We start from the raw sequence: 52,697 nt of genomic DNA, 5'->3' as shown, positions 1-52,697 counted from the left end.
TCATCTCCTCCATCTTCTTCATTCATCTCCTCCATCTTCTTCTGAAGAAGGTCCTTCTCTCGATATGGGCGCTACTGAGGCAGAGTTTGGAAGGATTTCGGAGACGAGTTTAAAAAGAGACCTGACTGTTTACTTAATGTATTGTTTTTTTTTTTTTTATTGTTTCGGCAATCTACCTTTTGTATAGGCTTGTCTAAGCCCCTCTTTGTACGTTGTAATACATCTTTATATTAATGAAAATTGTTTATCACTTTATTTCACATACTCTATCTTTATATTTCCGAAATGATAACGCAATGAATACACATACAATCTTGTGAAAATTTTTTTTTTTTTTTAATTTTTAAACTGTGGCCGACGTCTAGGACCAAAGTCCCAGTTAATAGAAGGGTCTTGCTCTGTGCTTATAAAAATAATCCGGCTTAATAATACTGAATCAAACAAATGATACTTAGGGCTGAAACTCCCATTAGGCAGGAAAAGAAAGGACATTATGATGGGTCTACTGAGTCGGCCTGGCACCATACCGCCGACTTTAGAGTACAATACTTGGGGCCATAATCCCTTATCCAAGAGAAAGGCGCTGTCATGTATTTATAAGTGCTGTTCGGCATAGTAATATAGCATTTGAATCAATGACGCTTAGGGCCAAAATGCTTGCTAAGAAAAAGATATCACCATAACCTTAATAGAGTTGTTTGGCACAACAATGCCGACCTGTGAAAAACGATACTTACCCCAAAACTAGCCGAGATGATAGCTCAGTGCTAGATGCGGTGTAGCAAGTAACCATCCGAGGACATATCACCCGCAAAATGAACAGTCCCCCTAGGCTTAACCTTTTACAGTTTTTGAGCCGAGGATTGAGTAACTTAGAATTATTATTAAGTAGCCAACCTTACAAAACTCAGTCGTTTTCTCATCCAAGTAGTTGGTTTCCCCATAGGCTTGAGTCCGAGGACCATGCAATGCCTTGGTTCTGTCCAAAACCCAGTTTTCTCATCCAAGTAGTTGGTTTCCCCATAGGCTTGAGTCCGAGGACCATACAATGCCTTGGTTCTATCCAAAACCTAGTTTTTTCATCCAAGTAGTTGGTTTCCCCATAGGCTTGAGTCCGAGGACCATGCAATGCCTTGGTTTTGTCCAAAACCTAGTTTTCTCATCCAAGTAGTTGGTTTCCACATAGGCTTGAGTCCGAGGACCATGCAATGCCTTGGTTCTGTCCAAAACCTAGTTTTCTCATCCAAGTAGTTGGTTTACCCATAGGCTTGAGTCCGAGGACCATGCAATGCCTTGGTTCTGTCCAAAACCTAGTTTTCTCATCCAAGTAGTTGGTTTCCCCATAGGCTTGAGTCCGAGGACCATGCAATGCCTTGGTTCTGTTATGCCTTGGTTCTGTCCAAAACCTAGCCAATAGTTGTTTCCCCATAGGCTTGAGTCCGAGGACCATGCAATGCCTTGGTTCTGTCCAAAACCTAGTTTTCTCATCCAAGTAGTTGGTTTCCCCATAGGCTTGAGTCCGAGGACCATGCAATGCCTTGGTTCTGTCCAAAACCCAGTTTTCTCATCCAAGTAGTTGGTTTCCCCATAGGCTTGAGTCCGAGGACCATGCAATGCCTTGGTTCTGTCCAAAACCTAGTTTTCTCATCCAAGTAGTTGGTTTCCCCATAGGCTTGAGTCCGAGGACCATGCAATGCCTTGGTTCTGTCCAAAACCTAGTTTTCTCATCCAAGTAGTTGGTTTCCCCATAGGCTTGAGTCCGAGGGACCATGCAATGCCTTGGTTCTGTCCAAAACCCAGTTTTCTCATCCAAGTAGTTGGTTTCCCCATAGGCTTGAGTCCGAGGACCATGCAATGCCTTGGTTCTGTCCAAAACCTAGTTTTCTTTTTGCGTTGGACCTTGGCTTTAGGGGAGTTAGCTCCTCGGCCAAGCCCCTAGAATTATCCGTGCGATTAACGCTACCAAGCGTAGCCCCTAGTCAAGAAGCATAGCCCCTAGCGGAACTTTACTCTAAAACTCTATAACCAGTTTTCAGAAATGACAAAGGAACTCTCTCGACCTACCGCCTATGCCAACACACAAGCCTTTCCCACAGACGGCGCCAATTGTAAGGACACGATTCGTGACGAACCGTAGCGGTGTTGGGCTCGCACGTAAAAATGCCCAAACAATATCATTTGTAGAGCGTGGGTTTGAAAGGCTAGGCCTTGGTCACCAGGCGGTGGGTTTTTCGTGGTGTTCATACATGGTTAAGTTGTCTTCACCCCTGGAGTCTTTCTCCTGGAGGTGGGCTGGGAGGTTCTGGTTTTTGGCCATTTTTCCCAGCCCCCTCTCTAGGTTCCTTATTTTTCCTTTTATATCCGCCTGCGTTCATTGTCCTTCGTCCACGTATAGGGTCAACCTTTCCAAGACTGATACTTGTCCCATCAGCCCATACCCAAAGTCATTGGGGGTGGTTGTAAAAGCCAAAGAATACGGTTCTGTCAGGTTCAGAGTATTGAATGACAGTAAGAGCAGCTTTCCCTGGATATTTTAGATTTTTCTTCCAAGTTTTAGTCCTATACCATTTTTACCCCTCTTTTCGATGAGACTTTGGGTCTGCCGAGGACTGAACTGTCCTCGGCTGTATCCCAAGGCTATCTTGTCGAGCTTGGGCCATAGCCCTCCTCGGCTTGGGCCTTTGGTCTCCCCACGGGTAAATGGGCCTGGCCCATAAATTATTTGGGCCCCACAGATATTTAGAATATATTAAATATATTTAGTATACATTTGTAATATATATATGAAAACCGACCAACTTGCACTGCACACATGGTAACTAGTCTATTAAAGTGTGGTGTAATGAGGGTTTTAGGAAAACCATAACACGTGATGCGGTAATAAATATGGTCCAAAGCCGCACTGTAAACACCACCCTAAGAAAGTGCATTAGCACATTTGTTACTTGTTAGCCTTCCCATAGTACTGGGAAGTCCTAACTTGGGGAATTATCCTTAAACTTTCCCTGCATTCAACTACAATAGTAGCATTAGAATTGTTAGCAAGATCAAGGTCATTAAGGATGAAAGCTCAAAAATGTGTTAAAAACACAAGAGTTGTTTAGACCCCCAAATCAAAGTTACGGCTCGATAGATTTTACACTAACTTAATACTAAGTGCGGACTAGTGTAAATGCAAGCAAATAAACAAACAAGCTACTCTAATCCATAATCAAGACAACACAGTAGTAAAATGGAATGTAAAAGAGTAGGGAAGAGAGATACAAACACAAGATAACACGTCGATGTGTTATCAAAGAGGAAACCGAAGAACTCGGTGAAAAACCTTTCCGCCACCCTTCAAGCAGTAATCGATCCACTAGACAATCAGTTGGGATACATGGGTTAGCAAGAGACCCTTCAAGCCTAATCTACCCGATGTACCTAAGCCCTCCAAACTCCTACTCCAACAGGGCTTCTCGGAACCATGTCTTGTCCAACTCTCCGGATCTTGCAACAAGCTCCATGTTGCATTTGCCATCCTTGGCTTCTTCCAATGCTTTCCAGCAGCACCAAAATATCACTTGACACTCTGAAAGGGTGTGGTAAGTGTTTGGGCTATCAACCTTTCAATGATATGGAAATGGAGAGGTAGGAGTTGAGAAGAATCAACAAGCAATTGTGTAGAGGATTGTGGGTATAACAATCTCTAACTCTCAAGGTTTGTGGCTAGGGTTTTCTCTCTGAAGCACTCCTCAACTTTTATGGGTAATGTGGGTATATATAGTGTGGGTACAAAAAGTGTGTATCAGATAACACAGTCTGGCAAAACAGAATGTTTCGCAGGTGTCTCGCAGGAAGACCTTACCCGCAAGATATTCGCGAAACACAGCTATCTCCATCTGTATTGACTCTTCGCATTCCAGTTATATGTAGGGCATATGCATCACTTTGCGGGATGCAAAGTCGCGAGCTACCTACGAAAACCTCTTCAGTCTTCAATAGCTTGAGTCTTCACACTCTCTCTCTCTATCACACAACCCTTACAACTAAATCCCACAATAAATACATGGTACAAAAGATTGAATAAAGTTACAATCAAATTTGGCACAGAATTAAAGCTAACAAAACACATAGTTGTAAATTACAACTTTACAATGTTAGAACTACTGAATGAATAATATTGTATTTCTCAAGTAATAAAATATGAGTGCTTTTATATAGGAGGCAGAGTGTGTAGTATAAGTATGTGTGCTATATAAGTAAATAAAGTGGACCTAAGGCCCATAGCCTATTACACGTTAACAGCCCCCCTTAAACTCAAGGTGGGTGTGAGACCAACTTGAGGTTGTCAACTAAAGCACAAAGGCATCCCTTAGGATGTGACTTGGTGAAGATATCTGCAAGTTGATTTTTAGAGGAGACCGAGAACAGCTTGAGAGCACCATGAACAAGATGATAATGGATAAAATGACAATCGATCTTGATATATTTAATCCATTCATGTAAGACATCATTGTGAGTAATATGAATGACACTCTGGTTGTCACAATAAAGATGAGTAGCAGGGGATGTAGACACATCTAAATCCTTAAGAAGCCATCAAAGCCAAAGGAGCTCAAATGTGGTATCAGTAAGGGCACGATATTTTGCTCTAATATCGAAGCAGGCTACAACAGTTTGTTTCTTGCTTTGCTAAGAAATTAGAGAAGAACTAAGAAGAAAGCAATAACTAGTGGTTAACCTTCGATCAATGGGATTTCCTGCCCAATCAACATCATAGAATGCATGAAGAACAAGAGGAGACTGAGTAGAGTAGAAAAGGCCATGAAAGAAAATACCCTTCAGGTATTGAAGAATGCATAAGACAACAATATAGTGAGTTGACTGTGGAGTAGACAGATACTAGCTCACCTGGTGAACAATATAGGAAATGTCTGGACGAGTGACAGTGAGATAAACTAGGTTACCAATCAATTTTCTGTAAAGGGAGGGATTAGACAATGGTTTCCCCCTTGAGGGGGTTAGATGCACATTAAGTTCAACTGGAGTGTCAACAATCTTGCTATCAGTGAGTCCAACTCGAGATAAAAGTTCAGAAGCATTCTTGGCTTAAGTAATATAAAGTCCATCTGTGGAATGAGTGATTTCAAGACCCAAGAAGTAGCTGAGATGTCCAAGATCTTTCATCTTAAACTGTTGACTGAGAAAATCATTGAGTTCTTAAGTGCCACTGAGGTCATCACCAGTTATGATTATATCATCCACATATAGGAGAAGCAAAATAGCGATGAAGAAATAAGGTAGAATCATAATGGCTGGCAATGTAACCCAAGCGAGAGATGGTAGAGCTGAACTTGACAAACCAATTTTGTGGAGCTTGTTTTAGGCCATAAAGTGCACGTCGAAGGTGACAAACCTTGTTCGATTCAATAGAGAGACTAGGAGGAGGTTGCATATAAACTTCTTCACTTAAATTCCCATTAAGGAAGGTATTTTTAACATTCATTTGAAAAATGTCCCATTTACTGGCAACGACAATAGCTAAAAGTGCATGAACAAATAAGATTTGAGCAATCGGAGTAAAGGTCTCTTCATAATCAATTCCATACTCCTGTGTAAAACCTTTTGCAACAAGATGAGTTTTATAGTGCTCAATGGACCCATCAGTGTGAGTCTTAATCCTGTAGATCCACTTACAACCAACCATAAATTTCCCAAGAGGGAGAGTTACCAAATCCTAAGTATGGTTTTTAGATAATGCATCAAGTTCTTCTTTCATTGCAATCTATTATAAAGGGTCAATGGAGGCCTTATGATAGGTTTGAGGCTCGTGCAGTGTAACAAGGGCAGTGTAACAATGATAGTCAAGTAAATGTGTAGGAATGGATCTTACCCGAGTTGAGTGACAAGGTGAAATGTCTTGTGCAAGATCTTTAGGTAGAGCAGGAGTAGGGGATCCAAGCCCAAGATTAGGTAGCTCATCTTTGACCTGTTCATCTTCCACTTGTTCATTAGAGGGTGATTTAGGAGAGACATCAAAAATATCTGGTGGTTGGACAGAGAAGTCTATAAAATGATCAAGAGCAATTATAGAAGGAATATGTGGCTCATCTGGAAAAAGATCTAAGATAGAGGAGGTAGATAGAGAGGTATAAAAGTGAGAGAGCTTGACAAAAGAGCAATGTTCCCAAAAGACAACATTACGGGAAATACGAAAACGATGAGAGACAGGATCATAACACTAATACCCCTTTTGAGTTTCACCATAGCTAAGAAAATAACAAAGCCTAGAACGAGGCTCAACTTTGTTATGCTTATGTGGTTGAAAAAGAACGAAATAGACAGAACTAAAGGAGTGAAGGTGGTGATAGTCTAGAGGTGACCCAAAATGACGCTCATATAGAGTTTGATTTTGGATGACAGGATTGGAAATGCAATTAATAGTATGAAGAGCAGCTACGCCCTAAAAAGGAGCAAGAACTTTGGCAAAGAGAAGGAGAGCACGAATAGTATTAAGAATATGACAAAGTTTTCGTTCGGCTCTACCATTTTGCTAAGAGGTATATGGACAAGTTAGTTGATAAATAGTGCCACAAGAATGCAAAATAGCTTGGAAAGAATATTGAATGTATTCAAGAGCATTATCAGATTGAAAAATTTTGATGCGTTTAGAAAATGGAGTTTCAACTATTTTTGCAAAATTACAATATACTTACAATAATTTAAAATGATGTTTCATATGAAAAATCCAGCTATAGAGAGAATAATCATCAACAAATATAACAAAATATCGAGATCCACCAATATTAGAGACAGAGGAAGGCCCCCAGATATCAAAATGAATTAGGTCAAAGATATCAGTGGACATTAATTCACTAGTATTGAAAGTCGAGATAGAACCTATTTTATGACTAAATATTGTGGAATAATTTGCTGTGTGAATATTAAGAGGGTGTGGTGTAGGTTCAAGTTAAGAAAATAAGGACGAGTGAGGTGTCATGTGATTGCAACAAGTAGAATCCATAAGCCAAGAGAAAGGAGACATACTAGATAAAATTGAGAGAGAAGAGGAATAAGATGTATTACCAACCATACAAATAGTACTAGCGATGATGTTTTGAAGGTTGATGGTGGAAATGGTGATAGTGGATCTAGAAGACTTGGACTTTGCGAAGGTGGGAGCCATTGGTTAGATACTCTCAGTGTTAGCAACAGTAGCAGCAAAAATGGAAACAGTTGATTTGTTGAAATGATAGCAAGTCTCAATATTATGGCCAAGATGTTTGCAAAAATTGCAAAAACGTTTGTTGGATTGTCAAAGATGATTGTTGAAATAAGAAGAAGACTTGTCCTAATTCTTCATTTAGAAGCAAAATATGTAAAAATAGATAGCAAAAATGGAATCTACGTAAAAAACTGGGTTAGGAGCCCTTGGACTGCAAAAAGTCAAACATGTGAAAAGCCAACGTTTAACATTGGTCAACCGAAGTCAACGATCAATTGGTGGTTGTATGTCAATGCTGAGGTAGGCGTGTTGACATAGGCGATGACACTGGCATGATGATGTAAGCAGTGACGTGAAGGATGATGTCAGCTAGGGCTAACGTGGAGGCTGACGTGGCAGTGATGACATTAGAGATGATGTCAGTAGGAAACCTAGCAGTGCGCAAGGCATTGTGGTTGGTTCGATGGTGATGTTTCTGGTGGCATTGTGTAGATCGGTTGACAGTCAACACGTTGATATGACTTGTGTCTTAATCGGAGGTCTGAAGTGGCAGATCTGATGAAGAGAGAGTGCTTCTGACGGTGGAGATTAAACCTTGAGGATCTCTGACAACAATGGAGTGGTTGGGAGAGGACGTAGTAGGCTTACTGATCGGAGAAGTTGAGGCAGTGGAGAATACCAACAAAGACAAGATTGCAAGACATTAGAAAAGGTTAAAGCAGTGGCTATGATACCATGTTAGAAATATTGAATGAATAGTATTGTATTTTTCAAGTAATAAAATATACATGAGTGCCTTTATATAGGAGGCAGAGTGTGTAGTACAAGTATGTGCGTTATACAAGTAAACAAGGTGGGCTTAAGGCCCACAACCTATTACACGTTAACAAAGGAGATCAAAAACAACCGTGGCATTAAGCTTAATCTCCATAGCCTATAGGGCAATACAAAGATTATTTTCATCCCTAATAGCCTACAACTCAGCAATCACGCTTATAGTGATACCAATAGGTGATAGCTCTACTAAAACCTTAACCCATTTCTTCGCATGGTCCCTGATCAAACCACCACCACCACCAACGAGACCGGGATGGATTTTAGAAGTAATTCTTTATATGTTGTTTTTTTCCCCTTATTGGGTTAAGATAGCTTGACTCGGCCCAATTAATTAATTTAATTACCTAAGTTGATTAATTAGGTTCAATTGCATGCAAAAAGTGAAGGCACCAACAAATCATCAAATAAATTAATGCAGCAAAAATTAAATTGACATGGTGATTTGTTGACAAATGAGGAAAACCTTTCGCATGGCAAAAACCCCATTGAGTGATTTTAAGGTCACCACTCCCAAGAATCCACTAATTAACAATCAAGCGGTTACAAGAATAACGAATCTTACCACTACCCTAGTCTATCCCAAAATATCAACTTACAGTTAAACCTTTACTTCAACTCCTAATTGAACTTGATCTTGTAGTAGCATTCTTTCATTTGATGCACAAATCTCTAATTTGTGACTAACTCTTTGCACGGATCCCAGTACGTAACTAACTCCAGGAACTTTGAATGATGTTGTTGGTTACAAAGTTCTTCACTTCATTAACAATGAAGACCAGGAAGCACTTGGTTACAAAAACCTATGACGTACAAATGCAGTAGTTTCTCACAGAGAAAATAAATATTTAGGTCACTGTATCCGTATGTGATGACTCTTAAAATAAGTCTTATATATGTTTAGGGTTGTGAGAAAAGAATTCCTAAACAAATATATAAGTCTGAGCCAAATTTCAGATCTAGAAAACTGAAATTCGTAATTCTTGATAGATCGAGCTGCTGTTAAGACATCTATCGAGCTTCACATTAAGTCTCGATAGCATGCATCTGTTGAGCTATTTGTTAAGACTTAATAAACAACTTTTCTTCACTTGTTTCTTGGACCAATCTTCATGTCTTTTAATACGAACACTTGATATGCTTGAACAACATATTTTTTGATGTATTAAACCCATTTTAGATCTACCCAATTATAAGTAAAGTGCATTTTGTCAAACAATTAGCCAATTACATAAAATATGACCCTAGCACCCCTTACAATTGCTTCTTCCAGTTTTTTTTTGTTTGTATTTGTATTGATAACTTAAATTTTTTAGTTATGTTTTGCTATATTCATTTTCTTAAATAACAAGATGGGAAAATTCATTTATTTGAAAATTATCTTAAATTTATTATCTCTATAATTCAAAGATTATTATTTTATAATGTTAATATTTTTAGAACTTTAGTTAGATTTTGTTTTTATTTTTGTTTTTTTTGTTTTTTGTTTTTTGTTTTTTGTTTTTTGTTTTTTGTTTTTTGTTTTTGTTTTTTTTGTTTGTTTGTTTGTTTTTTTTTTTTTTTTTTTTTTTTTGCTTCTTCTAATTATAAGATGTGAAACTAATATAAATTGTATAAAAAAATATTATATAATTTCTAACAAAATATATTTACATCTTTTAGTCTACTATTTATAAAAAATAACACTTATTCTTTAATTTTATAATTTTAAAATTAATAATTTTATTTTTTATGATATCGTTGGTTTAACCATCGGTTTGACCCCAATCAGACTAGAGAACTTAGAACCACTAATTATTCTAGTTCTTTGACTAGTATGAATTTTAAAAGCGTGATTTTCATCTCAGTTTCTTGATTTTTCATTGAAAAATTATATTTCCAAAATTATGGTTTCAACATGGTTCCTTGATTTTCTTCCCCAAAAAAAAAAAATATTGTATTTTTCAAAACACTGTTTTCATCCTGGTTTCTTGATTTTCCACTAAAACACAATATTTTTCAAAGCACTTGCCAAAATTCTACTATGGTTTTCTTAGATTTCCCACTGAGAAATTATTTTTTTATCCTCGAAAGCTTCATTGGTGAACAAGATCATGAAGAATTGGCCTTTGCCATTTTTTTTTTTAAAATTTAGCATTTTGCCTCATTTCCCAAACTAATTAGAGAAATGCCCTTATTATAACTTGATTGTCCAAAAATTGAGTTTCAAAACGCCACTATAGGGTCCTTAAAACGTCACTATAGGTATGGGGCGATCAAACTTAAAAAAAAAAAAAAAAAACTTGCATGGAACTCCAGTTCATGGAGCTCGAGTTCCAAAATGCCACTATAGGGTCTTAAAACGTCACTATAGGGCTCTAGAATTTATTTATTTTTTAAATTTTTTTATTTTCAGTTTGTTTGATTTTTAAAAAATCAAGTTTCAAAATAGGGGCATTTCCTTAATTAGTTTGGGAAAGGGGGCAAACTACTGGATTTTTTTTTTAAAAAAAAGGAAAAAACTCATTTTCTCCTTCGTTTGATCCATTAATTCAAAATTCATAAATAGATGGATCATATCATTTACAAAAGATCGACGAGATCCTAATAATGGCTAGGTACCCCCAAAACTTGATTGCAATGGGCAACTTTAATATTTTAAGTTCATCTTGACATCAGCCCCTGTCAGTGATAAGTTTTTCAAAATGGTTTTCAAAACTAATTTTTTTTTTTTTTTTTTTTTTTCCGCTAAAATCAAAACCATTGAGATATCAAACCATTGAGACTCATGTATTTTCTCAAAGCATGCGCGATATCATGAGACATGTTCCCAACTGGGCAAGTAGGTTTTTTTTTTTTTTTTTTTTTTGGATTGGATGTTGCATTGCACTACATTTTAAGGGATAAGCACAATTAGGTATCGATTATGGTCTGATGTCATGTGGTGCCTAAGAGCTTCTCCATGTGCAACCAAACTCCCAATCTTTTTTCTAGATCGAGACATGGTTTTATCTAGTTTAGACTTACGGGAACTAAATTTAGAAAGGAAAAAAAAAAAAAAAAATTTGGATGACCAATCAAACCTTTAAGAAATCTCACTGATTTTAGGCGACTCCATACACTCTATATGCATTCACCCCTACACACGAGCACTGCGAGAATAAAGTAGTGCAAGTGATGTACCCATGACATGCACAGTGAAGGAATGAGACCATCATCTCTTCTCTTTTACACGCACTGTCTCACTAGTCACCATTAACCCCAATATTGTAGTTCTCACAATATACAAGCCATTCTTATGCAAATATTTATGAATTCTTCTTAAATTCAATTATGGACATATTAAAATAATTTTTAATACATTACAACATGAAAGGAAACCAAATAACTAGAAAGCAAATAGTTTATTAATCATAGTGATTTGAAAGATGATGATGGTAGGACAATTGATGACGAAGATGAAGCAATTTCTGAATATGATTGTGTTGATGTAGAGCAAGCATATGAAGGATCAATTTCTTTGCTTCTAACAATATGAAGTTCTTCATAATTTTCTTGACCATTAGTATCTTTTTTTTGGATTCCGTGTAATTCCATTGCGACCTCCCCCATTGTAGGACGTTCTTTCCCATTCAAGTGCAAACATTTTTTTGCAAGATTAGCAACTATGATGATGTCTTCTTTATCACCTTCTTTCCTTACACAGTCATCAAGAATATCAAAGAGACGGTTTTCTTCCATTGAAAGAATGAAATATGCAGATAGACTTCTACCTTCTTCCGACCTTGTTGAAGAAACAGGTTTTTCTCCGGTTAAGAGCTCAACAAGGACTACTCCAAAGCTATACACATCACTCTTTTCTGTAAATTGACCTGTTTGGAAATATTCTGGGTCCAAGTACCCAAAAGTTCCCTGAACTTGGGTGGTTACATGAGTTTGGTCAATCTTCACCATTTTTGATGTCCCAAAATCCGCTACTTTGGCTCTGTACTTTTCATCTAAAAGTATGTTTGTGGACTTTATGTCTCGATGATAAATTGCTAAAGAAGCTGTTGAGTGTAGGTAGGAAAGAGCTCCTGCAATTTCTATGGCAATCTTTAAGCGCATAGCCCATGTTAATTGAATCCCTTCATTTTCTTCATGGATATATTGGAAAAGTGTCCCATTTGGGATGAATTCGTATATCAACAAAGGAACTTCTGTCTCCAAACAACACCCAAGTAGCTTAACCACATTTCTATGGTTGATTTGTGAAAGAATGACAATCTCATTTATGAAGTGTTCGAGACTGGCTTTATCCACAATGTTGCACTTTTTTATTGCAATAATTTGTCCATCACCCAACATTCCTTTGTAAACAGTACCTTGTCCACCCTTTCCAATTATTCTATCTTTACTAAAATGGTCTGTTGCCTTTTCCAACTCCTTGGAATTGAACAATTTTGTATTTTGAACATTATTTTCAGTTGAAGATAATTGTTGTTGTAACAATAAACCGCCATTCTTTTTGAAGAACTTTTTCTTGAGCTTGATTTTGTATCTCTTCTTAATCAGTTTGTATAAAACCCATGTAGTTGGTAGAAATAATACTCCAAGGCTTGTACCAAAACCTACAAAATTCAAAATAATTAAAATATCTGTGTTTTTTAGTATATAAATATGAATGTGCAAAATAGATTTTGATATAAAGCTCTCTACTTTTTTCTAGAAGCTATCAAATCTTCCAAATTATGTTCCCACAGTACTACCCAGAAGTCTAAATAAGTGAACTCCTAATTAATTTCTAGATCAAAGGAAAATAGATGATTTTTACTTGAAATTCAGACTATCTATAATATATATTTTCTTTGATGATATATAAACCTAAAGCAATTTGATTTTAGTTTACCACATAATATGGACGTAAGGTTTTGAGATCTCACAATTTCATATGCCGTTATATATATATATATATATATATGTATATATATATATATATATGTATGTATCAATTGAATTTAAATTCTAATTTATATTTACCGCCGCACACTGTTGGTGCGGTGGTCATTCCACAAGTATAAGTACTTGTGGAGTGTGGAGGGTAAGGGTTGAGGTTCAAGTCTCCAGAAGGGAGTTTTACACATATATACACTTAGATTAGGCTAGAGTAGAAATTCTATCTTGTATAAAAAAAAAAATTCTAATTTATATTTAAAGCTCCCATTAAAATCTTCACACATTGAATTTTCTTTAAAAGATAGGATAGATTTTATTCCCAAACACAATCTTAATAAATAACTAATGCTGGAAGATATAGTTTAGTCTAAAAAAAAATTAATGATAAATACCTCTTATTAATAACTAACTTAATCGTAAAATTTTATATTTAAATAGAACATAATAGAAAGCTGTCATACAGTATTAAAATTTACCATGTATTATACGGATTAGCAACTGATTACTGATCAATTGTGTATTAATTAGTAAGGGCTTCAAGCATGAGATTGATTTCGTCATTGACAAAAGTTGTCCATGTCAACTAGTTGTTGAATTGAGGCAAGTTGACTTTGGCTGTCATCATAGTAGCTATGGCAAGCTAACTCTGTCTTGCATTGTATTTTCTCTCTCTTTATTTTGTGGTTTGTATAGAATTTCTTTTCTTTAGAATTAGCCAACCTAGCAAAAATTTATACATGATTTTGTCTAAATGTTTTGTATGTGTGTGTCGCAAATTAGAATGGGGAATAGAAATTTCTCTATTCTTTTTAATTGTGAGAGAGCTCTTTTGATGTATTTTTAGTTTGGTTTTTGGATTATTTATTTTTGAAATATTCATATTTGTTAGTGAAATTTTCTACTTGTCGTTATCTATTGACACAGGCTTAAGGTTGAACATTTAAATCCTTGGCGTTCTCCCTTATGTGTAATTGTATATACTTTTCTTTCAAATTTACATTATTCATATTATTTAGTCCTGAGATTGTTCTAAGTCTCATAATAGGTTTCACAATAGATCTTGTTTGGGAGTGCTTCCATGGCCTCTTTGTGCAACAAACTAGTAGAAAAGTCAGGGTTTGCTATGGAGACTTTTGGATTTCAAATTTACATTATTCATATTATTTAGTTGTGAGATTATTCTAAGTCTCATAATAGGTTTCACGATCTTGTTTGGGAGTGCTTCCATGGCCTCTTTGTGCAACAAACTAGTAGAAAAGTCAGGGTTTGCTATGGAGACTTCTGGATTTGATCTCTTTACAGATTTTGTTGATTGATTATAATAAAATGCTTTGACTAATAACAAGGGACATGAAAGCTAAGAAATTGTGGAAAAAAATGGATGATAAGTACATGAGAGTATGTCTTGTTGAGAACGAGGAGGAGCACCCTTACCCACAAAGGGGTGCAGAGGTTGTACCCCAAGGGGTACTACAGAAGACAACTCATGAGTAGAAGGTGGAGATTTGTTAAGTCCAGCCCATGATAGAAGAGTTTATAGATTTTCTTATTGATTTTGAAATCCCATATTGGCTAGATGAATAATAAGGAGATTGTCTAATTTTATTAGAAGAGTTATTCCTATTTTGAAAAGAAGAGAAGTAAGGAGGCGTGTGCCATCCCTTATAAAAGTGTAGTGGTGTGGCTTTCTTTTGTATGAGAGATCGTCGGGATCAAAGTTTTCCCTTGTGAGAGAGTAAAGACTAGCTTCGCCTAGTAAGTTAGTGTGAGAGCACCATTAGGTGTATTGGACTTTGGGTTAGTTTATATATTTATATATATATATATATATATATATTTTGTTAGTTTGTGTGGTTGTAATTCCTTTTTTTGTCATTGCCTGTGAAGGTTAGCTTGAAGTTAGCTTAACCATGCTAATTTTTTGTTTATTGTAGTACTTGTTATTTTATTATTTTGTGTGTATTTTACAACAGTTTTTTTTTTTTTTTTTTTTTTTTTTTTTTTGGGGTGGGGGGGGCGGCCGGACTAAAGTGTTTTTATTTAGGTGTGCTAGGTAAGTGCACCACTTAAAACAAGTTTGGGTCAAATTTACTAATGGGCCATTTTATTATAAAATAAAATGCCATGTCATTTAGAAATGTTACATCATTGATCCGTTAGACATATAAACAAGGAAACTAACAAAAGTTAACAGAGTGATCAATATCGCTCATTATTAAACTTTAGGAACCAATAGTTCTCATTTCAAACTTTAGGGAACAATAGTACTTAGTAGGTAAACTTTAAAGACTAGCAACATATTTTGGCCTTAAAAATATAATGTTATAAGTAATAATTGAAATTATAAAGGGGTAAAAATTATGAAGACTTTTGTGTAAAATGTAATTAATACAAAATAATAGAAAGGTTAACTTGGAAATATGATTAGAAAGGAAGTTATAATAAACCAATGAAAAACACAATTCTAGTCCCTATATTTTCAATTTGGTACTCAAATTTTCAAAAATTTTATTTTAGTCCTTAAAATTTTAAACTTGCTATCATTTTGGTCCATGTTGTTATCTTATTTACAATAAACTTAACAAGTGTAAAAACTTGACGTCAACTAGAGGTAGAATTTTTTATGAGTGATATGACACCAAGGACCAAAATGATAGCAACTTTAAAAATTGAAGGACCAAGATATATACTATGAAAACTTAAAGACCAAATTGAAAATAGAGCCAAAATATAAGGACCAAAAAGATTTTTTTTCCCCCCATAAACCACATAATGCTATTAGATTTATAAGCCATAAAATTCTTTCAAATTGATTCATACCACCAAGGAATTTTGTGGTTGACATTGTTGCTACCCAAAATTTAAAAGGGTTGCAGAACAAGGAACCCTTGAATAAGGCGCAAAATCCCATGAACCGAGACAAAACCCCATAAATGGGGTGAAAGGGCCCACGAATGAGTACCAACTCATAATTAGATATAATGACATAAGAATGGGTAGAAAAAAAAAAAAAAAAACCTTGATTGGGTTTGCAAAAGCCTAAAGAAAATGGGTGCAAAGGCCCAATATAAATCAAGAGTATCTATAAGGGACAAACAAATCAAGAGGATCTAAAACGCTGTTGTACTAGCCTTTGTCACATTTAGGCTTCAATAAGATGATGCCACGTATATGTAATCCAACTACTCTTCTTATAATATAAAACAAAAGGAAGCTAACCATACTAGGTAGACAAAAAGAAAAAGGGTTTTAGGCAAGAATAGTAGTGTTTTTGGAGAATAAAGCAGTATCTTGTAAAAAAAAAAAAAGAAAAAAAAAAGGTCTGTTCTTGGTGTTTAGTAAAAACATTCTAAGAAAGCCTTACTTGATTTTGGTTTTTCCACCCCTTCTTTGGTTTTCTATGTAGATTTGCTTGCATATCCTACTTTACTTGTGGATAAATGCATTGATAGTGATAAATGCCCTCTCTTGTAGAAGGAGATGCATTGATCGTGATAAATACCCTCTTTAACCCGGACCTACCCCCAAGCTTTATCCAGAAAGTAGTGGAAGGATCGAAATTTTGGCTGCAGGCTTTTCAGTCGTGGAAGGCAAGCCATGTCCTTAGATATAGCAACACAAAGGCCCACTTGCTGCCTTAGCATGAAAGTTCTATATCTAATTGTGTTATATGGGTGGAGGACACTCCTCCCATTATAGCTAATCAAGTTTGTATGAATGTATCCTTAATGGGCTTTAGTCCTAAATAATGAAAGTTTTCTTGCGTATTGACTATAAAAAAAAAAAAAAATGTACTAGTGGTTATAGTTTAGAGACTACATAAAACCTTCCCTAAAACCTAATTCCTAGGTACAAGAGTTGACAAACCAAGCATGGAAAACCTACAAAGAAAAAGAGGAAAGATTAGTCCTTCTCAAAAATTAAAAGGGAAGCAGTCTAGTGGAAGAAGAAATTGCCTAGAATGGAAAACCCACTAGATGAAAGAGAAATAGATTCTAGAGAGAGAATTAAGAGAATCCAAGAAATGAAAAACTTGTATTATCACACACTAACAATAGATTATGTGATTTGGATATTTATGCACTGTTATAGCTAACCTCCTCTAACTAACCAGCACGATTTAAGCAAAGACTAACTAACTTTCTAATGAACCAATCACAACTGTACACATGGCCACTAATCATAAGTAACTCAGTCACTAATGATATACACCAAGCTACAGGTAGTTTTACAGAACTTATAATAAACAACATTCCGTTTCTATTGTTTATGTTGCTCTTCCTTCTGCTCTGCACCTTCTACCTTTATATCCCCTTTCAAATGAGAGGGAGGGACTCCCATGAGTTTGTGAACAAGAAAATGAAACTGAGGAGAAGGAAGTGACTTGGTAAATACATCAACCAACCGATCTGATGTAGAAATATATGTAAGGTTGAATTTATTCAATCATTTTTTTGGCTTTATTTCGTGCCAAATTTACTTATAATTCAGCATTTAGAAACCCTGTATTTAGGTGGGAATCATGTAAGGGTAGTGTGTGAGAGAGTGTGAAGAAAAGTTCAAGAGTGTCCAATCAAGAAGAGCCTTGTGATTGGATCTCGTGACTGGCTTGCGACTGGCAAGTCGCCAGAAGTGGCACACGTGTGAAGCATGCAGGGGAGTTGAAGGGTCATGCCAGTTGTTGCACTATAAGACAAAACCTCCAGTCTGGCAAGGCAGTCAGCTCGCAACTCAAACTCGTGAGCTCGAGTCGCTAGACCTTTCTGTTTGTTACAAACCTGACCTTTCGCATTCCAAATACACACTAGTATAAATACCCTTATACCCATGAAATGTAGAGAGCTTCTAGAGAGAATTTTGAGAAAGAAACCCTAGAGAAAAACAAGATTGACTCATCTACAATTTTCATCCTTTGATTCTCCAAATTCCTCTACTCTCACCCTCTCTATTGATACATCCTTGAGAGGTACATTAGCCAAATCCTTATCTCACCATACCCATATTTGTGAGAAGGTTATTTGGTGTTTGGGAAGCAGTTAGGAATGGACCAATTGATATTCGTTGATGCAATGGGCTAATTGCGAGATCCGGTAAGTTAGAGAAGACAAAGGTTCGGCATAACCTTGTTGGAGCAAGAAACTTGAAGGGCTTAGGTACACTAGGTAGATTAGGCTTGGAGGGTCTTCTGCTATTCATGTATTCCAACTTTATTCTCTAGTAGATTATTGACCGCTTGGAGGGTGACGGAGAGGTTTTACGCTAAGGACTTCGGTTTCCTCTTCAATAACACATCACTATGTTGTCTTTGTGTTTGCATCTCTCTTCCCTTATTCTTTGCCATTTAATTACTGCTGGGGTTGTGATTATTTTCGGTTTTGATTATTTTATCAATTCTTTTTAGCTTATTTTCATATTCTGCACATACATTGTTTGATAATAAGCTTGAATTGGGAGTTTGTAAATTGGGGTCTAAACGTTCATAGGTATTTTACACACTATTTGAACATTCAATTGGTATCAGAGTAGGGTGCATTTGCTGTGGTTTAATTACCTTGGTGTGATCCTTGACCCCGTTTGAGATGGATCAATCTCAATCTCTAAATGCTCCACCATATTTTGATGGTAGCAACTATGCCTTTTGGAAAGTTTGGATGAGGGCATTCTTATGTTCAATTGATGAAACCGTTTAGGATGTGGTAGATGTTGGATGGACTAGGCCGGAGGCTGCTAAATCCACATGGGATAAGGCAGCCCTTGCGGTAGCTAATGCTAATAGTAAAGCTTTGAATGCAATTTTTTGTGGTGTTTCTCCAGATGAGTTTCACAGGATTTCTCACGTAACTGTTGTCAAAGAGGCATGGAAAATATTGGAGACCACCTATGAAGGCACGAAGAAGGTGAAGGACACTAAATTGTAGATGCTAACCACTCAATTTGAAGAGCTGAAAATGAATGAAGATGAGTCATTCAAATCATTCTATGGCAAGTTGAATGAGGTGGTTATTGGCAAGTTCAATTTAGGTGAGAAAACGGAGGACTCAAAGATAGTAAGGAAAATCCTTCGATCATTGCCGAAGAGCTTCCGTGCAAATGTTATAGTAATTGAAGAGAGTAAGGATCTTGATGATATCAAAGTTCAAGAACTAATTGGCTTACTTTAAACATATGAGCTGTCATTGACATTATAAAGGAAAAGCAAATCCCTTGCTCTTAAGACAATTAATGAGAGGGTGGAAGCTCATGACTCATCGGATGAGGATGAAGTCGATAAAGATGTGGCATATATTGTGAAGAATTTTTGAAAGTTCTTGAAGTTCAAGAAGAATGGAAAGTTTGCTGAGAAGGGAAAATTGCCAAATTTTGAAAAGGAGAAAAAGGATTTCAAGTGGAAAGATGGGAAGGACTCTTAATCCTCTCAAGAAATCACGTGCTTCGAATGCAACGAACATGGACATCTCAAGAAAGAGTGTCCCAATTATTTAAGAGCGAAGGGTAAAGTGTATGCCACTACTTTGAGTGATTCAGACTCCTTTAATTCAGATTCAGATGAAAGCTGTGATGGAGCGGGAAACTTCTCTGCATTCATGACCATTGCTCCTGTGGAATCTTCAGATGATTTGGGTGCGCTAGTGAAAGAGCTTGGTGAGCACACTAAATTGGAGTCAATATGGATAGTAGAGGAATCTGATGATGAGGAAGATGACGGAACAGTGGGACTGCAAGAGACCTACAATTGCCTCCTCGAGAAGATTGGTGAATATGCAAAAGTGGCTAACGCAGCCATTGAAAAGATGAAGAGGGCAGAGGAAGATTATAGCAGTCTTCTAGTGCGATACAAGGAGACCAAATGTGAAATGGAGACGCTAAACAGAGAGTTAACTGAAGCTTATTCAAAAATCAAATTCCTTGAGCTTGAGGTAATTCAAGTGAATGCTAAAGTAGTGCGGGTTTCCCCTAAGAAGCTTGATGATGTACTTGCTCGTCAAAAACCATTCACCGACAGAAGTGGATTGGGATACACAGGAGAGAGTAGTTCGGATGCAAATACATCCAAGGAAATGAAGTTTGTGAAGGCCAAGGAACCGATGGTAGTCACCACTATTGCTGAGAATGTGAAGGTGGAGAAGAAGAGGAATGTGACTAGCCAACGGTTTATGACTAAGCCTCCTAATCAATCTGTGGTCAAACCTAAGGGTAAAGGAAAATCACTCCTAAAGTCACAAAGAGGTCCGAGAACCCAACACTTCTACCATCACTATGGAATTCAAGGTCACACCAGACCAAATTGTTATAAACTTCAAGTGTGGGGCCAAAGAAAGTGTGGCTCTGGCCCAGGCCCAGTTTATTTTAGGGTCTGCGACCCAAGCCGAGGAGAGCCATTACCGAGGACGACCCCCTGCTCGGCAATTCACTAAATGCCCAAAGAAAGGAGCAAACTGAGTGTAGGGGCAGGGCAAGGGAAAAAGCCGCCAACACAGTAAGACAAAATTTGGCGTCTGACAAGCCCGTACTCAAACCCATACCCATGTCCATGCGTTTTTCCAGCAACCTCCAACCACTCTAGGTATGGGTCGACTGGACAGACCTGCACCCCAAAAGTAAAATTAACACGTGGACGCAAAAAGGGGAATGAAACACCAGTATAAAAGGAGAAGAAAACAAAGCTGGGGGGGGAGGGGGAGAGAACTCTTGCTAATAAAGAGTTTAGCTAGGGGAACCAAGCCCGCCCATGCAGTATTTCCCATAGGAACTACTACAAAACCGCTGACCTATGTCCAAGGTCATACCTTTCAAGCCCACTCTCTACAAATGATATTATGAGTGCCTCTTTACGTACGAGCCCAATATTGTCTTGGGATCGTAACAAATTGGGCACCTACAATTGGCGCCGTCTGTGGGGAGGTTTGTGTCTTGGTATAGGCGATAGTTCGAGACAGTTCCCTTGGCGTTTCTACCAGCTGGTTATGGCATGCTAGCGTAAAGTTCCATTAGGGGCTATGATTCTTGAATAGGGGCTACGCTTTATACCGTCAGCCGCGCAGATGGTTCTAGGGGCTCGGCCGAGGAGCTAAACTCTGTAAAGCCAAGGCCCCGAAACCAACTACTTAGAAGCAAAAGTACAAGTTTTGGACAGAACTAAGGCCTTGTATGGTCCTCGGACTCAAGCCTCTGGGGAAACCAACTACTTAAACGAGAAAGTACAAGTTTTGGACAGAACCAAGGCCTTGTATGGTCCTCGGACTCAAGCCTTTAGGGAAACCAAATACTTAAATGAGAAAGTACAAGTTTTGGACAGAACCAAAGCCTTATATGGTCCTCGGACTCCAGCCTCTGGGGAAACCAACTACATAGAAGCAAAAGTACAAGTTCTGGACAGAACCAAGGCCTTGTATGGTCCTCGGACTCCAGTCTCTAGGGAAACCAACTACATAGAAGCAAAAGTACAAGTTCTGGACAGAACCAAGGCCTTGTATGGTCCTCGGACTCAAGCCTCTGGGAAGACCAACTACTTAAGAGGAAAATTGCAGAGAGTAGACACAGCCTGGACGTTATATGGCCCTAAGAGTCTACCCTAGATGAGAGCTATCCATTGATAGATGGGTTAATTCCTAGACCAACTGAAATCCGCAGCCTACCCTCGGATCCTCAATATCAAAGGAATTGGTGCAACTGTTACAAGGCCAGGTGTTATTAAAACATGGTCAAAGCCCCTCACTGCTCGGCAGCCCCTCGGAGGGTATATTTTGTATTTATCGTTCTCGGACGATCGCCGTGCCTGTGTTACGGGGCATTAAGCCGTTCTCTTGGTTAGTTTTCTGAGTTTTACTTACTGGGAGTTATCGTTATTATATTTGATAATACTTAATAATGTCGATAAGTTCAGATTGGTAAGGTTCTGTTTCAAAATTTCCTGCTTTAAACATCACTAAAGGAAAATACATACATAAGCGTACTTGTTCATAAAGTAATTGCTGCTGAAAAGGAAAAGTATTTAGAAAGAAATAAATTCATCTTTTATTAAGACAAAGAAATAGTACAGCGTACAATGAAAGTTGGAATAAACTTATACTAAAGCTAATTACATAAGCGAAAAGAAAAAAGTACAAGAGAATGAAGAGAAAGCCGAAGAAGAAGTGCAGAGGAGGGGTTGGCTGCTGTTCCAAGATGTTGTTTGAGGAAACCATTCCTCAACACTTTTACATGCCCATAACTCAGGCAGCCAAAGAGCCCAACTTGGGGCCTGCACCGTTGAAGAAAAGGTGCAGGGAACCTGACCTCAGGCTAGCACCGCTTGAAGAAACGGTGCAGAGAGCCGGAGGTGGAGGAGCTTCTGTATAACCACGTCTGCGATAGAGCAGACGGCGCTGATGGCGGAAAACCTTACTTCTGACGCATCAAGAGTCTGACGCGACCAGTACCTGCTTCGGATTTTGGCTAAAAGAGGTAGAAATACCATCCTCGCCTTACCAAGATGGAAGATCATCTTGAGTCTGTGTCCACCTTGTCCAGACCACACCACCTTGAGCCTCGGAGGGACCCGGTGCCTCTGTGGCGGGTGCAGTTCCTTCACCCCTATACGTGCCTTGGGCATATTACACTAAGGGTGGAAAGCACTAAATATGGAGACTCTAATTATGGCTAAAGGATTACGGTTGTAAAGAAAACCGAAGGGTTTGAATGTAAGAGGAATAACCTCCTGTCCTACTTATTTAAAGGGAAAGGAGGAGATATTTAATTTACGCAGGGTTCCAAAGAATGCTACAGACAATGAATAGTTGGCTCAAGTTCCAACGCCATTCGTGACCGTAGGATCTGAAGATCCTCGTGAAGGCGCACCTCGAGTGTAGGGGTGTCAAAGGACCCCGCGTGAGTGGGTAAAGGAGTGCCTCTAAATTTGACACGTCCCCCGTGTAAGTGGAAAAATGCAAATATTAATGGAGTGTAGAATCAGAGCAGGCTATGATGTAGGCCCAACATTATCAAAACCCTCCTCCCCAACTAAAAGTCGAGCAGCAGGCTTTTGAGGGGCTATTGTGGGGCCAAAGAAAGTGTGGCTCTGGCCCAGACCCAGTTTATTTTAGGGTCCGCGGCCCAAGCCGAGGAGAGCCATTGCTGAGGACGACCACCTGCTTGGCAATTCAATAAATGCCCAAAGAAAGGAGCAAACTGAGTGTAGGGGCAGGGCAAGGGAAAAAGCCGCCAACACAGTAATACAAAATTCGGCGTCTGACAAGCCCGTACTCAAACCCATACCCATGTCCATGCGTTTTTCCAGCAACCCCCAACCACTCTAGGTATGGGTCGACTGGACAGATCTGCACCCCAAAAGTAAAATTAACACGTGGACGCAAAAAGGGGAATGGAACACCAGTATAAAAGGAGAAGAAAACAAAGCTGGGGGGGGAGAGAACTCTTGCTAATAAAGAGTTTAGCTAGGGGAACCAAGCCCGCCCATGCAGTATTTCCCATAGGAACTACTACAAAACCGCTGACCTATGCCCAAGGTCATACCTTTCAAGCCCACTCTCTACAAATGATATTGTGAGGGCCTCTTTACGTACGAGCCCAATATTGTCTTGGGATCGTAACAAATTGGGCACCTACATCAAGCATTGAAGAATTTAAGTGTTCAAAGGTTGAGAGGACCAAAACATGGCAAAGGGAATTGGACTGTTGAGCAATCAAAAGGTTAAGAAGATGATCCCAGAGTGAGGGATGTGATGTGGATGATTGATGCATTCACCACTTGTTTGGCAAGCTTCACCAGAAGGTTTGAAAGTCATAACGAGCGTACCCAATTCTCTTGGGATATCACCCCAAACACAAGTGTCGTGTGGGTGAAGAAGGGTACACATGCATAAGTATTACAACATGTCCATGCATTAATACTTCCTATGCTTTGTGACATTGATTGGTTGTGTGATTGTTGTTATCGTTCCAGCATGTGTTGAAAATTGTGTTTGTTTGCTTTTTACTTTGAATTTTTTTAATTTGTTATGTTTTTGATCAATCTTTTCTTGCTTTTATGTCAAAAATCCAAAAACACATAAAAAGTAGAAAATCCAAAAAGTTTGATCGGCATTGTTGTGTATTGTCACAAGCATATTTTGCCTTGTAGCTTTGTACTAATGGCTTTGTGCATTTAAGAGCGTAACTTGTTCTTTATGCACTCATATCATTATGGGAAAAATCTTGACATCCATGTGACTGTTGTAAATAGATCTTCAAACTTGTCATGAATGATTAGTCAATGGTTTTGTTGATCTTGAAACTTGCATAGACTTGTGCCTATATATCTTCCCACTCTTTTATTTTTTTATTTTTGCTTAAAGAGCTCAATAAATGTAAATCTCAAATGAAAAGAGATAATGAGCTGCAAAAGCCGTTGCACATACTAGTATTTGACTAGGAAAAAGGGAAAGCGACCTTTATATAAATGTATGATGCCCAAAAAGCCAAAGGCTTACTCATCAAATTGAAATATCAAAAATTTAAGGCATCAATCTCAAAATGAGATGTAATTATTTAAAAAGATCAAATGATATGATGTATATGGAGCCAAATGAAAAACTTCAAAGTTATGTTATCAAGTTTTGTTGGAGGTCATATATGCATATTTCTATAATTGAGATGGGTCACTCATCCTAGTGCTAATTGTGTATGTCTTGGTTGAATTGATCATTGAAGTTTCACATTAGACTAAGGACTATCTCATTTTTGATACCCACACACATCACACATGTCTATGTTCAATAAATGCCTTATTCATTTGTGTGATTGTACTTGATGAAATGTGTTACACATGCTCAATTATATGTTGATCAAACACAAAAATATTTTTGAGTGTTTTAATTATTTTTGGAAAGTATTTTGTTTTGCAAGAAGTCAAAAATTTCTAAAACTGTGCAGCCCTGTTCTGGCAACTTGCTTCGCGGGTCGATCCAGTTGCATGCCCCCAGTCGCAAGCTTACACATAGGGTTTTCGTGACTCTCTGGCGGGTCAATGTCCCAGTCGTGAAAAAGATAGAAATTTTTTAAAAAATTTGGGTTTTTAGATTTCTTGCGACTCGGTTTGGCGACTTGTTCGCGAGTGGAAGCTTCAGTCGCGAGGTTTACTCAGAAGCTTTCGTGGCTCCCTTCGCGACTTCCTCGCAAGTGGAACTTCTAGTCCCAAAAAACACTTAGACAAATTTTTCAAAATTTTTGTTGGGTGTTTGGCGACTTGTCCTAGCGACTTATTCGCTACTTGTTTTAGTCACGAAAAACGTGTGTTTTGCGCTTTAAGGATAGTTTTTAAAACTTTTCAGTTTTCCCTCGAACATTTTTTACTGTTCATTGTCTTGTCCGTTCATCTCTCTCACAAACTCACCGTGTTACTCTAAAAAATCCACCATTTTTCTTCATCGTCTCTTCTTCATACTTCAAGAAAAGGTATGGGTTTTCTATTTTTCTCTAAGTATTTCATGTTTATAGCTTTGATTTCTTGGATTTTTGAGTTATTGTTGAGATTTGAGATATATGTTGTTCGAATATGGTTTAGGTTTATTTTTGTGAGTTTGATTGAATTGGTTTTGTTGATTATGACAATATGATGCTTGTTTCACATGCTCTCATGATTGATTCTCATTTTTAAGCATAACCCTTGTTCTGAGGTGTGTTGACCATATTATACCCATTGTAAAATGTCTCGTAGACATTTTCTTGTGTGTTAGGGATTTTGTGATATACACTGTTTGTGAGATGTCTCTGGTATACACTGATTGATATTTGCATCACTAGTTAAGTGTTTTTGCATTTTGCCCTAGGTTGTTCATGGAATATTTTAAGCACACACTCACATTGTTCTTTGTTTAAAAGTTTGAGATAAACTCTACTGTGTTCTGTTGTTGTGTGTTATCTCTTGTCATGTTGTTTTTGAGCTGGGTTGTAGACTAAATCTTTAGTTTAACTCTTTGTCCTTGTCAGTGCTTCTAATTTGTTACTAATTGTTGGGTTTCCATATGTTGTGCTCTGTTTTTGTGGTCTTTGCTACTATGTTTTTGCAGATGACTCCAAGGAAGAAGACTACTGCATAGAAGGCTGACAAAAGGAAGAAAATGGATAATACTTGATTCAGGTCTACAAAACACTTTGAGAGATACAATCAGTTTTATGAGAGGGCTCCCATCATCCAAGAAAGATTTGTGGATTTGGTTGATTTAAAGGACTCTTTCATTCCCAGTTGTTTTCAAGACAGAGGTTAGGAAAAGCTACTAAGTGATCTGCCTGGGGTATGTGAACCTTTGATCAGAGAATTCTATGCCAATGTTGTCTTAAGAGAGGATGAGATCAACTGTTGGATAAGAGGCCATGAATTCAACATTGATCTGGAGTACATTGATGAGGTGCTTGGTTTTGAGGAATTCGACCATGATTTCACACACTACAAGGACATAATGCTCTCCATAGAAACTGTCCAATCTCATATTGGTGGAGTTAGAGAAGGAAGATGCCTCGATACTACTGCTTTTCTAGTTGATATGAGATGTCTTACAGTGATCATGATGTTCAACTTGTACCCAGTGGAGAAGATGACCACCATTAATAATGCTAGAGCCATTTTCCTCATGGAGCTCCGGGAAAACACTTACATTGATATTAGTGCTCATATCTTCTATATTATTGTTGCTGAGACAAGAACCACTTCAAGGGCAAAGTTGATTTTCCCTAGTTTACTCATGAGGCTCTTTAGAGCAAAGGGTGTGGAAATTCCTCAAGACATCAGTCTTAGGCCTACTCCTTCAGCTATTAATGCCCTAACCATTACACGGATCAGAGTTCGTCTGTCGGGTGATAAAGAGGAGAGTGATCAAGAATAAGGAGAACCAATGGAAACTGAGATAGAAGTTGAAGGACAACCCTTAAGCTCAAAAGGCCATGGCAAAAGGAGCTGAGCTTCATCATCCTTTGCAGTCCCCTTAGATGCATTTCAAATCATCCTTGAAAGGATTGACGGACTCTAAGACGTTCAGAATGAGCAATCTGATAGATTGGCTACTCTCCAAGAGTAGATGAATCTACTTTCAGCAAAGTTTGATAGCTTTACTACCCAACAATAGCCCTTTGGCCATTTCGGTCAAAAATGGGGAGAACTTTGGAGGAGAAGTAGGGGTAGCTCTTGAGGGGGAGCAAAGCAAAAAAAAAAAAAAAAAACTTTTAAGCATTTTGATTTCTGTTATCTATGGTTTTTGTTATTATGTTTTGGATAATCTTAATTATGGGTTTGCTCAGTACTATGCTAAATACTTGGTTATAACTCATGGATGGTTTTAGTGCTTTTGTTTAAAGTTTCTGAGGTATTTTGGTTTAGATATATAAGTTTATATTCAATATATTGCTTTGTACCCATGCTTTGTAGCTTAGTACTTGTTGTTAATGTTATGCATTTCTTTAAGTACATCACTTTTGTGCCCTTGTTGGATTTTATATCCTTGATGCAATTACCTTGTGTTGTTGTATCGATTAAGTGTTGGACATGCAAATGATACTTTGCATTGAGCTTATTAGCTTGCATGTTCAGATGCTCATTTCTTGTGTGAATGATCATTGTGGTCACTATTTTATAGTGATTGTTTTTTTTTTTTTTGGTCAAGCCATGCTTTATTGCTTTAAACTCTTTTGCTTGATCCCATTGTGCTTGCTCCATATGCATTTCAAGTTTTCAGCTTACAATGATCGTATTATGTTGTTTTCAAGAAATACTTGTACGTATGGTTCAAGAGCTTCTCAGATTCTAGAGTTAGGTGTGAGTGAGTTTTGTTCAACTGTTCCTAACTCACATGTTAAATCTAGAGTTTGTTTTAGGGTTTTGTCACAGAATAGCCAAAGGGGGAGATTGTAAGGTTGAATTTATTCAATCATTTTTTTGGCTTTATTCCATGCCAAATTTGCTTATTATTTAGCATTCAGAAACCCTGTATTTAGGTGGGAATCATGTAAGGGTAGTGTGTGAGAAAGTGTGAAGAAAAGCTCAAGAGTGTGCAATCAAGAAGAGCCTCGTGACTGGCACACGACTGGTAAGTTGCCAAAAGTGGCACACGTGTGAAGCATGTAAGGAAGTTGAAGGGTCACACCAGCTGTTGCACTACAGGTCAAAACATCCAGTCTGGCAAGGCAGTTAGCTTGTGACTCGTTCCAGTTACGAGCTCGAGTCGCTAGACCACTCTGTTTGTTACAAACCTAACCTTCGCATTCCAAACACACACTGGTATAAATACCCTTATACCCACAAAATGTAGAGAGCTTCTAGAGAGAATTTTGAGAGAGAAACCCTAGAGAAAAACAAGATTGACTCATTAACAATCTTCATCTTTTGATTCTCCAAATTCCTCTACTCTCACACTCTCCATTGATACATCCTTAAGAGGTACATTAGCCAAATCCTTATCTCACCATACCCATATCTGTGAGAAGGTTATTTGGTACTTGTAAAGCAATTAGGAAGGGACCAATTGATATTGGTTGATGCAATGGGTTAATTGCGGGATCCGATAAGTTAGAGAAGACAAAGGTTCGGCGTAACCTCGTTGGAGCAAGTAGCTTGGAGGGTTTAGGTATATTGGGTAGTGTAAGGTTGAATTTTATCAACCATCTTGTTGGCTTTATTCCATACCAAATTTGCTTGTATTTTAGCAATTAGTAACCCTGTATTTAAGTGGGAATCATGTAAGGGTAGTGTGTGAGAGAGTGTGAAGTAATGCTCAAGATTGTGCAAAGAAGCAGGGGCTCGTGACTGGATCTCGCAGGGGGCTCGCGGCTTGCAAGCTGCCAAAAAGGTGCACACGTGTCAAGCATGCCAGAAGCTGAAGAGTCACGCCAGCTGTTGCATTACAGGACAAAAGTCCCAGGCTGGCCAGGCCGTTAGCTCGTGGCTTGAACTAGCGACTCAGCCCAGTCGCGAGGTCAAGTCGCCAGAACACCCTGTTTGGGAAAAACTAACTTTTCACATTCCTTCTCACCCTACTATATATATACCCTTATACCCACGATATTGAGAGAGCTTCTAGAGAGAATTTTGAGAGAGAAACCCTAGAGAAAAATAAGATTGATTCATCCACAATCTTCACATAGAAACTCTTCAAATTCCTAAACTCTTCAAATTCCTCTACTCTCTTCCTCTCCATTGTCAAATCCTTGAGAGGTACATTACCAAAACCTTTTCTCACCATACCCATATCTATGAGGAGGCTATTTGGTGTTTGGGAAGCAGTTAAGAAGGGACCAATTTCATATTGGTAGATGCTATGGTCAAGTAGCGGAATCCGGCAAACTAAAGAAGAAATAGGTTCGGCGTAACCTCGTTGGAATAGGAGCTTGGAGGGCTTAGGTACATTGGGTAGATTAGGTTTGGAGGGTCTTCTGTTATTCATGTATCCCAACTACATTCTTTAGTGGATTGTTTACCGCTTGGAGGGCGGCGGAGAGGTTTTACGCCGAGGGCTTCAGTTTTCTCTTCGATAACACATCGAGTGTTGTTCTTGTGTTTGCATCTCTCTTTCCTTAATCTTTTCCATTTAATTTTTGCTGTGGATATGAATTTAATTGGTTTAGATTCTTTATCAATTCTGTATTAAGCTTATGTTCATTTTCTGCACATTAATTGTTTGATATTAAGCTTGAATTGATTATTTGTAAATTGGGGGTCTAAATGTTCAAGGTGTTTTATACACTTATTAAACTTTCAGGTAGATTAGACTTGGAGGGTCTTCTACTATTCATGTATCCCAACTTTATTCTCTAGTAGATTATTGACCACTTGGAGGGTGGCAGAGAGGTTTTACATCGAGGACTTTAGTTTCCTCTTCGATAACACATCGCTGTGTTGTCTTTGTGTTTGCATCTCTCTTCCCTTAATCTTTGTCATTTAATTACTGCTGTGGTCGTGATAATTTTTAGTTTTAGATTATTTTACCAATTCTGTTTTAGCTTATTTTCATATTCCGCACGTACATTGTTTGATAATAAGCTTGAATTGGTAATTTGTAAATTGGGGTTTAAACGTTCATAGTTGTTTTACACACTATTTGAACATTCAATGTAGTTAACCATAAGATCCTTGTTTAAAAGCTTCTCCCTCGCAAAATGATAATCAACTTCTATATGCTTAGAACGAGCATGAAAAATAGGATTAGAAACTAAGGCGAAAGCAAAAACATTATCACACCACAAGATTGGAGGATGATATAAGTAAACACCAAGATCTTTAATCAACATCCTCAACCAATAAAGCTCAGTAGTGGTTATAGCTAAAAATCTGTATTCAGCCTCTATAGATGACCTTGAAACTGTAGGCTGCTTCTTAGTAGACCATGTGATACGGAAACCACTCAAAAATACAACTAGAACAGTGATTGACCTCCTATCTATAGGATCACCTACCCAATTTGTATCACAAAAGGTAGAAAGAGACAATGGACCTGCTTGAAAATGAATCCCCATATGCAAAGACCCTTTCAAATATCTGAGAATCCTCTTAGACACTACAAGATTATGCTGAGTAGGCTTGCTCATAAATTAGCAAGCTTGTTGCATAGCATAGGACAAATCTGGTCTAGTAAAAGTTTTATACTGAAGTGCCCTAACCAAACTTCTATATAGGCAGTAGGATTAGTGAGGAGAGGACTATGAGCTGGAACAAAATAATGATTCGAGGCACAAGGATTAGAGCAAGGCTTATAGTCAAGCATATTAAACTTAGTAAGAAAATCTTGAGCATACTTAGACTGGTGAACAAAAAGACCAAAATTTGTGTATTCATTCTGAAGCCCAAGAAAGTAATTCAAGCAACCAAGATCCTTAAGAACAAAAGAGGAACCAAGCTGACTCACAATCTCAATAACAAAGGAAGAATTATTGCTAGTGATGATGATATCATCAACATAAAGCTGCAGATACATAACATGAGAAGAATGAATGAGAATGAAGAGGTTAATATCAGCACAAGAGGCATGAAATCTAAGATGAAACAACTGAATGGTTAAACTATCAAACCAGGTCCTAGGAGCTTGCTTAAGGCCATAGATTGCCTTATGTAAGAGACACACATGATCAGGTTTGGAGCTGTAATTTTAAAAACCCATTTACAGCGAACCACATTCTTACCATATGGTATAGGAACAAGAGACCAGCTATGTTGTTGTTGAAGGCTAGCAAATTCCGAGTCCATTGCTGCAATCCAATGAGAGAACTTGGAAGCCACAACATAAGAGGGAGGTTCAGTAACAACAGTTAGCTTGAACAACATAGGCTTTGGGGTTAAAAATACCATTCTTAGACCTGGTAAGTATAGGATGAGTATTCGTAGGAACACTAAGGCTAGACATAGGTGTAGACATAGTGGGAACAATAACAAGAGTAGAGTTAGGATTAGGTAAGGAAGTAGTGTCAATAGAAGAACTAGAAACAATGGCAACAGAAGGTAGGGAACAAAAGATAGGAATAGAAGAATCAAAAGTTGATGGAACAAAGAAAGGAAGCAAAGTAGCGAACCAAGGATCAAAAATAGGAAGAGATGAAGGAGAAGGCACATAATCCATACTTGACAAGGATGGAAACATAGATTCATGAAAGAGACAATGAGGGGAAATATACACTTTCCTAGTAGAAACTTTCAAATAGATATAACCTTTGGAAAGAGAAGGATAGCCCAAAAAAATACACATCCTGGACTTTGGATTAAATTTATGAGAAGAGTAAGGCTTAAAAAATGGAAAACAAGCACAACCAAACACCTTTAAAGCATGCTAAAAAAGCTTTCTAAGGTAAAGCTTCTGCCAAGGAGACATAAAATTAAGAATAGAAGATGGAATCCTATTAAGAAGATAGACATTAGTACTAAAAGCATAAGACCAATAAGACAAAGGAAGATTAGTCTTATGAAGCATAGCTTAACCAGTCTCAACAATATATCTATGCTTTCTTTTAGCCACCCCATTCTGTTGAGGGGTGTAAGGACAAGAAAGTTGATGAGATATACCATTATCTAGACAAAAGGCCTTAAATTTGTGATTAACAAATTCAGCACCACCATCAGACCTTAAAGTTTTGATTTTGGTATTGAACTGATTCTCAACAAGAGATTTAAAATGAACAAACACACTAAAGACATTAGATTTCTGTTTAAGCAAGAATAGCCATGCAAAACGAGTAAAATCATCAACAAATATCACATAAAACCTGTGTTCAAGTACAGAAACAATAGGAGTAGGGCCCCAAACATCAGAATGAACCAATTCCAAAGGAAAAGTAGTACTGGATACATGTTTTGGAAAAGAAGATTTGTGCATTTTAGCACTTATACAAGAAACACACTATGAAAAAAATATCACTAGAAGGAGAAATGTTAACAGTGTGTACATCAGAGAAGGCAGAATGCAAAATCTTGGAACAAGGGTGCCCAAGTCTTTGATACCAAAGCAAAGCCTAAGCAAAAATAGCAACAAAACAACTTGAATTGATAGAGGATGTAGGTGAAGATGGAAAAGAAGCAATGGGTTGAATAGGATAGACCCCATCTTTACTCAACCCTCTTTATAGGACCTTCCTCGTAGGTAAATCTTGAATTGAGAACTGATGAGCATCAAAATAACAAAAGACATTATTTTGCAAACAAAACTTATGCATTGGAAGTAAGTTTGAAGCAATCTGTGGTACTCTAAGTATGTTATTAAGATTGAAATTGTGGAAAGGAGTGAGAAGCTTTCCATTACCAATATGAGTAACTAGTAATTCTTTCCCATTGCCCACTGTAACAGTCTCACCAGCTGTAGGTTTTTGATGAAGAGAGAGCTGAGCCAAGTTTGGTGTAATGTGATCAAAAGCACCAATGTAAGTGAGCCAATTCTAGTTCAAAGGAGAAACTGTGTTTGCAGCCATTGAACTTGTAGCCATCGAAGCAAGCTTAGTTGGAGGATGTCTCCCTTGATAAGGAAAATTCATTTTATGGTAATAGTCCAGAGCAGTATGACCATTCTTACCATAGATCTGGCAAACTGGCCTTGACCTTGTTGAAAATTAGACTTGGATTAAGGTTGTGAAGGGGAAAACTGACCTTGACCATTGTAGGATTGGACAAAGAACTAAGATTGACCAGTAGAAAATTGAGTAGATTGACCATAGAGAATTGACCATTGCTGTTACCTCTTCCATTACCATGACCATGACTATTGCCATTCCTTCCTCTTCCTCTATTAAAATATTGATTGAACTAATTAACTACCATAGCAAATAAAGAAGAATCTCGAAGATTAGACCTTTTCTTCATTGATCTTTAATTAGCATTGAGCAGAGTACTCAACTCTTCAAGAGTAACTACATCATTTTTTGTTTGTATGGCTGAACAAAATGCATCATATTTTGGTGGCAAAACTTCAAGAGCTAGGTGAATAAGTTCTTCCTCATCAACACAAACTGTCACACACACCAAGCTTATCACGAATTTCTTTGATCCGTTGAAAGAATGTGTTCATGCTATCTGAACCTTTCTTGAGACTCATCAATTCATTCCTTAAACTGAGAATGTGAGATTGAGAAACTGAAGCAAAACGTTTCTCTAGGATCTTCTAGACTCCTCTACCAGATTTTTGACCTACTGTGAGAGCCAAAATTGACGGAAGAGAGTAGAATTGATGAAAGTGAATAGTGCTTGTTCACAATTCCTACATTGGATATATTCAGGATTAGTTTTAGTGGTATATTCCCTGAGCTGTCCTTAAGAAGAGGATTTGGAGCTTCAAGATTATCTTCAATGAAGTTGATCATTGAGTAAGCATCCAAAATCACCTCAATTTGGTGTCTCCAAACCAAATAGTTGTTGTAATCAAGCTTTACTGTCATCATGCTCGCCATGTTAGACAGAAGTAGCATCGAAGGATTAACTCCATGAGTAGAAATTGTAGTGTGTGTACTTGTGCTTGAGCTTGTAGCAGAGGAAGTTGAATTTGCAAAGGACACCATTGATACCGTGAAAGAGAAATAGATTCTAGAGAGAGAATTGAGATAATCCAAGAAATAAAAAACTTGTATTATCACACACTAACAGTAGATTATGATTTAGATATTTATACACTATTATAGCTAACCTCCTCTAACTAACCAGCAGGGACGGAACCAGGATTTGAACCCGGGGGGGGGGGAGGGGGCAAAGCATGAACCAAAAAAATTTCAAGTGACATGGTTTATTAAAAAAAAAAAATCATGGTAGGCAAAACAATTGCATTTTATTACCATAAATATTTAAGTCAAGAAGGAAATAATATGAATAAAAAAAGTTGAAAGTTACAATATGATATTCTAACCTTTTCAAAGAAGAAGAATAAAAAAAGAAGAGGATTTCGGATCTCCAAATTTTGGGTAATTTGAATAAAAATGTTGATTTTATCACGTTGACCAACTCACCAATATGATAAACCCATACTTTTGAATGCAACTAAAAATCATACTAATGAATTTTTCAAAACTTTTTTTGAGGATTTTAAAAAATTGGGATATTAATATTAAGAGTTGGCAATGTTACATCATTAATATTGGCTTCTAAAAGAATTTTGCATTTTATCTTTTGAAAAAAATTTAAATATTGTAATTGACTTTTCCATAATTTATAAATCAATTAAAAAGTCATATAAATTATTGTTACCCCCGTAAGGGAATTTTTTTTTCTATGAGATTTTTTTAGTTATGAATAATTGAATTATGATATTGGTGATTTGTAGATTTTTTATTGTGTTGTATTTAGACTATGGAGGGGCCACAGGCCCAAAGAAAGGGTTAGATGATTAGTTTCTTTTGGGCTATTTGGACCAATCCAAAAATTTGAGGGGGGCCAACTATAAACTCTAAAATATGAGTCTTCCAATATACTAAATTTTTTCAAAGAAATGGTTTTTTTTTTTTTTTTGTGTGGGGGGGGGGGGCAATGGCCCCCCTCCGCCCCTTAGTGGGTCCGTCCCTGCTAACCAGCGAGATTTAAGCAAAGACTAACTAACCTTCTAATGAACCAGTCACAGCTGTACACATGGCCACTAATCATAACTAACTCAGCTACTAATGATATACACTAAGCTATAGGTAGTTTTACATAACTTATAACAAACTACATACCGTTTCTACTGTTTATGTTGCTCTTCCTTCTGCTTTGCACGTTCTGCCTTTACACTGGAGACCTTAGTAGGCGTGTTCGCCCAAAAAGGTATGTATCCTATTCGAGTAAGAAACGGACAGTAAGACTCAGATTTTACCTAAGCAAGGCCCTTACAGGCATCATCCCCATGGTTTTGTAGTAAGGATCACATTCACAAAATCCCACCATGTTATTCAGCCAGTTTAAGGAAGGGATCTTATATATCTAGGTAGGGCTAGGAATACTTTCACAAACCTATTTACCAAAAGAATGAAAGAAGCTACAAGAGACAAGAAAAATTCAAGATATCTCATTCTCCAAGGAGAATGGGCTGAACCAATAGTAGGGCAAGAATATAACTTCCACTCTCTATTAATCTATTGTGAATTTGGTAGCTAGGCATTGCACTAGTTCTGAATTCTCCCCATAGTGATCCATATCCCAACTTTCTAGCGTAGAAAGAGTATTCTGCCCAACTCCCTCATAACTCGATCCAGACCTTGAAAAACCCCAAGTCTTGTAAGTAAACTTAGTGGGGGAGTTAGAAATTTTTTCTAGGGGGACCAAAAAGAGGAGTATAGAGCTGCTAATATATTTAGCACAGTTCAATTAGAAATGATGGACGGCTGCTGGAAACCACCCCCTAACCTGCGTTTAAAGTGAATGTGGATGGTGCAGTCTTTGCTGTTCAAAAAGAGGCCGATTTTGGGGTCTTCATTTGGGATGCTCAAGGCTTATTGATTGCGGATCTAAGTAAGAAAATAAAGGCTCTATTGGGGCTATTGAGATTGAAGTGAAGGTTTTTGAGGCTGGCACGCAATTTGCCAAAGAAATGGGTATACAAGAGTTTATTATGGAGGGCGATTTTTTGACTATCTAGATCTAATGCTTTGGCTGAGCAAAGTCTTGCGTCTATCTTTGTGACTCCTATCATATATGGCATAACTTCTTTTGAGGTTCAATGTGTTGAGTTTCCCATGTTTTTAGACAAGATAATATTCCTGCTCATCTATTAGAAAAAAAATGTTTTAGGCATTGCTAATTTTTTCTGTATGGATCAAAGAAAATCTTTGTGTTCTTGAGCAAGCTGTTATCTATAATGTACTCTCTATTTCTCAAGTTTAATGAAGTTTATATATTCCTATAAAAATCATAATAATAACAAAGAATTCCTATAAAATAATAATAATAACAGAGCATGTTCTATTGTACTAGGAGAACTGTAGCAATAGCCAATATTAGTAGGTGTGTATTTGGTTTTATATTTATTTTGATAATTTAATAAGTATAGAGACATACCTACAATGACGATCTTCAATTTAGATTTTCGCTTCTCACAATTATAAGCACCTTCTGTGTTCTCACAATCCAACTTGCTTTTGCAATTATTGAGATGTTCTTCACATTCATTAATATCTGATAGGATAACAAAAAGTTTAACAAATTAATTTTGGAGCTCTCACCATTAGTATAATCTTCATTTATAAATGTGACAGGATGACAAACAAATTAAAGTTTTCTCCAATTTAGAGCTCAACCTATACCTAGACCGACAAGAGATTACAAAAATGGGAAGGAACATGTTAATATATATTAACACTCTACATTTTACTTTAAAAGATTTATAATTACAAACTGACATTGTACTGAATGTGATAAATATCAAATTAACAACATTATAAATAAATTTATTATTTATATATTTGAAATATTATTTAAAAAGTTGATACATCAGTTTATAAGTTATATGTAGTAAAATTTGTAATATTCCTAATATAATTCGAAGTGAAATTATAAGTTTATTGTAAACATGCTTGGTCCAGAGATTAAAGTAATCAATATCTACAGAAAGTTGTCACGGTTTGGTCAAGGAAACGAAATATTATTATACTGATTAAAAATTGTGTATCATTTTGGGGTTATCACTACATGTCTTGTTCTTTTGTTAAGAGTAATAATTTGAATTATGTTAATCCTTAACTCAATATATTAATAATGGACCTACCGTTTAAAAATGTTAGTATATAGCTTAGTTTAGCCTAACCCATCGGGTTTAGCCTAGTATATTATATTTGTAGTATACTCATATTATTTGTACTTCACATACTTAGCCTATATAAGACTTTTTATTGTACAGTGTTATTTACACAGAATAGACATCAATATACAGACTACTCTCTCTCTCTCTCTTCTTAACATGGTATTAGAGCCAATGCTCTGACTTTCTGGCACTTATGGTCTTCTCCGAAGTCTTTTCATTGCCTTCGCCTTCATCCAATACCCACTGTTAGAAGCGAGTTACCGTTGTCAAACCCACAGTCTCTACAACTCTTAGAGCCAATTCTTCTGTTCATCAAACTACCAACTCAAAGGCATAGATTGATAGATCGGAAAATCCTGAGTAAAACCCAACCATACCCAACCAGAATCGATTATATCTGGCTTCCCACATGCTTCCACTCACCACTTGAAGTTTCGGTCTCACAAAAATATGTGCCCATGCACTGTCACATGCCACCACCCTTCTTCACACATTCTCATGCGCCAAACACGCCGTCACTTTCCCCACGCGTATCATGCGCCACACGTGCCATTCACTTATGTGTTGCCATGTTAGCCCTAGTGATGTTAGCACGCGTCATCAATGTGGCATCAGCCCTAATGATAGCAACATAGTGATGTCAGCATCTGTTGACCCTTGACTCTGATCACTCCGTTGGCTTTGACCATCGTTGCCGCGGTTGGTCGCGGTCAAAATTTTTCAAGAAGTCCTATCTTGCTCAATTTTTCATATAGATTCTGATTTTGGGTTTCGTGTCTTTGTTTGAGGTCTCTAAATCCTTCTTTTTGGTTATTTTCTTCATTATGGCTCAACAAAATGAACGAGACATTATATTTCCTATCACCGTTATCTTGGATGGCCCTACTAGCTATCATGCATGGTCTTAAAATATGATTGTCTTTCTCAAGGGTTGCAAACTATGGCGGTATGTAACTGGTTTGATTCCCAAGCCAGTACCAATACCTAAGTCCAAAGCCACAACTGATGTTGATATCTCCAAGCCATAACTCTCCCATTCCTCTTAGCACATCCAATCTTTATTTACACTACTAATGGAACTCTTATGCCTTTTAGTCATAAAGGAACAATCTCTTCTCCTAGTTTATCCCTTAATGATATTTTTCATATTCCAAAGTTGTCCCTTAATTTTCTTTTTGTTTGTCAACTTTGTAAAATTATGAGTAGATATTCTATTTACTAATCATGGTATGGATGCGCGGGATCCCTGAATGGGACAAGTGCTTGGGATAGGCCGTAAGGTTAGATGTATGTTTGAGGTTCATGACTTGAAGATTCCTTCACAAGTTGTTTCTGTTGCTACAACTACTATCACCCTTTCACTTTATTTATGGCATGCTCGTCTTGGTTATACATCATTATCTCATCTTTAGTTGTTATCTTCTCAAGATCATTTAGGTTCAATTCAGTTTCCAAATTTTGATTGTACTTCCTGTCATTTTGGCAAACAGAAAAAAATTGCTCTTTAATAATAGTGACTCTTTTTCTTCTGCACCTTTTAATCTTATACATTCTGATATTTGGGGGCACTGATTCCCACTGAGAGGTGATCTCAATATTTTGTCATATTTGTGGATAATTTTTCTTGATATACCTGGATTTGTCTACTTCACCATAGGTCTGAACTTGTGTCCATTTACCAAACATTTCATAAAATGATTGAAACATAGTTCAATCGCATCATTTATATCTTTTGGTTAGATAATGCTCAAGAATATTAATGATAAATCTTTCTTATCCTTTTCAGATAGCAATGGTACCCTCCCTCACTGTCTTGTCCTTACACCTTTAAAAAATATGGTCGTGCAAAACGAAAACATCGTCACATTCTTGATGTTGTCCACACCCTTCACATTTCTGCCTTTATTCTTGAGTGCTTTTGGGGTGAGGTAGCACTCACTGCTGTTTACACCATTAATCGTATTCCTTCACTAACCACACAAAAAATCACCCTTCGAGCTTCTCTATGGTCAAACCCCTAACTACTTATCTCTTTGGGTTTTTGGTTGTGCTTGTTTTTGTCTCTTTTCTTCCTTGTGAACGGACAAAGCTATAGCCTCATGCTTGTCTTTTTTGCTTCCTTGGCTATAGTGTATCCCAAAAGGGATTTCCTTGCTATGATCCATCACTCATCGCCTTCGTGTCACTTGTCATGTTGAGTTTTGGGAATATCGTCCTTTCATGAGTCTTCAGTAGTTTTGCTATATTCTCCTCCTCAGAGTCTCCCATTTTTACTAATATTTTCCTTTCTTTCTATCTTGAACTCGTGGAGGATTCTTCAACATTGGTTGCCTCTCCAGATGACTCATCTCTGGTTTTGTCCCTAGCACATAACCTGTCTGTCTTGCATCTTGTGGCACCACTATCTTCTAAGCCTCCTGTTGGTCCTGACCTTCGTCCCTCTACTTAGGTAAGCGTTCCTCCTCCTTATCTCACTTATTATCACTACTTTTTTGCTCTTTCCACCCTCCATAAGCCTCACACCTAATCCTCTTTGGTAGCAAGTTATGTTCGAAGAACTAGATGCGTTCACAAAAATCAAACTTGGGATATGGTTGATTTGCCTCCTAGTTAGTCTGTAGTAGGTTATAGCTGGGTTTACAAGATCAAGACCAAGGCTGATGGATCTGTCGAACAATACAAGGCTCGCCTAGTTGCCAAGGGTTTTACTCAGGAATATGGCATTGACTATGAGGAAACATTTGCTCCTGTTGCTCACCTTATATCTGTCAAATTTCTTATTACTGTGGTTGCCGTTTGCCATTGGACTCTTTATCAGATGGATGTGAAGAATTCTTTCTTCAATGGATAACTCCAAGAAGAAGTGTACATGCAACCACCCCCTGGCTAGACTCACTCAAGCCATTAAGTTTGTCTCCTTTGTCGTGCTCTTTATGGCCTCAAGCAGGCTCCTCGAGCTTGGTTTGAAAAGTTTAGCTAAGTTGTTGCGCAACAAGGTTTCACTTCGAGTTCTTATGACACTACTCTTTTTATTCGAAGGTCCTCTGTTGGTATCACTCTTATTCTTTTTTATGTTGATGACATGATTATTACTAGAGATGATTCTACAGGTATCCGCTTTCTTCAGCACTTCCTAGTCAGTATTTTGAGATGAAAGATTTGGGTACTCTTAGCTATTTTCTTAGGCTTGAGGTTACCTCATCCTATGATGGATACTATATTTCCCAAGCTAAATATGCTTTTGATCTTCTCTCTAAAGCCAGTATCACGGACAACAAAAATGTTTCCATTCCCTTGGAATATAATGCCAAGCTCACACCCTTGGTTGGTGAACCTATATCAGATGCTACTCGTTATTGTTAGTTGGTTGGTAGTTTGATCTATCTCACTGTCACTCGCTAGGATATTTCACATGCCGTGAATATGGTTAGTAAGTTCATGAACGCCCCTTGTTCTATCCACTATGCTGTTGTTCTTCAGATTCTTCGATATGTCAAGGGCACACTTTATCATGGTCTTCATTACTCCTCTCAATCTTCTCTTGAGCTCCATACTTATTCAGATGCGGATTGGGCAGATGATTCGACTAATCGATGCTCCATCATAGGTTTTTGTTTCCTGTTGGGTAATTCTCTTGTCTCATGGCGCAACAAGAAGTAGGACGTGGTTTCTTGTTCTAGTACCGAGACTGAGTATCGTGCTCTTGCTGACACAACCTATGAGCTTGACTGGCTTTGATGGCTCTTAGCTGACATGGATGCTCCACAACCCACTGCCACTCCTCTTTATTGTGATAATCGTAGTGCTATCTACATTACTTATAACGATTTATTCTATGAACATACCAAGCTCATTGAGATCAACTGCCACATCACTCGTCAGCATCTCAAGAAAGGCAATCTCCAGTTGTTCTCCATCTCCTTTGTTGACCAACTTGCTGATACCTTCACCAAAACTCACCCGCTTGGTCGTTTTCAAGATCTTATATCCAAACTCCAGTTGGCTTCCTCTTTGCCACCTCGAGTTTGAGGGGGGATGTTAATATATAGGTTAGCCTAGCCTAGCCCATCGGGCTTAGCCCCGTATACTGTACTTGTAGTATACTCATATTACTTGTACTTCATACGTAGCCCATATAAGACTCTCTATTGTACAATGTTATTTACATAGAATATACATCAATATACAGATTATTCAATTTCTCTCTCTCTCTCTCTCACTTTATATTCTTAACCAAAAAAAGAAAAAATCAAATCCTTTGAAAAAATTGAAACTTTCAAGATTATATTGGCCATGGTTTGGGTGGGTTGGAATTGAAATATTGATTGGTGAATTGACTAAACTCACTGGTCTTTATTCTTTAGTCACCTAGTTAAAGGTCACGTGAGCACCCAAATATTTCAAGTGGCACGTTTCAATCTATAGGGCCTAATTAATATTCTTATAGGTATATAAATTTTATATTGGTTAAAATTTGGGGCCTTAGGTGATAGCCTAATTGGCCTAGTGGTAGGGATGACCTTGCTAACTTAGATACTGGTAAAATAAATGCTGATTGTACTAGTCGATATGGTACAAAATTAAGTCCCTAGTCGAAGATGTTTTCGACCAAATATGTTTAATTAACAAATAGTGCGTGCCCATTTCAACTGTGTTATATTATTGTTTGATAACTTTCAATGAGAAAAATAATTGATAATATTATATGTATGCTGCTTGATATTTTTGAGTTGATATTTCTAACATAGGATACACTTTGAAGCAGAGCTATCCACAACTGAATCTATATATTCAAATTCAAACTCTATCAAGCCTATGAAGGGGTCTAGCATTACAATAATTATTTCAAAATCACTTTAATTTTTCAAACATTTTCTCCCAAAAAAAAAAAAAAAGCCACCTTAGTTTGATGCTGTTCGGCAAAAAGCAAATTTCACTTGATGAAAAAAAGAAAGGAAAAAAGTTACTAATAATGTTCCAATTCTATCGTGCTATAAAGAAAGGGTGGGGGATTGTTACCAAAACTAAGTCCACTTTGGGTTAGGCTTGGGTCTAGTGTTCAGTGGCACTAGATCTGTTGAGATGGTTACATATGTCCACTTTTGGACACATGTCACCATTTAACCAAGTCTAGTGTACTGGACCTAAACCAAGTCCAATTACTTTTACTTATACTATCTATTTTAAAATGATAATTATCAACTATAATTAATATTTTTTATTTTTAAATAAATTATAATCATATAACTAATTTGGTTAGTAAGCATTATTTTGAGATTATTCTATATGATAATTTAATTTTAATAAATATGTATTTTCCAAACCTCAAGGGAGGTTTTTATAATTTATTATAAAAAAAAAAAAAAAAAAAAAGAGTTTTCTTGCAGTAATGGGAGTGCCAAATGGCAGCCTGGCACCAAATTTTATTGTATTCAATTTAGTAGTAAAATATTATTAAATTGAAGAATTTTGGGAGTAAATACACACACACACACATATATATATATATATATATATATATATATGAATATAAATTCAAACTAATCAAGCATAAGAAGGGGTCTAGCATTACAATAATAATTTCAAAGTCACTTTTAGTTTTTCAACTTTTTCCCTAAAAAATAAAAGTCGCTTTAGCTTTGACTCTGTCCTACAAAATGCAAATGTCACTTGATGAAAAAATGAAATGAAAAAGTTACTAATAATGTTCAAATTCTATCGTGCTATAAAGAAAGCACCCGCCCTTGCCCCGCCCCGGGGGGGGGGGGGGGGTGTTACCTAAACCAAGTCCACTTTGGGGTAGGCTTAGGTCTAGTGTCCAGTGGCACTAGACCTAAACCAAGTCCAATTACTTTTACTTATACTATTCCTTCTATTTTAAAATGATAATTACCAACTGTAATTAATATTTAAAGAAATTCTAATCATATAAGCAATTTGGATAGTAAGCATTATTTTGAGGTTATTTTTTTATGATAATTTAATTTTAAAAAATATGTATTTTCCCAAACTTCAAGGGAGATTATTATAATTCACTAAAAAAAGAAATTTTGTGTTGCAGTAATGGGAGTGCCAAACGACAGCCTGGCACCAAATTTTATTGTATTCAATTTAGTTGCAAAATATTATTAAATTGAAAATTTTTTGTGACTATATATATATATGTATATATGTATGTATGTATATATATATATATATGTATATATAGAATCTATCTATTTAAATTCAAACTTGATCAAGTCTATGAAAGGGTCCAGCATTACAATAATTACTTCAAAGTCACTTTAGTTTTTCAACTTTTCCTCAAAAAAAAAAAGTCTCTTTAGCTTTGACGCTATCCAACAAAAAGCAAATGTCGCTTGATGAAAAAATGAAAAGGAGAAAAAATTACTAAAAATGTTCAAATTCTATCATGCAATAAAGAAAGGAAGGGGGAGGGGGCTGGTTACCTAAATCAAGTTCACTTTGGGTCAGGCTTGGGTCTAGTGTCAAGTGACACTAAACCTAAACCAAGTACAATTACTTTTACTTATATTATTCCTTCTATTTTAAAATGATAATTACCAACTGTAATTAATATTTTTTTAATTTATAAATAAGTTATAATCATATAATTAATTTGGTTAGTATGCATTATTTTGAAGTTATTAAAAAAATATGTATTTTCCCAAACTTCAAGGGAGGTTATTATAATTTACTAAAAAAAAAAAATTTAGTGCTGTAGTAATAAGAGTGCCAAATGGCAGCTTAGCACCAAATTTTATTGTATTCAATTTAGTAGCAAAATATTATTAAATTGAAGAATTTTTGTGAGTATATATATATATATATATATACACACACACATATATAAATAGAATCTATCTATTTAAATTCAAACTTGATCAAGTCTATGAAAGGGTCCAGCATTACAATAATTATTTCAAAGCCACTTTAGTTTTTCAACTTTTCCTCCAAAAGAAAGTTGCTTTAGCTTTGATGTTGTCTGGAAAAAAGCAAATGTCACTTGATGAAAAATTGAAAGGAAAAAAGTTACTAGTAATCTTCAAATTCTATCGTGCTTCACAGAAAAGGGGGGGCGGGGAGTGTTAACTAAACCAAGTTCACTTTGGGTCTAGTTTTACTTATACTCTTCCTTCTATTTTAAAATGATAATTACCAACTTAATTGATATATTTTAATTTATAAATAAATTATAACCATATAATTAATTTGGTTAGTAAGCATTATTTTGCAGTCTGGCACCAACTTTTGTTGTATTCAATATAGTAGCAAAATATTATTAAATTGAAGAATTTTGTGAGTATATATATATATATATATAATTTATCTATTTAAATTCAAACTCAATCAAATCTCTATGAAAGGGTCCACCATTACAATAATTATTTCAAAGTCACTTTAGTTTTTTAACTTTTACTCCAAAAAAAAGTCGCTTTAGATTTGATGCTGTCTGACAAAAAGCAAATGTCACTTGATGAAAAATGAAAGGAAAAAAGTTACTAATTATGTTCAAATTCTATCGTGCTATAAAGAAAGGGGGTTGGGGGGGGGGGGGGGGGGGGGGGGGGGGGTGTGTTAACTAAACCAAGTTCACTTTGGGTCAGGCTTGAGTCTAGTGTCAAGTGACACTAAACCTAAATCAAGCACAATTACATTTACTTATACTATTCCTTCTATTTTAAAATGATAATTAGCAACTATAATTTTTTTTTAATTTTTAAATAATTTCTAATCATATAACTAATTTTGTTAGTAAGCATTATTTTGAGGTTATTCTATACGATAATTTAAAAAATATGTATTCTCCCAAACTTCAAGAAAGGTTATTATAATTTACTAAAAAAAAAATGTGTTGCATTAGTGGGAGTGCCAAATGGCAGCTTGGCACCAAATTTTATTGTATTCAATTTAGTAGCAAAATATTATTAAATTGAAGAATTTTTGTGAGTATATATATATATATATATATACACACACACACACATATATGGCAGGTTAGGTTCAAGTTACACTACATTAAGCAATATTATACTTATAGTTATACCACTCAATTTTTTATTTTTTCATTGGATGTGAATTTTAACAAATTCATCATTAAAGTACATTTTCTTCTAATATTCTTTATACTTGCAAATGCTTAAATTTCATTTTTTTTTTTATTGTTTAAAATTATGTGTAAAAGATGAGTTTAGATATTGAAGGTAAATATAATTTATAATTGGCTTGAAGTTTGACATGTATATTTAGGGTGGTATAAATTTTCTTATATATATATTTGACACAGGGAAGTGATGACTTGGCCTTTTCTCAGACTGATCCACTCCCTACCTATGGGAACCCTCAGAAACTCTATGAATCAATAATGTGGTGAATTAAATCTAGAACTTCGATATTTACATCATGCACTAGACAATTCATCACCCAAGTATCCTTGGACCTAGGGTAACATATTTTTATTATTCTTACGTATTTTAAAGTTTTATATAGCTAACAGTGATACATCGAAAAATTAGATATTGTTATTATACTGGTGAAAAATATAATAACAGTACTTAAAATTAAAATGATATGTTCTTGAAAAAATGCTATAATAAATTATAATTAGAAGTTAGGTTGTTAAAAACATGAATTTTGATTTACCATGTTAATAAATCGAGAAAGTTTTATGATCTCCTGCATTATATGTTCGTAAAAACAGTGATATAATAAATTATAATTAGAAGTTAGGCTGTTAAAAACTTAAATTTTGATTTACCATGTTAGTAAATCGAGAAAGTTTTATGATCTCCTGCATTATTAATATGTTCTAGCCTACACGTACAGCATGTTAAGAGCAACTTGTATATAAAACATAAACTAAATTACACTTTTGCTTCTTAAAGTTTTTAAGTGTTTTTATTTTAAGGACGAATGAGGACAACAACTTTTCAAAACCTATGTTTTACCCACAAACCAGTGCTCGATTTAGCAAACTAGGTGGTTTAATCACTATTCGAGTGGTTTCTACCGAAATTCAAGTTTCTCGGTTTTTTAGGCTTTAAAAACCGAATTAGTAACTGGTTTCTAATTAACTTAGTTTGATCGGGTTGTCTGATCAAAATTTTAAAACCATGTGAAAGGCACATAATGATCAAATTATTAATAGAAATGGATGGCAAGACCAAAATGAAAAGTGTAAAAAATGTAGGGTCTCAATGAAAATTTTGAAATGTAAAATGCTAAAATGATAATAATTTCAAATCTTAAAGGCCAAAAGTGTACTTCAGTCTAAAACACATACATCTTGATCTCATAAGCTCCCCAAAAAATAATTTGATATCTGTAGAATGATTTCAAAATTAGATGATTAATTATAGTTTCCTTTTATATTAGATTTTGTATGACACTTTCAATTGTTTACAATTATTTATTTATTTATTAGTATGGATTAGTAATTTTTAGATTACTTTTTTAATATTATCTTTTAATCTTGCTTATCCGAAATGATTACTATTACGCTCTATCTTATTCTCCGTTCTCTTACCATTCTATTTAAATATTATTATTTTTACTTTCTAATATTTTCTTTAGTACGAGGTGGAATAAAATTTGCGTTTAGTATCATCTAAAACGAATACTATTAAAATGGAGCACTCATGCAAAACTAGAAGTAGAACGGTGTGTATTTGAAGTTTACCTTCACATCCACCATCAACATAAGGATTTCCTTTGTATCCGGGAGCACAGTGACAAAAAAAGCTGTAGAAGTAGTCTTTGTTCTCGTCAGAGATATAACAACTGACTTTGCGCCTACCTTCGAGGAAGTGATACAACTTATGTGAATTGTTGTTCCGGAGAAGTATGGCCCACTCCAGCACCACAGGAACGTATTCCCAATATTGCACAGAAGAGGGATCTCGTTTGCTTTTCTCCAACCACTCTTTGTCTGCTAGGAAGGCATATTTGCAATGCTTTATCCCTTCGTCTTTGTCATTTGATTTGTTTCTACTTCTGAAAATAACATCAAATGTTTGAAGTTTTGAAGGGATATTCGTCGACTCGCAGCAGTTCAAACCCGAGCATTTAACTTCTTTTTCTACCTTCATGTCTTTCTTGCAATCCGACTCGCATCCGAAAACCTTAGGAAAAATATTTGCTATAATTGCATTGTTGTCGCAGCCGACAGAAACGAATGTGTTATGATAATGGGAGAAGTGAAAAGGACTACCTGTGATGTTGATGATGCTGTGATTTCCCGGGTACCTACAATACTTGGAATAAATTGTTGGCACTTGGACCTGAACTGTAGGCACAATAAATTTGTTGGTACTTGAATTGCTAATAATATTGATTTGCCGCACCTCCTTATCAATACTTGTTAAGAAGGCTTGAGCAGAGCCACCAGTTCCATTGCAAACAATTTCGAACCACTTGTCCAAGTAACAATCGGGTCCAATTCCAAATGGGTATGGAATTTGAAGGTTTCCACACCTACTTTTACAATTGGGTTTTGCTATAGGAGGTGCTGCTTCTGCTAATTCGTATGTAAGCAGAAGCATGAAAGCTTGCATAACCAACTGCACAGCCATTTCTTTGCGGGTGTCACTCACAACAAGCGGACTTTAATAGAACTCTGTCACTCCTAACCTTCTCCCATCTGTTACATACACCACTCTCAATGATATAGGAAACGGGGCCACCCCGACCACTCGGTAAAGATTGGCATCTACTTTTGTTGTTGTGTCTTTATCAATGTTATCGTACTGTCAAACACAAAACAAAATTTTGATCTCCTCTTCTCCTCCACAAGAATTCCTTTAATTAAAAAGAAAAAAGAAAAAAAAAATCCAGCCTCTCAAAGTTATGTTGAATTGTTTAAAGTTTTAACCAAATTACCTTCCCTACAAAAATAAATAAATAAATATTTTTTTAATAAACTGCCATTTATTAAGAAAAGAAAGAGAAACAACGGGGATAATCTTGAGTCCAAATCTGTTATCTCATGCTTCTTGTTTTACTATATACTCCATAAATAAAAACATGTCATATATTCATATTTTTTATTAAATGCTAAATTTATGCATTCTACTATTTTAATTTTCTAAAAAAAAAAAAAACCATCATATTTAGGTAATTAAAATAATAGAAGGTATACATTTAGCATTTAATAAAATAGATGGACATGTAGCATGTTTTTATTTGTAAAGTATATAATGAAGAAGGAAGAGTGGGATAGAAAATTTAGACTTTTCTTACAAAGAGCTGACTGCCGCGCCCCGGGGGATGGTTGGGGGAAGGAAAAAGAGGATAAGGAATTTAAAGCAAATTTAGCAACGTTATGGGCAGCACTGTTGCAAGCACGTCTAACGCAAACAAAAGAGCAAAACACAAAACTAAAATGAAGAGCTAGGATGTTCTCAGTAGAGGTTCGGATGATCCAAGGAGAAGGGAGATCAGGGGAGTTCACAGGAGTTCACAGCATCGAAGCAGGATTTTGCATCGCCTTCAAAGATCACATGGTTCCATCCTTCTCTAATAGCAAGCTGCACAGCCCAGAGTAAAGCCTCGGATTCAGCCAAAAGAGGAGAGGCCACCTTCGTGATTCTAGCCAAGATTTTGATGGGGACACCATGGTGATCCCTTGTAACAGCGGCGAGGCAAGCATGAGAGGTGGATATCGCTGCGTCTACGTTGATTTTGACCCAAACAGCGGAGGAATCCAAGAAGGTTGGTCAGCACTGGTATATGCAGGAGGTGAACAAACAAGAGCCAGGGAGAGCTCATTGAACCTTCTGTGAATGGCATGGATGGAAGATGGCAGGTGATAGTGCTGCTGTTGTGAAGGGCCAAGTTCCTATCACTCCAGATTTTCTTCAAGATCAATGCCATGTTGACAGAGACAAGCCATTTCTCTCTGGCTTGACAAAAAACTTTTGGGGGATCGAGGACAATACTTAATTTGTTGTTTTATTTTATATTAATATTATTTCACTAAGTAACACTTATTATTTATTGACTGTTGATGGTTTTTATGTTGGATTGTGCGCCAAATAGGCCTCAATGTGTTCAACAGCATGTACAATATTATACATTATTAATTAAATAATTAGAGATAATAAGGTTATATGCTTGGTTATGATTAGCTGTCACATAATAGGTCTCAATGTGTTCAATGGCTAAGATAATCACCATTGGTGGTGGTAAAATAGCTAAAAAGCTATTTTACCACCTCAAACTTCAATTTAGTACCCAGCATAAATGATGTTTGATGACGATCGAAATCAATAGGTTGAATCCTTTGAACTTTAATAATGGTTGGATGACCTAAAAAGAAAGAAAAAAAGAGATTATCGAATGTGATCGGAGTGAACCAGTCAATAACCCTTTGACAGTTAAGTCCGTTTTCTCTTTAGAACTTAAGTATGGTGAGTAGATGATTAGTATATCATGCCATGATTTAATGAGGCTTAGTTCCTTTTATAGAGAGCTTGGAGTGTGTCTACTTGTTAAGTGCCACTAATATTGTAAGAGATGTGTCAACTTAGTAGGGAGAGTAGAGCAAATTTTAAGAAATTTACCCCACGTCTTGGAATAGTAGATCATGGTTTGATTGTTTTGTATGCACCAAAAATACCACGAAATTCACCCCACTAAATCACTCTCTTTTTAAATCAAAGTAGAGATAACCGTTGAATAAATGATGGTATATATGAAAATAATATTGCCACCAACGGTAATAATGCTAATCCTTTTCATAGTGATGAAGCTATGAAAGAATAGATTCTCTTTTCTCAATTCCTCCTCCATGCAATGCCAAAGCATGAAACAAAATTGGGTCCCAATCCACCCACCTCACTCGCACGCCCTTTCCATTAAAATTAGTACGTACAACCCCACTACTTATTTCATTCAACTCATACGGATTTCAATTTGACTAAAATAATGGAGAGATATTGGACCAATGTGCGGATGGAGGGAGATTAGGAGAATAGTAGATGACTATAATGTACTCTCCTACTTATTTCATTATATAGGTAATTTTAATTGGAAAACCAAAAATACACCATTTAAGGAGCAGTACTAAGTTCTCTCCTTTTAATTAATGTAATTTAAACTATTAGTTACTAAATCAAAGACAATTAAATTAATCTTATATGTTTTTCGATTGTGCACAAAACCTGAAAACTCGGATTTGTGCTTAAACACAAGAGCTTGTTCAGACTCCCAAATAAAAATTACGGCTAGATTGCTTTTACTCTAACTTAAACTAAGTGCAAAACAAGAGTAAATAAGCGCAATGAACTGATAACTCTACCCTAAGTCATATTCATCCATCATCAACAATAAAATGAAAGTTTAAAGAGTAGGGAAGAGAGATGCAAACACAAAATAACACCGAGACATGTTATCGAAGAGAAAATTGAAGAACTCGACGAAAAATCTCTCCGCGACCCTCCAAGTCGAAATCGATTCACTAGAGAATAAATTGGAGTACACGAAAAACAAAAAACCCTCCAAGCCTAGTCTACCCCATTTACTTGAGCCCTTCAAGCTCCTGCTACCAACGGACTTCTCGGAGTCTTGTTTTCTCTAGCTTTCTAGATTCCGCAATTCAGCCCGATTGCATCAGCCAATGAATGGCTCCTTCCTATACTTCCTAGCAGTACCAAAATCTCACTTTACATTCAGAATGGGTGGGTTTTCATTCCAATTTTTTAATCTTCTATTAATTTTATTAAAATTAAGCATATACACTTTTTTTTTTTTTTTTTTTTTTTTTTTTTTCTCAAGTACATGATTGGCACTTAGGATCATGAAATATGATTTTTCTATGTCCCATTTCAGTCGAACCTATGCTTTGAAATTAACAACAAAACGATTTGTGGAACGAATTGAAAAATGAAGAGGCAAAGGAAAAGATGACTTCACGTTTTCTTAGAGACCTGATTTAGGTAAAAGAGGTAAGGCAATAATTATCATTTATGAGTAGTTATTTTTTAAACCATTATTTTAGGGGATTTGTTAGTGGATTAATGATATGGAAAAATCTGGACCTTTTATTATAAATGAATGGTTAAGATTAATAGAACTCGATACAGTAGAGTATCCTAGGAACTCTAGAAGATCTCAATCCGGTGTTCTGTATACAAATTTGAAAATTTTCCAAAATCTTTTGAATTTATAACTAGAGATTACGTGCAAACATCAGATTCAGTTATAAAGCAAAGCTGTTGTAGTTAGTTAACTAGAGTTGCTAATCAAATCTTTGAGCGAAGATCTTGGATTCAAGAATAAGGGGGTTTGAATGCAACAGTCCATAATAGAAGAGTCCGTGGTTTCAAAGTTATGTGCGGTCACACCTATAAGTACTACAGGAGTTAGCAATAGATTTAAGGTTAAGCCTATTGTACAAACTTCAATTCTATTAATGGATATGTTGCCTTGATTATTTTTTAGGTTAAATCCTCTTAGGTTTTTTTTATTGTGAAACAACGGTTTCATTGATTTTCCTAGATCATCATTTATGGTGTCTTTTTTATCCATGCTTGTTTGATATGTGAATCAATTTAATCATGAGCATAATTAATTAATTAATTAATTGGTTAGCAAATGATTAATTTTGTGACAACCGAGGCCTAAAATCCTAACAAATTTCAATCTAAAATTCAAAACGGTGCCATTTTTGGGTGCCTAAAAGAGCAATAGTAAGTACTAATGGAGACTAACAAGATACCTTGATTGAATAAATTTGAAACTTAGTAGATTCAATTAAATGAAAGTAAAGTCAGAGACTTGAAATGAATTTTATTCAAACTTAAGAGTGCAATTTGCATTTTTGCTAATAGTTTATTAAATTCCAAAATTTTTTATAAGACTAGAAAATTGAAAAACGTGTGATGACCTCTTCACAAAAAAAAAAAAAAAAAAAAAAAAAAAAAAAAAAAAAAAAGTAAGCAGAAGTGCACAAACCCTCGATCCAACCTGACCTAATTCATGTGGGTTGGGTTGAGTTGACATCTAAACATGTGATGAGTTGGGTTGGGTTAAAAATTTCTCAATCCAACAAGGTTGGGTTGGGTTGAAAAACCCTCCAACATGAACTAAGCACACCCCTAGCTATGATCAACCCAAAACCCATAACCAAACAAAGGCAAATGCTACTAAAACTTTTCTACAGACCATGCATGCAATTAGATAAATAAAAAAGAAAAAAGAAAAAAAAAAGAAGAGTGTAAAAATCATATTTATGGAGCAAAATATGTTGTTCATACCCATTCAAGAAGATACATCTTTTCTTCCAATGTTAAGTCAAAATTTGGCCTCCCGCTAATAATCTCTAGAGCAACAACACCAAATCCAAACACATCAACCTTCTCTGTAAGGTGTCTGCGCATGGCATACTCCGGTGCAAGATACCCACTATATTCAATAACAAATTATATGCACAATTTAGCCCCAACATAACAGGAAACAATAAATAAGAGAATACATAGGATTTCATTGTTCTAGAGAAAAAAAAAAAAAAAAAAAAAAAAAAATGAAAATTTTTAAGCCTCATTAAG

General features: G+C 36.3%; 1 protein-coding gene across 2 annotated transcripts; it reads right to left on the bottom strand.

Annotated features, from left to right (window-relative positions):
• Positions 1-11,417: 11,417 nt before the first annotated feature.
• Positions 11,418-47,760, bottom strand: LOC115984193 (wall-associated receptor kinase-like 9). Of its 2 annotated transcripts, XM_031107138.1 has the most exons (4): positions 47,363-47,442; positions 46,832-47,273; positions 36,411-36,527; positions 11,418-12,630 (listed from the first exon to the last, which is right to left on the bottom strand). In XM_031107138.1, the coding sequence occupies exons 2-4, from the start codon at positions 47,238-47,240 to the stop codon at positions 11,432-11,434; spliced, it is 1,725 nt and encodes a 574-aa protein (XP_030962998.1). In that variant the 5' UTR covers positions 47,241-47,273; positions 47,363-47,442; the 3' UTR covers positions 11,418-11,431. The 2 variants fall into 2 exon arrangements, with proteins under 2 accessions (XP_030962998.1, XP_030962996.1); XM_031107136.1 differs by having other exon boundaries at positions 46,832-47,760.
• Positions 47,761-52,697: the final 4,937 nt, after the last annotated feature.

This window comes from Quercus lobata, chromosome 4 (genome assembly GCF_001633185.2).
Source record: "Quercus lobata isolate SW786 chromosome 4, ValleyOak3.0 Primary Assembly, whole genome shotgun sequence".
NCBI classification, from domain to species: domain Eukaryota; kingdom Viridiplantae; phylum Streptophyta; class Magnoliopsida; order Fagales; family Fagaceae; genus Quercus; species Quercus lobata.
The sequence above is the reverse complement of the archived record's forward strand: the minus strand, read 5'-3'. Positions and strand labels throughout refer to the sequence as shown.

Coding starts and splice junctions, on each gene's coding strand:
- LOC115984193 (XM_031107136.1), bottom strand. CDS start 47,723: ATGGCTGTGCAGTTGGTTATGCAAGCTTTCATGCTTCTGCTTACATAC. Junction 36,528..46,831: donor TGTTGATGGTGGATGTGAAG/GTAAACTTCAAA, acceptor TTATCCTATCAG/ATATTAATGAATGTGAAGAA. Junction 12,631..36,410: donor ATTGAAGATCGTCATTGTAG/GTATGTCTCTAT, acceptor TGAATTTTGTAG/GTTTTGGTACAAGCCTTGGA.